The sequence below is a fragment of the Diabrotica undecimpunctata genome, chromosome 1, assembly GCF_040954645.1.
Source record: "Diabrotica undecimpunctata isolate CICGRU chromosome 1, icDiaUnde3, whole genome shotgun sequence".
Lineage (NCBI taxonomy): Eukaryota > Metazoa > Arthropoda > Insecta > Coleoptera > Chrysomelidae > Diabrotica > Diabrotica undecimpunctata.
The window spans coordinates 120,223,231-120,295,319 of NC_092803.1; the positions used below are offsets into that span (position 1 = coordinate 120,223,231).

Consider the following 72,089-nt stretch of genomic DNA (forward strand, 5'->3'; position numbering starts at 1 on the left):
TAATGTTGAATCCAAAAATAGAGGAACGTTCTTCGTGCGCTAAATTCGGCAGGAATCTCTTTTTTGTTAACCCTCGTAATTGTAAGTTGATGTCTGAGCAGTTCTTCGGCTAGGGGAATCAAGGTAAAAAAATTGTCTATGGTAACTCCAAGCCCCGATCCAAAATAGAGTTTAACCATATCTAAAACTACCCTAAAACCCTGTATCTATCACTCCAGTTCATGTCTCACTGTTCAAAATATAAGCAGTATCAAAAGAGTCCGAACAAACCCAAATTTTTATTCCATATCGACTAGGCTTACTTTTTATATAAACTCTAAATGGAAATTTTCCTCTGAATATAGCTAACCTCTCATCATGTGATATTTTCACCAGGTGTATAATTATCAACGCAATTTTTTACAAATTGATCATATGTATTGCTAATTTCTGTAGTTTATCTTTTGTTTCTAATATTCTATTTGATCTTGTGTAGGGGTCATCAAATCCTAAGTATCTATATTATCATCTTGAATTTATTTTGAGACATTACAGCAGTAAAAAAATGGTTGTTTGAATAGTTCATTTTCGGTCCACATTTCCGTCAAGTGAAGTTCCGTGTGAAGTCTTCCGTGATTCCTCCCACTTGGTATAAGCACTGCAATGAAAGCGTATAATTATGTAACTGAAACATTTTTCCAACCCATTTGATCAGCAGGATGATTTTTCATTAAATTTTTCAGTATATACGTTCTCCGTGTCGATTTGTGTGAGTACATATGTCAGCTAGCATATTCTCATTTTTATAGCAATGGAATTCTTCTTTTATTGAAGTAAGAGCCATGCTAAAACGATTTGTGAATTTATCAAAACGTTTGTTTATTTTCAAAATGTATTCTCACGTATTATTTTGAAACCTTCACGACAATTTACTATATTATGAGCCCTGCGCCTTGTACGTGCAGGTGGTTGCGTTTTGCATTCATATGCCGATTTCGATTTTAGTATTTCCGCAACTGGCTCAAAAGTACTGCTTTTCTGTTTTCGTTTGCAAGGATTATTATTTCATCTAGAACTGTTTGTTGTTCTTAGACATTGTCTGTATTTTCTGATTCGCTATCACTGAGCTTGCATTCATCATCACTATTGTCACTCTCTTCTCGGTAACATTGCCTCGTACGAGGTAATTGTAATTCCCGATCTCCTCCGACACCACGACAGAAAATTAAAATCATTTACTATAACAACGGATGGGATTTATATCTCCGTCATCCGAATTCGATGTTTTGTTTTCATTACGTATGCCCGGTTGTTTCTTAGAGTACACAAACTCGATAAAAATACACTGACCGTTATAAAGCGGTGCATTTGTATAGGTTTTTAATAATGTGAACAATTTTTTGTGGCTGAATTAAAAATAAAAGCGCATTTCTTTAAAAAGATAAAACAAAAAATGTACTCTTATTGAAAATAAAAAATAATTCCTAACAAAATAAGAAATAATTCTTTATGTACAGAAATGATTCAAATATTGACCTTCTACGGCTGAACAGTATCCCAATCTGTCATAAAAACTTCTGCGGACAGATGAAAGAGTTTCTGCTATAACAGAATTGGAGACTTCTTATTTGATTTTTTAATTCATACAAATTTTGGGCTCTAGCCTTAGGATGATGCTTTCCCAATGCTCCCAAAAAAAGAAGTCCATGAGTGTAAGATCTGGAGATCGCGCAGGCCACTTAATATCGCCTGTTCCTGATAACTCAATTCGGGAAAGTATTGTTTAAATACTCCCTAATAATTCGAGCGTTGTGAAATGAACAACAGTCTTGATGAAACCAAACATTCTCCAGATTTACATCAAGAAGATTAAAAATAGCATGAGTACTGTATATTCGTTGTACTGTATAGCAAGTACTGTATATCCGTTGGTCTAGGCTTTAGAACTTTAAGTCGGCGATACTATTTTTGATGCAACTACGCAAATTTATTGAAAAAATCATGGTTGGTTCGAAATACATACTGCGCACTACTTCCATTTTGTGGCCGACATAATCGTCCATAAGAGGAATTAATTCGATTAATGATGGAACATTTTGTGATAAGATCATGCTTTGCGTCCTAACAAAATCCAACTCGTGTAATAATTGTAGCTACAAGATCACCGGGAAGACATAGATTCGTTGAACAACCCTAAAACGAAATTGTTGATCCCGATTTTCATAAGCGAATCTTGTTTAGGCGAAGTGTGTTATAAGAAATACTGGGCTCTCGCAGAAGTCTAGCGTGTGTCCTATAGGAAACACTGGCGTCAACCTGTTAAGAGCATAGTTTGACTCGTTAGACTTAACATCTTAAATAGTACTCTATCAGAGGCATTACTTTGATTCTGAGATTCCCTCACCATTAACCCCTTAACGTACGTGCCCGTCTCAGACACTAAATTATTTTTCTATTATAAAATAGATGACTCAGTCAGTATTGAGTTACTTGTATATCAGTATAACTTGCGATTTGCAATCGTCACCATTGATAACCGATATTATTGTCGAACTTTTGTTTTTATACAAGCCTTCTGTCTTGCCGGTGTAAAGTCGTCTGAAGTCGATATATTATTATATTGTTTGGTAATTAAATTTTGCATATAATATTCGGTAGGTTAGAGTAATGTGTATATTTTTTGTTTTACTAAATTTCATTATAATTCATCTAAAATATCATATTGGGTGTGTGTGTGTCAATAAAATATTTTGAATTATTTGTATTTTTCATATAAATCATACTACTATTTACCTATTCACAGTGTTTTCTCTGCACAAAATTTTTAAATTTCGACGGATTTGCATACAAAAAGAGTGCGTCACTGTCAACTATAGTAATTTCTAAGACCATTGGCATTATTTATATATATATATATATATATATATATATATATATATATATATATATATATATATATATATTAATTATGCGTATATTATTAGTGTATGTATGAAAACAAAAATAAATATTTCGCCTAACCCCCCAGGAAAAGTAAAGGTTCTACGCCACTGAAAATATTTTTTTTTTCAATTATAACCAAAACAAAACATTGTCACTAAAAAAAATTTTATCATTTTTTCTCCTCTTAAGTTCAAAACTCCGAGATTAGCTGCCAACACGCTCAGCATTGAACTTCACTAACTCCACCTTTTGTGCTGAAGACTGACTTCACCGCATGTACCAGTAAGTTTTGTGAGACAAACCATAAACATCAGAACAGTAAGTTTTTAAGTTTTAAACTTTATTTTTTTATCAGTATTTATACAATTTTAGCTTGAATAGGGATTTCAGGATTTACGTTTAATTTCATATTTTATTTTATATTGTTAATAATTGCCATTTGTTTTCTCATTTACAATATACAATTTGTCCTGGCACTGAATTATTTTCTCATCTATCTAAATTTAGTGGAATTGTAGATCATTTTATTTTCTCTTTTTGGTACCTTTGCTTTCTACAGTTTTTCCTTTGAGGCACAACATTGATATTTCAATTTTACAGCAAGAGTTTTCTATTTACGATCCTGCACCTATGTTTTGTACTTCTCTAATCCAAAATCTTTTCAAGATCTTGGCCACTTCTGTAACTGATTTGTTAACAATTGGCACACATCTTCTGATCAGCTTATAGGCGTAACGGAAAGGATATTTTGATAAAATGTTGGTCAGTGATCATAAATAATAAAACTGGCTGCAAATATTTTCAAATGAATGTACTAAATATATTACCGACAGTCTAATATTATAAATAATAGAAACATCTTAATCTACTGGTAACAATAAATGCGCAAATAAAAACATTTTTCTCACAAAAATGGTTTTATCACAGTAATACAATTTTTAAAATAATACTTACTACCAATGGAAATGAATTAACTCTGTTTTGAAGCATCATTGATTTGTAAAAACTCTTGCTTGTAGAAATAATCGATAATACATATAATCAAACTACGAAATAGTTGTCAGTGACACCATTTGCAATTAAAAACCGATTTTTTCAGAGCAGTCTTAAATATTATTAATATGAAATAAATAGTAAATTATATTATAAATTATAGTTACATAAAAAATTGTCTGGCTAATTGTTCTTTACCAAAGCCATCTAATTAAAAGTAAAAAAAAATAAGGTAATATGTCGCCTATAGGAGATAACACAATAAACATAAACCGTTGGTTGTCAGGTTGTCCACAAAGATCTAAATATAACATCTGATATGCATATTTGGGGATTTACCACACACTTATCTGGGAATAGCGACTGAAAATTATTATGAATCAATGTTCATAGTCATATTTAAAAATATTTATGATTTAAAACACGAATATATCGCATGTGTTTGCGTGTTTCGCATAATTAAAGGAAACGAAAAAATTAAGAAACAAGAAAGTTCTGAAAAATTTGTAATGAATGAGGTGATAAAAACATATGACGGATAATTCATGATTTCAATATGCAACAACAATATGCAAAATAGATAATATTCTAGCAAAAATACCACATTTAGGAAAATGAATTTTCCACAAAAATAAATTTTAAAAATCTGCAGCATATACAGGTAGTAATACTGGTTTGTGGATGGCGACCTCGATGTGTTTGTATCGCGTAAAACTGGAAATGATCGCGGGAGCAGTAATTCAGACCTTTTTTAAAAAGTAGTTTTATTTTATGTTGTTACTCAGGGAACCAGCATTGGTGATCATTATGAATACTGCGATAGTGGCTAAACGGAAAAATGACCTACTTACGCGTGTCTAGAATATTTGAATGTAACAAGTTAAAGCTTAATGTACAACTACTGGCTATTGTAAGATTGTATAAATTTAGATATATTAAATATGTCACAGATAAAGCTATACATGCAAACGGTATAACTGTTTTGCTGGTGCACCCTTATCACTGTGAATTAAATACGGTCGAACTCACGAGCACAAATTTTAGTGACCCTTTTGTTTCTCCTGACAGAATTTATGCTACTTATAATATTGCTATGTCATTAGTTGACTATCTGCCAAAATATAACCACAACAGTAGTAATTGTTATATTTGTAAATGTTCTTTTATGTATATCGTCACTTGTTATAAAATAAAAAATTAACCAAAATTCTACTGTCAAATGGTTAAGGTTTAAATGGTTAAACATTGTTTTAAATGGATTAACGTAAATAAAAACTGTTCATATTATTGTCTTTCATAAACAGTTTATTTCCAAAAATTGATTAGACTGTGCCAAAAAAATATATTTTAGACTATTTTACATGGTACTGAAAACCCTCGTGTGTCATTTAAGAACCTGTACCCCCTATAAACTAGGGATGATGTTACTGACTATTTCGTACTTCCATTATAGTGTAAAACGTCAACGTAAACGTCAATTATTGAATATAACTTAACTCTTTTAAAATATTTTTTGTTGTAGACGTAGTATTAAAATGTTTTTCTTATTATCGTACGATATTAAGATCTAAAAGATTTTTCGAGTTAATAAATTTCTTTTTCTTGTATAATTTATAGATTTTTTATTTGCGCATTTCATTAATAATGATATAAAAATATATGAAACAAAATAATACAGATTTTAAAAGATACACTGCATACTATTCATTTCCAATTTTTTCTTTAAACCTCATCAATGTGGCACACTATCAATTATTGTAAAAAAACTTAGCCACTTGAAAAATATTGTGAAAAATATGTTAAAAAACTATTTGTTATAATTTCCCTAATAATTAAGCTAATAATACAAAATCAAATGACGACTATTCCGGGAAACGGAAAAAGAATTAAGAAATGTTAGGAATCTATATTTGCTAGTCCGTTATACACTTATATATTATTTTTTCTTTGGTACTTTTTTTTCAATGTTTTGTCGTCGTGTCGTTAGTTCTGCGGTGTTCTATCTTTTCTATAAGCGCTGCACAACTATGAATTAGTCTACTAGCGGCTTCACCGTCCATGATCAAAGAAAATACTTTTGTTAGCTCCTCTAGAATTCCTATATTTATTTGAGTTACTCATTTAGGGGGTGTTTATCATATGTCTGCACCTTTTTAACTTTGTCATATTTTGAGCACTCCTCCAGTAGATTTAACTCTAAAAGAACACTTTCGTCAACATTAACATGTTTTGCTCTTAAACCAACTTCTTTTATGGCGTCCAGTCAAATAGTTTTTCTGGCTGCTTATTTAATTTCAGTTTGTCCACTTTTTTTGGTTAATTTTTAGTTTTAGTGAAGAATCAAAGCCATTCTTTAATTTAAATTTTGCTCTTTCTGATTTAACTGTTTTACCTTTCTCAATATAATCATTTAATAAGTTTGAGTTTGAACTGCTGGTTTGATTTTTATGTATGCACAAAGACTATTATAACTTTTTAATAAATCTGTATTTGTAAATTACTTTTACATTTTCCTGAAAGTGAACTCATCATAATCTACATTTTCTCCTACGAACTCCTATTCGTCGATATATGTTGTTAAATTTGAAACTATACATTTTGTGATTCGATAATTTATAATCCCCTTCTTAATCCTTTTAGTTTTCTCTTCGATCTTTACTACTATCTGATATTTTGACATATAAGCTTCATCTACTTTTATAAACCAGTCAATTTTTCTTTATCCTTTTAACTTCTTGTGGTTGAAGAAGTTAATAAAGTAGTATCACTAAAGTTAAGAAGGTAAAAATAGTAATCAAAGATAGCAGGATCAACATTTTTAAGATAAAACAGAAATAGTGTATTCCAGACCACATAAATACAAGTAGAGAGGAAGAGTGTGGTCAATCATGAAGTCCGACACATTCTGAAAGGAGCAGGTTCCGAAGAAAAAATTGAAGGAAGAACTACATAATAAATGTTCCGAGGCATGTTAAGATTTTCTAACGTTTTTACGCCTTAGACAACCGAACAAGGAATGAGCTTCATCAAGTCGTAAGATCATATATATCACCGTACAACCAATCAATCGGCCGGCTAGATTCACTCATAAATTGTCAAATCAAAGCTTTTATATAACTAAGTTTTAAACATTTCTCTGACCATAAAGTCGACAGACTTTCAATTAATAACACAAAGATAGTCAATTAGTTAAAGCAGGAGAGGAAAAAAATCGAAATTAATCATTAATTGTAGTATTTTCCATACGCCATCTCCTTTTTTGAGGTTAGGTCTGTCAAGAGTCTGTAAACAAATTAAATTATCTATGGCATTTCTATAGTCACAATCATATCAGATTACTTATCACTTTATCTTCACTGTCTTTGTATAATAAAGCTGGTGATATTTCACAAGTATTACTTTTAACAACTCTTCCTCTAAAAGAAAAGTACTAGAATGATGACCAGAAAATATATAATGACCTATTGCAATTAAGTAGTTTATTTTGCAAATTATTATAAATCTAAAAAGAAAAATAACGTAACGTCATCGCTCAACATAAGTCATGTTGATTATATATATATATATATATATATATATATATATATATATATATATATATATATATATATATATATATATGTACTATTGCCATGACTTTTTAATATTATTTACTATCTTTAATGGAAACTAACCACCTTTCCTTTAGTGCAAACGCTTTGTGGAACTTTAATATCCATTAAGGTAAATAATGCCATTATTTAAGTAAACTAGTGTACTCTAACTGATATAGTTCTGCAGTGTAATCCTTTTCATTTCTGTTAACGATATTCTTGTTTTATCTCTACCTTCTACATTAAACATACGATTTACTCAAAAATGATTCAGCAATAAGAACTGACAGTTTCTAATAGAAGATCTAAGATATAGATAATACAAGAAATTTGTGCGATTACTAATGCTCTCAAAACATTAGCGTGAATAAATAAATAGACTAAATTTAAAGCAAATAAAATCAGTACATAGGAAATATAACTTTATTTTTAATAATGTTAACGTTTAATCTTTGAGTACTTTCTGAATCACAGACAGAATGAAGTTTAAAATACTGCTTATGTCAACAGAAGCTTTTCTCATTGTATTAAATACTAGATGGATTCAAAACAGCCACGAGATGGACAGATTTTAAAAAATATAGAATCTATATCATATATTTTTTAACAGTTTAAAATTATAAGCTGTACGGTTTGTTTATGTTTCAGTTTCAAATTAAAACAGATTTTCTTGTATTCAAATCGTTTGCTGACTGTCATATCGACTTGAGGATATATATTTCCAACTAATAATGAGGCGATAATAAATATGAAGTTTTACAAAAGTAAGGATCGAAATAAGTATGTCAATTTATACAAAAATGTTAAATATGTTGCATAACATGAGTCCATTTCAATTTAGGTAAAAAGAAATAAATAATACACTTACACACAATCAATTTATTCTACCTCGTACGACCGTTCGCATACTATAATTTACTATGCATCATCAGGTCTCCGGTACGGTAATTAAATGCTAAAAATTTTTAGCATTTTATTACCTGACAATGCACAGTAAATTGTAGTATGCGAAATCGGCCTTCCGAGGTAAAATAAATTAATTGTGAGTAACTCTATTATTTATTTCTTTTTACCTAAATTACAAAACAATTTTTACTAGCAAATCGAAAATTTTCATCACCAAAGTAAATTTTCATCAAGAGAGAAAGCAACTGAAAGGACAAGTTTTCTGCGTATCCCATAAGCAAGGAAGAATTTGATATTTAATATGAACTTAATTTTGGCCACAGATCTAGAGGGTTTGCGAGTGTCCAATGAACAAGTAAGAATTTAAAATTTAATGTAAACTTGGTTACATATCTATAGGTAATGCTAGCCACGCCAAATGCTAGTTTTTCGCGGGTTTTGATTAATTCGTACAATTATCCATGTTGTTTAATTAAATATTTCTACACATTTGGCGAATTTAGGATAGGTAAGTTGTCACTTACGAAGTTAGAAAGAAGATAGAAGAGTGTAATTACTAGTTAAGATTAGGTTCGTCCCTGGCCACCCATGCCACGAGTAGATTCATTTTAAGATTGAACTCCGAAGAGAGAATGCCTTGTTTTAGGTAGTGGTACACGATTTTGGTAATATTGGATTAGTACAATACTCATTTATTTCTTCCTTAATCTCTTTATTTAATTTATTCAAAGTAAAACTGAATTATGTAATTTGTATAGTTTCCGTTTCAATGATGTAATGTTCTAATTTGTCTTTGCTGTAATTTAATTGTTTAAAATTTACTTTATTCCAGTCCAAATGATCGTTTTTACCAAAATAAAGATAAAAACATAAAGAATGAGTTCAAAAAGGTGCTGAAACTGTTTTCTTGTGACCTTCCATAATAATTTCCGTACATTCTATATATATTCCTCCAATAAATTCGCGGTTCATCGATTCAATAATACTATTAAAATAAACACTAATTTTCCAATTTTAAATTTTAAGTATCGAACGTATGAAGAAGCTCTCATGTATATATAAGTGTAATGGGACTTTTTATTAGAAAAATAGTATTGATTAATTTTTTTTAAACCAAAATATCTGCATGATTTATAGAATAAATTTTTTGTTTCCAAATGTTACTTTCTTTAACTAAAAATTAACTGATATATTTGGCACCCTTAACAATAAACCTTTTAAAAGCATTCAAATCGTGGCTGCTTTTTTCTATTTCTATAGAAAAAAGTTTAATATAAAAAATTTCATACTTTAATATAAAAAAGTGAGCCCACAAAACCAATCCCATCTTATAAAACTAAAGAACATACATCTACATTCGAGGAATAAATTTATTGGAGTAACTACTGTAGAATATATTGTTAAGGTATTTTTTGTATACTCTGCTATTCGACCACCCAATTTGGTGAGATTTTAAGACGTGCTTCTCTAATGAGGACGAATGTAAGAAAATAAATCGTCAAAAGATATTTCCAAGAGTGCAGTTAATAAAAGCTGATAGGCTGAAATTGTTGTGGAAAATGGGAGGATTGACAAAAATGGATACAATCCAACCCATACAGAAGATTGCTGTACGGTCCATGAAGAGGATACGGACTCTGCCTGAGGATAAAGAGATAAGTGGCGGTTAACAGGAAAGTTTGGAAAGCGAGATGTGGAAAAGGCTGCACTGTATGGTCAGGATAAGTAGGTTAGCTGGAAAGAAGAGAATATAAAATAGCAAAAGAAATTATATAATACAGAAAAATTCAGAGATCGCATTGAAGGATTCAGAAAGTTATGAAACAAATCATCCCAAGTACCATTAGTGAATACTGGATTTAATATTGAAATGCTTCATTAAAGATTATGACAAACGTAAACTATCGCAACAATATATAACAAGCATAAAATATTGATTATGTTTTATGAACTCACTTAAAATGCACATAAATTGTATATACAACCATTTTCCTATTTTGTTAAATTACATTAAATTTCAAATTAATTAAAAGTTCTAATAAAGATTTAGTATGCCATGTTATATGATAATTAATATTAGAGCAAAAAACAAATCACATTAATGCAATATGATTTAAATTGGTGCAGCGGTATTGCAATGTTCCAACAATCGATTAAGTTTTTTTGATTATGTCAAATTCGACTCATAAAATATAAATATTGTTTCATAGTTAATTTGATGATATAAAATTTTGATTATGATTAAGGATATATCTTAAACGGACTAAATAGTGTCCATTTAAGGTTTCAAATCTTATATTAGTGATTCTATTATTAATTAATATATTATTATATACAAAACCCTTATACAACCAGTGTTGACATATGGGTCGGAGACATGGACCATTTCCAAGGCAGATGAAAATCTCTTGCTTATATTTGAACGAAGGATCCTGAGAAGAATATTTGGTGGCATCTGTGAAAACGGTGTTTGGAGAAGGAGGTACAACTACGAGATATATCACAGATATAAACATATATTTGGTGGTAAAGACGTAGTATCCTTTATAAAAATAGGAAGACTAAGATGGGCAGGACATCTGGCAAGATCACAGCAGAACAACCCTCCTAGAAGAATCCTTATGTCACAACCTGTGGGAAGTAGAAAAAGGGGTAGACCAAAACTCAGATGGAGGGATGGTGTAGATGAGGATGGTAGACAAATAGGCGCAGCAAACTGGCAACAGTTGGCAATGGATAGAACTGACTGGCGTAATAGACTTGGGAAGGTCGAGGCTCTTTTATAGGGCTGTAGCACCAATGATGATGATTATTAATATAATAACAGATTCGAATAAAGAGCAAACTATTTTGACTCACGAAAGAAATGTTAACGATTAAAGACTATTAGCAATTATAAATTAATTCAGAATTGGATAAATTAATTAGGGACAATAACAAAAGATAAAATAGAATTAGTTAATGAATGGAGTAGGTTGTACGATAGTAGCCTATGGACAAAACTGCATGATACTACAATCTATCAAATATTGTTGATTATAAACAGACTTGGATTTGTGAAATAACGCTGCAAGTAGAAAAAAGAAGCCGGAATTTTTAAATATAGAGGGTGTTTGAAACATTAAAAATTAGTGCGACTGACTTTAGCTACCAAATTTGGAAATCAGCAAAGAATAAAAGTACGTCCAGCAACTGTTCGCATGTTACCGAGAAGTCAAGGCTACATATCAGAGAAAAAAAAATCAATGGTATGAAACCTCACCAAAGATATTTTTCAGCGTTTTCGATCAAGTAACTTTAAAGATCTTCTTTGTATCTCAAAAAAGATTTTTCCCAATATCTCTTATGCTGTATATGTTAAAGCTGCTAGCACCTATAGTGCGACGTATTGTGACATTATAGGTTTTTCGTGAAACGGCTCATACTTAGTATCCAAAGAGGTGCCGTTCTATGTAACATAATACAAGATGCTGTACTTCTGTCGTAAAGGTTGGATGCAAGAATTCAATTTATCAACAATACCATAGCCAGCAATTTCACCAGATTTTAGTAGCATTGAAAACATATGGAGAAAAATGTTTTACAGGCCCGGACCTCCATTATCAACAATGGGGAGTGACCAATAATTAGATATAATTTAATGTATTCAAGTAATAAAAATGTATGCAGACAAATTATAATGTCATTTTTTGTCCAATTTCATATTTTATTAGAAATAGGGTTTCTGAACATCAAGGGATTGAAATATGTAAAAAGGGTACATGTCAGGCTTTGATTTATGCATAAAGCAGCACAATTTTTACACGACGTTTAGCATTAAGGGTACATGTTGGTGACATGCTTCCTTTGCGTATAAGATATAGCGATGGTGAGATATCGATGCAAGCGCCTCTAGTGTTACCACGTCGTCAGTTGTCTGTTTTAGTTTGTTGTTTGTTTTCTTACGCCACATAACGAGCTTATTAAAATAGGTGAAAATTAGGAAACAAGTGAAAGAAAACGTAAACGTGATCCTTGTAAATACGACCGTAATATTAGGAAGAAAGCAAGGGTAGAAGGGAAGTTTTATACATCTTCCAAAGATAATAACGTTCCAGCAAAGCAAATAAAAGACTCCCCTTGCAGGTACATTCTATAATATATTTTTACAATAAAAATCTAACTTAATATTACTTTAGTTGTACGCTACAATGCTATGGGAAGTTCAGTGATGATGATAAATTGCAAATTCACCAACGATTCTAGTCTTCTCAATTCAAAGACGAACAAGACATCTTTCTACAGGGCCTTATTGATGTATTAAGCATTAAGAATCGCCGTCCTCGACAAGGTAAGAGACACAACCGAAATCAAAGAGTTTCAACTTCTATGCATTTAAAGGATCTCATAAAATGAATGTTTGAAAGCTTTTATGTCTTTATATGCAATCACTTATAAGCGTATTAGAAAGAATCGAAAATTTTGGAGAACAGGGAAAATAACCTAGAGATTTACGCGGAAAACAACCAAGCGCTAATGCATTTTCTGAAGGGGTCACGCAATTAGTCCTGGAGCACATTGTCTTTTTTTTGTAAAAGTAAGCCACTACTCTGGACAAGAAAGGAAATATTTGGATAGGGAGTTAACTATATATATATATATATATATATATATATATATATATATATATATATATATATATATATATATATATATATACATTTATATATTTCCCAAAAAGGTGTTTTTGACAATATCATGTGCTCTTTTTACATATTCCGATGCAATTGTGCTTTCTCTTTTTCGGATAATTTTTCCTAATACTTCTTATAATTAACAACACAGCGTACTAAATTGATATGATTTCGAAAACTATAGAAAAATCATAATATCAAGAAAATGTAAAAAGAGAAAAAACGAGTTATAACGAAAAATATATAAGTTTGTTTTAAAGATTTTTTTAAAGTTTTAATAAACTATGGATCAAAAAACTTAATACGATGGAACATATATAAAAATATTTGGAAAGAAGCGAATATTGTGATGGAAACCCAAATTTAGTGAATTTTTAATTAAATATTTTGATTAAAATATTAAAACCATTGTATATACAAGCAATGTGTTTAGATTTGTTAGAAAACGCTAATTTTTTTCAACTTTTATAACCTTACTTTTATTAGGTTTCAACAATTCAAAACATACAAAACAATAAATATATTAAAATAGCTCCTGACTGTAAGACCAATGGGAACTTAGCTACCAATTTTTTACGTATATTTTTTTAATGACAAAATGTGCGATTAGGAACATTAGATTTTACTATACAAAATTTATTTGTCAAAATTAATCACATATTGTGCTGAGCAACAATCGAAATGAGCTAAGTGGGAAATGAATTTATTCATTAATGATAGCAGAAAATGTAACGAATAAAAATGACTATACACTAACGATGTCTTGTCTACAACTTTCTGTACTGTGTGAAATAACAAAAGAATGTGTACTGTAACGAGTGTTATCAAAGTAGTAGGGACAAAATTATCCAAGCTGCGACAAGCTGACATAAGACAATAAAACCAGGTGACTTAACAGAATTTTTTAGTAACATAGATGTTTTGATTGTAAAAAGTATATCATTTCCAAGATTTCAGTTATTTATAACAAATATATCCTGTACAATAATACCTTTCTACAATTTCTAGGCTTCCAGCTCATTTATCTTAAGTCTATTTTAAACATGAAATAAGAAAAATGGCTTTGTCATTTACTGTCAGATTATTTTCACAAAAAGCGCATTCACAGTACGTATAAAAACTATTAAAACACATATTATAAACTTCACAGACAAATAAACCTGATCTGGCAGTGTCGTAAGTTTTTTTATACATACTAAAATTGTTTCTTTATTTATTAAATCATTTAGTTTTTAGATATTTGTCTTCTAGAATAGAAGAAACTTTATTTGATTGGAATCATTAAATTTTGTTTTAAAACCTATCAACAATATCACTGTGAAGATATAACGAGTAATTGATTCTTTATCCCAACACCTCATGAGTCTTACAGCCAGGACCAAGATACAAGAATGAAATTACAAACAATGTTACTTGGTTTCGTTTGGAACTTCAGTCGTATTATCACCAATTTTATTCAGTACATCTTCAAACGTATCTAACGCAGATGCTAAAGATAGTTTTAGTCCTTTGCTAACAGGTAACAGGGGAAATTCTGGATTGAGAGGATTCTCGTTACGACAGTAACCGCGCAGGCGTTCGCATAGTTTGTGACCTCTTTCGGAAAAATGTGCAATGATTTCTCGCTTAAACATTTCGGGAGGTGATTGTAACATCTTTTTCATGGATTGGATCAGTTTTAAGATCACCAATTCGTTGTAGGTTCGGGAATTTTCGTATCCTAAAATTAAAACTTTATTAACAAAGATACGTCGACAGAAATACTTTAATATTGTTCCTAAACTTGCACAAAGAACTTAATGTAATAAAAGCTGTTTAAATATTCTAATCTAATAAAAGCCTAGGACGACACGTCACGCGCAAACGCAGTTTGTCCGATAACTCCTAGCGCCACCTAGAAAAAATCTGAGCTTTATTGCTAACGCATTCTACAAATTAATGATAAAATTTTCAAATATCCTTACTCAGAAATTTTTCAACTTCATCGGCAATAAATTTTTCGGCAAAATTGACAAAAATATTGGTTACTGTAATTGTAAGGTAAGATTTGTTAAGCAAAATAATTTAAAGCTTTATGTTACTTTATAATTACTTGGTTTATATGCAAGAAGTTTATTATTTTAAAAATTTAATGAGTGACTGTGACTATAGATGGCAATTGATTGGATCCTCGTCGCATGCGACGGGCAAAATTACTAGTAAATACCTAATAATAACACACTACCTTTCCTGGATGTTTTAATCTCTAAGAACGATACTGGATATGAGACTCAGATGTATATATTTGATAGAAAAAAAAAACAACACATATCAATAGATATCTAAATTACAAATCAAATCATATTAAAAACAGAATCATTAAATCATTATACGATAGAGCCAAAATTATTTGTTCTAACGAAAATTCGTTCTTAGAGGAGAAACATTTATTAACAACTGTTTTATTAAAAAATGATTATCCTTTACCATTTATAAATAAGGAATTTTCAACAATCGACCGAATGGAATAGAACAACTTAGAACGAGATCCTACAGCATACACAAGAAATGATACGACGAAAATAACAATACCATACATAAAAGGATTATCCGAAAAACTTAAAAGGATAGGAAATAAATTCAACATTCAAAACAACAAACACATTGAGATCTATTTAATCTAAAACTAAACCTAAAAATGAACAAGAAAGAACAAATAATTGTATTTATAAAATACCTTATGAATGCGATCATTTTTATTTAGATGAAACATCAAGACCATTAAACGTTAGAATAAGTTAACATCAACCTTAAGCCCGCCACTCACGTTCCAACGGCACAGTACGATATTGTCGAATGCCACTGCAGTACAATATTGAAAATCGGATGGTAACACCCACGTACCGATTTTGCAGTATGAGTTTTACTTTCAAATCAGAAACATGTCATATACTTTTTGCGGCTCTTGCTCTTTGTATTAACGAAAAAAATACAAGAAACTTAGGTGGTGGTGCAAAGATTGGTTGCTGAAAAGACATACATGCTGTCACGTACATTTATTAGAAGAATTGCGATTATATGTAGATAATTTTAATTCCCTTTTGTAACATGTTCGAAAATTATTAATTTTCTTTTTTACCAACTGTTCATTAGTATTTGCTTTCACTTCTCGAAATTTAGCATCCAAAATATTCACAGCTTTATTTTCTAGCGGTTTTATCATGATGTTATAATGTCGATCTTATTTTCCAAAGACACTCTTGTACTTTATAAATGTCAAAGAAATCTCTTAAAAACTTCTAGCTATAAGCCATTTTCGAAATTTACCAGCAAATGACTTTTTGCAGTCGTACGATTTTGTCAATGTCACAATATACACGATAAAATTTACGACCCAACCAACTTTGTCGTACTGCTGCAGACTGACTTGTTTGTCTGTCGTGGCGGGCTTTATATTAAAAATAGAGCATATAATAGATCTCAAATAAGTAAACACGTATGGGAAAATGAACATAGGGTTCGATGAAACGATTCAAGTATAGTCCTAAAAGAAACAGATGGTAAAAATAGAAAAATCAAAGAAACGGCTCTAATTTTGCTAAATGAGACCAATTGCGTCGTAAATTTCTCGGCAGTAGGATCTGGTTACCCATATAAAAAAAGGAAGTCAATAAAAGGAAAATATCACTATTAGTGCCAGTAACATATGGAGGATACATCGTTTGTTTTTAAATATATATATATATATATATATATATATATATATATATATATATATATATATATATATATATATATATATATATATATATAATCAGAATTTGGTATTTATTGAGAGTAAACTAAATGTAAGACCAAATACTTACCATGTCGGGATTCTATTATGAGGTTTCTTTCATGGTTTTTTCTCATGATTTACTATGGAGTAGCTAACAGGAGAATTTTACTGTCATCTTTGCGTGTGGTTCTCTTTTTAAAGATGAATCACATGCTATGATTTTGTCTGACGGATATTCTTAAGTCAAAATTGATTTCATGTAATCGAATGAACTATTTTACAATAAAGTCGTCCCAAGAACGCAACTCAGCAATATTGACAATATCATTTTAAAGTCGTCTACTTTAAAATGTATAATATATGTCTGAATTGTCAATATGAATGAGTCAGATAAAATTAAATTATTAGAAGAATTTTTCACCAAGTAACAAAAAACAAAATTTGTTTAATTTATTGTTTTGTATTTCGAAAACGATTCCCGAAGTGGAAAATGAAACGTCAATAAACTTTGAACGTTTGGTTTGAACTGTACATATAAATTGACTCACTATCTTAATGCTTTAATTTGACACATATCTTGGCGTTAAATGACGATTATTTGGCTATACGCATAGTATAACTACCAACGATAAGATTCCTGTTTGCCAGATTTAGCTCTGCTCTAACTTTTATATATTATGAAATCTTAAAAAGTGACTAAGATTTGGATTAAATGACGAGATGATAGCAAATTTCAATGAATATTTTAAACGTTGTGACACATCGAAAAAACTTTTTATACTATTTGAAAAGAAGATTACTGAACCACTTACCTTGTTGTGTATCTGTTTGCTTCTCATACCCTGCTTCATTATAGTACGGTTCTGACACCAATATCAAACCTTGAATAGACACTATTAACTGCAATAGCGTACTATTAGGTCCCCAAACTTCAGTACCTTTACCCATCCAAGTGCCTAATAGAGAAACGCATACTTTCCCTTCCACATATAAATTAGGATTCAGCCTCTCTGAGCTGTAGCTGATGTAGTGCACTAATGGGGGTGATCGTGGGTAGTCTGTGCTGAGCTGTATGTCAAAAAGAAAGAGACCATCTTCGTATGGGGTTTTATCGGGACCTCTAATCATGACAGAAAGGAGATCTATCCTGTTACCATACGAACGTACCCATACACCCGAAGGGAGAGAGTCCTTGAGAAGCTTATATTCTTTTTGAATGGATTTAAGAAACCTAAAATATATATAAGGCAGATACATTAACTTTAAGCAAAGAGTAACTGTTTGCAATAATGCAAATAAATGTTTTGGTCAAATTTTTTTCCATAAATCCACTCAACAAATAGAAGGCTTTAATAAAAGGACGTCTTTTAACATATCACTTCTTTTTTTTAAAAACAATAAATTATTGTTCTATATTTTGTAGAATAAAGTGAATTCATTAAATAATTATTAAATGTAAGATAAAAAGAACTAAAAATAAAAAGTTGTAAATAATTACAACCAGGAAGTACAATTTGTGGGGATTCAATACACTTCAGTTATATTTGGGAAACTTGTGTATAAACAAGTGAGTATTTTGTGAGTAGTTTTAAAAAAAATTACAATAAAGTAAAAACTTCTAATGTAATTGCTATATTTGTTTAATGTTGCAAATGTTTTGGGTTTTATCAGACCATCATTAGTTGTTGAACTTAAGTTGGCATGTCACAATGTTAAAATTTATATACTTTATAGGTACAGTTATCGTCTCTATTTGAAAACAAATCTTCAATTTATGATTATGTACGTGAATTGTAAACTTTCTATTTTAATGATATCTAGTTAAAGTTTCCAAAGAAAGCGGTAAATTTTTCATAACTGTACTTAAATGAATCAATGTCATAACTTACTTGGTAACCTGCCTAAAATTTGGTATTGTCTAATAATTTTTGAACTTAGGTATAAAATAATTACGTTAAATGATTAACTATCCAAAAAGCTTTATTTTAAGTAAACGTTCATTATCCATACTGCCGTATTTTTTAAATTAACTGTACCTAAAGATAAAATTACAATTAAATCTGCAAACTAGGAATTTTGTTGATATTACCGTAACAAGTTGTCATTTTGGTAGTGAGAAATTAGTTCGACTATCACTTAATAGATGGGAAAATTAGTTCACGTGTCATTTAGTAGAAGGCAGCAGTGATGTATTAAATGGCGACAGATGCGCGTTTGCCGAATTTAAGAAAAATCTGCAAAACATTGAAAATGAGTTTTGTGGTTATGCCAATTGTCTATGGGTTATGCCTTAGACAAGGAAAGAGAGTTCTATGAAAAAGACAGAAAAGATTCGATTTCACGTTCAAAGCGTCTATGTATCTGTTGCTACGTATTTCGACTTAATAAGTCTCATCAGAACAGTTATTCATAGCCGTTCTTAACGTGAAAAATAATCTTCTCTGTCTTATTAGGAAGCAACAATAAAATGGCTTCGTTATGGACGCAATAGCGACATCTGATAGAAAAATCGGTAAGATAGTTTCGAAACAAATTCAGATTTCTGCTTTAATCTGGAGCCTTCTAAAAATTGCAAGGCATAGCCAGACGTTGATAAAGATGTTAATAGAGACATGGGGAATCTAAAATTTGCATTCCACGACATGTCTCGTCAACTAAGCAGAAATCCTTAACGAATTTGTTTCTTGTACTCATACAGAGTAGATCCGAATAAAATGAAAAAGACAGAAAAGATTCGATTTCACGTTCAAAGCGTCTATGTATCTGTTGATACGTATTTCGACTTAATAAGTCTCATCAGAACAGTTATTCATAGCCGTTCTTAACGTGAAAAATAAGAGAGTTCTCTTTCCTTGTCTAAGAGTTATGCAGTAACCATGGAAATACGAATCACGTGGTTTTGTTTAGCAAAGCGGCCCCTACCAGTAAACATTTTGGCAACGTTTGACTTTTAATCATGATTGTATAACGTCAGTTTCTGAACAATTTTTATCCTTGGCAACGTGACGTTATATAATCGTAGTTGAAAGTTTTAAGGCCCAAAATGTCTCTAAATGTTTACTGGGGAATTATAATGGTTTTTACATAATACACAGATTACATAAGCTCTAACATGTCACGTGGGGCTTATCTAAAAATAATTCCAGTTTTATTCACTTTTTGGAAAATATAATTTTTATAGAAAAACAATATGTAACCAACGATTAATTTTTATCAGTACATTTAAATATTTCCTTAAGTGAAAAAATTATTGAAATTTACTTGTGTAATAATTACAAATGAGATGAAAATATTTTTTCCTCAGAAAAATTTTCTGAGGAAAAAACTTCCCCGGTTGACATTCGACATAAAAACAAAATTGTTATTGTAGTGACGCTGTTTTTCAACTGACTTACATATTTTTGATTTCTTAGAAATATTGTTTTTATAAATAAATAGTAATTCAATCTTCATACACTTGAGAATTAGCATAATCCCACAATCCCTTTTTTGATCATTATTTACTTGTATTTCAAACAATTGCAAATTTATTTATCAGTTTGAAATAAATATTTTTGAGCGGTAAAGAATTAAGAATTGTCGTGTGAATGCTGTCTACAATAAGTAATAAAATATTTCCAAATGAATGAACGTTTTGTATCTATTACTGAGAATTTACCCTTAAGTACATTATCAAAAAGCCTCTTTTGTTGAAGTACCATGGTTATCAAATTATTATAAAAAGGTATTTGTTATTATTATTATTAGAGAGATTAGTAAAATTTTGTTTATATTACATCAGCTTTTCCTATTCTCATAATTTTCTACACACAAAAGAATGAACAAAAATATGATTATATTTATTAAATTTTAATTAGAAACATCATTAAACGTTTGAATTTAATTAAAAATATGTATAGTGAGATAAATACACTTTTTAATTAGATAAATACTTAGAATTGATAAAAATATGCAGTCAACTAATATTAGAAAGCAAGATGTATATACTATTTAAAATGTTTATAAAACTAAAAAAAACAACACTCAAAATCAAAACAGTAACTTAACCTCAAAGGTAAATAAACAACAACAGGATACAACAATTATATCGAATGATCCAATCCGAAAATTAGAATTTGTGAAACTTTAACCAAAGCTTCACCTAATAACTAAATATCAACTTACATTACCGTCATACAGCAGAAGACTGCCGACTGAGAGCGAACTGTACCGATCGTTAGTTCCAGTACTTGGCATAGCTGGCAACAATGTAGCTGTTCAGAGAATCAAATGTCGGGAAAATTAAAATATTAAAATATGATATACGTGCTGCCATCTACTCAAAAAATTGTTAAACTTTAGTTTATTTGAATACCACTCATTTTAACTGCGGCGTGAACATACCCCCTTAAGAGTACTTGCTGAATAACCATCACAAAAAAATTTATTTGTTAAAATTAAATTTTAAAAGTTAAAAAGTGAAGCGACACTTTCGTTCCGAATAATGGCCCTTATTCGGAACAAAACCCGCTTCTGCGGCATGAAGACACCAGCCAACTAACTGGTGATACTGAATGAAATTTAATTCTTTGACATGTCAAACCATTAAAAAGAAAACCTTCGTTGAACATCATGTGAAAGTGGAAATTTTGTTAAATGTCGTAGATAATCCAATGTCAAGCTCAAGCCCAATTGCTCCTCAAAATAATGTGAGACAAATAATTGTCCTAAGGTCATAAAAACTTCATCCATACAAATTGACTTTTGTGAAGGAGCTAACAGAAGACGATATGGATCGTAGAATGGCTTTCTGTGAAAGAATGATGAAATAAACTGAATAAAAATGAAATAGCTGTTGGTAAAATTCTTTTTTCATCAACATTCATATTGAACAGAAAGGTAAGTAAACCGATAAAACTGTAGATATTGGTTCCTATATTTGTAGATGGAAATTTAACAGCCAAAATATATTTAAGCATGATTAGAGACGAAGTTGTTCCTGCTTTGGGTTGACCAACTGCCTCACTAATGCAGTAGATCAGAACCTACTGAATGAAAATGTCTAGTTCCAGCAGGACGAGGCGACATTCCCATTATGATTTTATGGTAAAAACTTATTTAAACGAAATATTATCTAATAAATGGTTTGGAGGAAGTGGTACTATTGAGTGGCCACCTAGACCGATAGACCTTACCCTCTTGGATTTTTTTATGTGGAGTTATCTCAAGGACAAAGCATATGCAACATAGCCAACTAGCATTACAGATCTCAAAGAAAAGATAATTACAAAATACTGAATATTTCACCTCGAACAAAGGTCGGAATGAGTTTTATTTTTATTGTCATAACAAGGTGGATACAATTTTGAGCATTTATTTTAATGCCTTTAAATAAAATAAATATCAAAAAAATGAAGCATTTTTCGGGGAAAACTCGCTGTCGGGGAAAGTGCTTGTTTTTTTTATTCTTTCACGTTGAAATATTCGATTTGGAATTTGACGAATAAGAAGCTACTTTTCATTAACTACAAATGTGCTTATGGCTTTATATGTACATCATTTTTGTTGCTATTTTATAAGCTATATTTTTGCTAAGAATATTTTTTCGATAAAATACTTACTTTTTGAGTTGTTGTTGAAAAATGAACATATTTACTCACAAAAAACTCAAAGTATTAACTCAGTGAAAAAACTCTATAGAACAAAGGTTGCTTAGAATTAGTCAGTTTATCAAATTCCTGACTTATTTTGAAAGTATGTTTTTTTAGTATGCTGGCTATCGTTAAAGAACATAAGGGACAATATAATAAATATATTATTGATGAGATTACAAAAAGCCAAAACAAAGTATTGTTAAGGCTGCCCCATACCATTTTGACCTCAATCTGGGCAGAAGTAAAAAATTATGTAGCAGCCAAAAACACTACTTTTAAATTTGCAGATATGAAAATATTTTTTATGATGCAATAAATAATATTAGTCCAACTACGTGGCAGAAATGTGTGCAACACGTTCAACATAAAGTTGGACAATATAATAGAGAACCATATCGAACCTATAATAATAAATCCAGACGAAGACAGTAGCACACGTAGCTCCTCAGACTCTGAGTAATTTAAACGGTATGTTTTTATGCTTTGATAAACTTATGACAATGCTACTTTATTCATTCAAAATGTTCACTATGTTATGTATCTCTCAGTTAATGAATATTTTATTTTAGCACATTTTTCATCAATGGAACATTAAATTTTGCTCACAATGATTAAATTTCAAGAAATTCTTACACTAATAGTTTCAAAAATAAAAATTTTTAAAAATCATATGATACACCTCAGTACGACCCTGTTTGGCTTTCACGTGCTTTTGTTTACAGTTGGGAATTTGTAAAATGAATGTAGCTTAGAGATGTACATTGGAACATACTACATGTGACCCTAAATGTTTGCTCTACTGCCTAATAACTTACCTCTGAAGATCTGTAGGTTCAAACTTGGTTCCATAATAGTGATGCGTAACCGGCGCATCATCAACAAGCGTATAAGGCTCATTATCTCCGGCTATTTTTGCCAAAAATTTCGACTTCAAGGGACTTAACGATGAAAACGAGTCGTCGGGAGTTGTGGGCACACTCGGCAAAGGTGTAGAGCTGGACGGCGTCGCCACATTTTCGGAAGCTTTGGTTAATACGGTGAATGCTTGACTGCCGCCGATACGACTAATTATTTCGGCATAAGCTAAATCCATTCGTACTTTGAGCATTGAAAGAAGTTCTACGCAAAGATTGTCTGGTGTTACTGATGAAGAAATTTCTGTGCTGTCTGGTGTTAGTGGAGTTGTAGGTGCTGAAACATTTTACAGCATCTGTTTTATTTGAACACATATACTATATAAACACAAAAATGTATTAATAGCTTGTATATATAGCTACAAATGTTTGTAGCAAATGCTCTTTCATGCTTTTCTTTAATGTTGACATTTTTAAATGTTATACTCTTGCCAAATGAGAGGAACTTGTACATATTGGTTCATTTTTTTTATTGTAACTTTTTGAATAACCATTAAATATAAAGATAACATATAATTCACTTTAAAACCCTTTTATAGAATACTTTGACTTTATACAATCCCGTTACACTTTGGATCTTGACGTATGACATGACAGTTAATAAATATGTGTCAAATCTCAAATGATGACATATACGGCGGTTGTCTATCTCAGTGTATTCTATAAAATATTTTCCCGCTCAGCCTCGACATACTTCTGATAAGACTTTGCCATTGGAACCAAATCACACCTGTAACTCAATTCAACTGTCTATTGAACCCCCCCCCCCCCCCCCGAGACATCAAATGGGTAGTAGTGTGGAAATTAATCAGTTATCTCAAGACTTTTCACCTTTACCATCCTGCAGTTCATCGACACCTACTTCAAATAGGGGACGTAAAATCGGTTCTGCGGCTTTAATTACAAGTACGCCCTACAAAAATGATTTAGAAGCTAGCAGTAAAGAAAAACAAAGAAAAGAATCACTTAAAAATAAAGAAAAGTTGCCAAAATTTAAGGTTTTAAAGAAAACTAAAAAGAAGACGATGGTCAAAAATAAAAAGATAAAGAAAGTAAAAGAAGAAAGTGAATCTTCAGATTCCTCAAACGTTCCTTATGATGATGATTCAGATATGGATACCGATCAAGAAAGTGACGCAGAGTGTATTTTCTGCACTGCACATTATTCAAAGGACCAATATGGAGAAAAGTGGGTACAGTGTTCAAGTTGCTTCAGATGGTCACATGAAGAGTGTGCTGGTGGTGACAAAAAGAACACTTACGTGTGTAATTTTTGTATTTAAAAATAGGATCCTAATTTTGGATATGGTATCCAATTTAAGGAACCTTTTTTTTATTTGGAAAAAGTGTCATTTTTTACTTTTGCCTAATACTTACATTGTTTAATGATGAAATAAATATTTTAGTATGCATAAGTTGTTTTTATTGATGTTATAGCGTATTTTATAGTCGGTTCACAATTTGTTGATAGCTCACTACAAGTTTAACCCTAATTAGAAAACTGAAATACAGAGAGGATAGGTAATACGATATAATAGTAAAAACCAACCTAAAACTGACGGTTTAAGATGTTTTCGACTAACCCACCTTATATCTGAAGGAATACAATACCTTATAATCCTATTACGGGGGTATTTTGAATGGTTAGAGATGACCGACCAGTGTCGTAGAGTATATGATTGAAACATTTATTTGAACTAAATAAATATATTTTTTCAATTGTACTTATGTAAATTGTATTTTTTAATAAAACTTATTTATTTTATTCAAAAATAAAAAGTTTCTTGCTATTTGTAAAAGATACATTAATTTAATTAAGGAAAAAGGCTCCAAATTTCGCCTGGCAAAATTTCCAATGTGTTTTAAATGTATCCATTATTTTCGAATCCGGAGAAAACTAATAAATATTTTTGAAAAATTTAAACGCAGAATGAAAGATTACATTATTACTCAGGGCAGAAAGTCCCTGAAAACTTCTACAATGTTTATTTTAATATGTTATGTAACAGGGGTGAAAATAAAAGAGAAAATATAGTATAATTTTTAATTGAAAATATTGCATGCAAAAGAAACTTTTTATTTATTCTAATAAATATTTCATTCTGCCTTTAAATTTTTCAAAAATGCTATTTAGTTTTCTCAGGATTTGAAAAAAAAAATGGATACATTTAAAACACATTGAACATTTTGACAGGCGACATTTTGCGCCTTTCCCCTTTAATACCTTACGATTACAACTACTATTACTTACCTTATATAATTACGATTAGAAAACTATTCAAATTCAAAATAAATAGGATCAACTTCGGAATCCGAGTCGTCTTGAGGGTTAATAATTAGCGGTTGTGTTTCTACGGTCGCATCAATTATGTTATCAAGATGCCACATTTTTTGTTCTTCTTCTATTACATGTCTTACTGCATATTTCCAGTTTTGTTTTGTAATATGTTGTAAAGACTCGTATAACAATTCACGTACAGCTTGTATTTTACATGACGTATTTTTTCTATCCACATAACTTTTCATTTGTGCCCAAATGAGTTCAATTGGATTTATCTGGCAGTGGTAGGGTGGAAGTCTAAAGACTGTGATGTTTAGCGTTTCCGCCATTTTGTCAACTACGTATTTCTTGAACTTAGATTTGTGTTGCCGGGCAATTTTTAAAAGTTCTGCTTTTACCATTCCATCTTCGTAAGGCAGATACTTATTCCGTAGCCGGTCAAGAATATCCTGTTTCTTCCACGCATTCGTTGAAAGTCTTTCTACTAGTCGTGAATGATAAGGTGCATTATCTAATACTATAATTGAATTTGGTGGTATGTGTTCAATCATCTGCTCAAAATACTCTTCGAAAACATCAGCTGTCATCTCCTCGTGATAGTCTTTTGTGCTTTTGGACTGAAATTCCAACAAACCGTGCTTAACAAATCCTTTTTCACTGCCAATGTGAGAAATTATTAATCTACTGCCTTTACCAGAAGGTGGGGAGATACCAGTAGACCAACCTTCCATAAAGGCTTGCCTGGAGCTTAATATATTTTTATCTGACCAAATTTTTTTTAGAGTATGACCTGAGTTTACCGACGTTTCATCCTGGTAGAAGATGGGCCTTCCTTCAGCCCGGAATTTTCGTATGGATCTTAGATAATGTTCGTAGGTATATGGAATAAAAAATCACTCACGCACTGCATATAATTCGCAAAAGAAATATTCGAGACGCTAATTACTGCCGTAGACGCGGAAACACCGACGAGCCGTAAATTGCATGCGCTCAAAAACGTACTAAACAAAAAAATTGTTTTCGTTCGTAATAACTTCACCCTTTCAAGTTAAGTTTCGAATATAATTATATTATTAAAAATCTGGGGAATTCCATCCTAATTTTCTTGCAACGAATAGTACCTTCGGATATGAATTCCAGGTTTTCTAGTAAAGTGATTAAACGCGAAGATTAGTATTGAAATATCCAAAGAGATAAGGTATTCTTATTTACAAAATTGTTAATGGTTAAATTCTTATTTTTATTAATATAATATAATAACCAACATTAGTCGTGAAAGTTTTAATTGTTTTTTTGCTAAATATATTAGTATTAAAATATTATCAATATTATATATAACAGTATTAAAACATTATATTATTATTTAATGAATAAACACCTTAGGAACGCCTATGATTTACGACCGTTTGATGAGTTTGAGGCACATTTCGTGCTCTCAACAATTTGTGAACGAAGAATAAGTACAAAAAATTATTCTAAAATGTTTTTTTGATCCAAAAAAATTCAATTAAAAAAAAGTATCCAATATTAGGCGCCTTTCCTCTACCGGTAAAGCATGACATATCGAATGTGCTAAAATTAATTTTGACCATTTTTTATTTACATTTAACTTTATAGGGTTACACTTGGTTTTAATTGTTCCCAAATTAACTCTATAGCATTGAAAACACAAAAATAAGGGGAAAGTCTCAATATAGCGTGTCCACGCTTTTCGGCAATACTCTGTAGGGCGTATAATTTGTTAAATTGCTTCGTGTACAGAATTTCAATAAGTTGTTTTTTTTTTGTATAAAAATTTTCGAAATACAAATTGTTTTCCGTTACAAAGCGTTGCAGTTTAGCTTTCTTTGAAGATGTATTTGGTATCTTAGTGAGCTGTCCGGAATGATAGAAAGCGTTGTCAAGCACTATTTCACTGTTTGGCTCCAAGTTTGCGATTAGTAAAAATTTTACAAATTTCAGCAAGTAAGAGAAGGTTTAGCATTAAAAGAATTATTAGAAACCTTAATGTTTCATTCAAATGTATAAACAAAAAAGCTTACCAGTTGAGTCTTTGCACTCTTTCTTCTCAATTTGTGCATTTATTTTATTTTCTAATTTGATCATTTTGTTAATATTTTCTTTTTCAGCAACTTTAATTTTCGCGATGGACGGACAGAAGTTGTCACAAGAAAATAGTCTCCCTCTCAATTCTACGCCGAGAGATTTCGCTTTTTCTTTGGCTTGTAGCAGTAGCACTTGAAAATGCTTACTTTTTAGACTAAAATATGAGGTACCCAAAAGCTTATCCAAGTAACTCGAGTTTTCGTATATCAACAGCAGATCTTTGACGAACTGAAAATAAAAAATATTGTTAGACGAAGTTAAAAGGAATATTCACATATAGTTATAGGAAAATAATGATCGGTGTAACCGTTGCAAATAATTAATACTGAATTTCATTGAATATTTTGATAACGATAGGCTTATTAAGTCACTTATCGAAACCTACGTTCAACTAAACCTGCCCTCTAACGGAGAGGAGTTCCACCAGGGGTACGCCATTTGTCACTGTCTTTGTTGAGGAAATGGAAGAGGAAGCTATTCAACAAAGCTAAAGTAACCGAAGAGTGGGGAGAAAAGAAGCCAAGAGATACACATGGAATAAGCACTGTGACCAAATTGAAAGCACTCATGCTTGTGCTAGACTTCAAAAGGTGCTCTTAAAGAAAAAAATACAACCAATTAACTCACTCCTAGATGATAAGACCGAGTATACCAATACAGGATCCTTGGATCACCAATTGACTGCGGATCAGCAGGTAACGAGGCTTTGCAGAGGTCTTCAAGAACTAACTGACAGACAGTCAAAAAGAATGTAAACTATGAAAAAGTAGCATGAGAAATAAACTCATGTGAGCCGTATAAATCACCAGGAATTGAAGATATATATCCAGTGTTATTATAAAATGGACCGGAACTTTTGTACTGCAGAATATACAATGTACTCAGAAATAGTGTGGCCTTCGGGTACATACCTAAAGCATGGTGAGAAATTAGAGTAACTTTCATTCCTAAACCGCGGACAAGAGGACGGGAAAAGGCAAAGTCTCTAAGACCAATAGGTATAATGTCATTCGTACAGAAGACATTAGAAAAACTGCTCGATAGGTATATCAGGGATGAAATATTGGTACATCAAGAACATCATGCCTATAGAGCAGGGAATTCAACCTAGACAGCACTCTATAGATCCGTAGAAAAGGTGGAGAACACCATTGAAAATAAAGAGGTGACGCTGGGAACCTTTTTAGATATATAGGGGGATTTCGACAATACTTCGATAATGTCTATAACAGTTATACTAGACTCGGAACTTACCTGGAACCGGTAATTAGAAAAAAATAACAAGCAGTGTAGTGACAACTCTTATGAGGGCCAGACGCATGTATGGAAAGAGATGGGGATTAAAACCGGACATAATGCACTGGGTGTATATAAAGGTGATTAAACCCTCAATTATCTAGGCAACGGCGATGTGGTGGACTAAGACATTTCAAACAGTTGCAAAGAATTGTGTATATGGGGATAACTGGTGCCATGTATACTACTCCAACAGCAGCTATGAAGACTCTATTAGGCATGCCTCCCATGCATTTGATAATACAAGGAGAGGCAAGATTGGGAGCCTACAGAATAAAACAATCACTGAAACATTGCAATAAAGGAATAGGGCATACGAGTATCATAAGAACTGTAACGAAGGGCATTTAAAATGAAAAACCAAATCACATGACAAAAAAATATAATTTTAAGAGTTAATATAGGGTGTCTATTCCAGACAGAAATGTATGGAGAAACAAGGAGTATCACAACCATCAGAGTAAGATGTGGTATACAGATTCAACACTAGAGGGGGTGTGGGGACACGAATATACTTCAAAAATCCAAGAATTAGCGAAAGCTGTGCCTTGGGGAGGAACTGCACCGTTTTTCAAGCGGATATTTATGCGAAACCTCAATATTCAAAGTCTGACAGTAAAGTGGTACTGAAGGCACTGGCGTGTCAGGATGTGACGTCCAGGCTGGTGTGGGACTGCATCAGAGAACTGAATGAACTGGAACAAGGTTGATCTTGTCTGTATACCAGGGCATCAAAGGCAATGAAAAAGCAGATCAACTTGGTAAAGGAGGATCGAATGAATCAAACGGACCGGCTGTGACTCTGGGAGTGCCAAAGGTACGTAGGACTGTAGAGGAGTGGATCCGAGAAAGTCATGAGCTATATTGGGAGATAATCACAAAACGAACACATGGGAAAATCTTCGTTAGTCTAAAATGTACAAAAATAACAGAGGAACTGCTCCATATGGACAGGAACAAACTGAGAACAGTAACAGGAATGCACCAGTAAGAGAATTCTTGATAAAATATTCATTTACAATGGATACCTTAACTGCAGACTCTGCAATAAGGAATCAGAAACTTTAAAACATGTGTTATACGATTGCGAGGCGCTGAACGGCAAAAGACAAAAACTATGAGGGCAACCAAGAGAAAACCATGGTATATTTAGGACACACCAAGCAAAAGACCTGTACAAACTTCTACAGGGTACAAAAATTCTAGACTGGGTGTAGAAAACAAAAATGGACAGCAAACACAATAAGTTTCAGCTTCAGTGACAACGGAGATCTTTTTTGATCATTTGACCAAGGAAGAAAGAATCGAATATGTGTTAAACATGCAGTAACAGACTACTGACTAACACATTACAAAATAAAAATTATAGATAATCCATACTGCAGTTGTGGCAAAATAGGAACATTGGTACGTATTCTACTTGAGTTTCCAATAAACAATAAAACAATTAATGAACTATATAATGATTTAGTCAGTTGTCAAGTAGGTCTTCCAATAGACCTAAACTGTATCAATTTTTCAGAAAATATTAACATTTTTTATGTACTTTATCAACAAATTATAAACTGTAAACTTAAATTGTAAAATTACTAAAAAGAAACAAAAAAGTGTTTTTGTAGAGAATTAAGTAGAGAGCTGGACAAGAGTTTGCTATGGAACTCCGAGGATACCATCGTCTTGTTTATACAGAAATATTCTTTGACTAACTGAGACTGGTTCAATAACAAAGTGCAAGTAAACTAACATAGTGATGATACTGACTTCACAAATACAACAAAGTCTGGCTAATTGGTCGTAACCAAAGTCATTCATTCCAGGAAAAAAACCTTCCATAAAAGCATAAATCAGTCAAAGAAGCATTAAGCAAATTATTTTGTTTGTTTTTTTGAAAAACTTACGGCGAAGTATAAACTTCGCTAGTGTAATTAATTAATTAAAAACAATGCAACTTAGGTATACTTTAAACACTACTTACTACAAAAGTTTCCAATATAGTATGTTGTTTGAAGGCATCTTTTAAATAAATTATCCTATTTCTAACAAAATCTAACCGAGCTGCCAAGTTTTGCAAGACTGTTTCGTCTGTCAAATCACCAGCATACGATTCTATACTTTCAGTCTCCCAAGAAACACAAGCTGCATCTTCTTCAGAAGATTCTTCATCCGAAAAGTCATAGTCCGTTGTTTCTGGAATCAGTTCTATATCTTGCGGCCAACAATTCTCCTCTTTACCATCTAACCATTGCACTTTTACATACCCCTAGAAAGTCAACGATTAATTTAAAACAGAAGTAAGATCATATTTGTAATAAGTTTTTATACAAATATATATAAACTTTATCACATTAAAGAATTTACATCAACAAATTTCAGTTAAGAATGATCTGGTGATATCTAATGTATCATCTTACTAATGAAAGATATTAAATTGCAGCCAATATTTAAAACAGCTTCTAATGTCTAATATTATAGCGACATTTTTGGTTTCACGTTGATTTCAAGATTTGTAACCATCATCATCAGTGGTGCCATTGCCCTAGTTGAGCCTCGACCTTTCCTAGTTTATTTCGCCAGTCGTTTCTGTTCATTGCCAATCATTGCCAGTTTGCTGAGCCAATCTTCCTCGCGTCCTCGTCCACACCATCCCTCCATCTCAGTCTTGGTCTACCTCTACTCCTATTTCCTACTGCGGCCGTTAATAGGGTTCGTCTGGGTGGGTAATAATTTTCGTTTGATCTTGACACATGTCCAGCCCATCTAAGCCTACCTATTTTTATGAAAGATATTACATCTCTACCATTAACTATTTCTTTATACTTCTCGTACAATTCGAAATTATATCGCCTTCTCCAAATACCATTCTCACAGATTGCGCATATTATTCTGCGTAGTATCTTCCTTTCGAAGACCAGCAGACAATTTGCGTCTATTTTGGAGATGGTCCATATTTCTGACCCATATGCCAGCACTGCTAGGAAGGGTGTTCTATATACTGTTTGGTTTTTTGGATTAAATTTTTGTTTTTTAGCTGATTATTTAGTCCAACATTTTTTCGCTATCAGTACCCTTCGTTTTACTTCTTCAGATATGTCATTATCGCTTGTTATAAGAGAACCTTCTTCTTCTTCGTCTTTTGTAAGTTGTCGTTCCATCGTTTTCGCGGTCTTCCCACTGATCGTCTTCCTATTGGGAACCGTCTCTTGCCGTCTCTACTACTATATTTGTTGTCGTTCGGCTTATATGATCTTTTCGTTCTATTCTTCTATTTCTTACCTGGTTCTTGATGTTCTCCACCTTGCATATACGTCGTATATCTGTACTTCTAGGCTCTGTCCCATAGTGTCTTACTATCAATTTTTTTAAGTGGTTTCATCTCTGCTGTTTCTAACATCATTTTTGTCCTCTCTGTGTCATGTCTTGTTTCTGTCGCGTATGTCATTATTGATCCGATGACTGTTTTGTAAATCCCGCCTTTCGTTTCTTTCCCGATATTTTTATTTCCCTATATTGTTTCAGTAGTAAAAGTATAAAAGTACGCAAGACTGCATACCTTGGACACATACTAAGAAATAATAAATATAGTCTTCTGCAGGTCATCATGCAGGGTAGAGTCGATGGCAAAAAGGGAATAGGTAGAAAGAGGAAGTCATGGCTGCGAAATATTCGAGAGTGGACAAACATGACTGTAGACGAATTATTCCACGTTGCAAAAGATAGAGAAGCCTTTAAAAATGTGGTCGCCAACCTCCGTTAATGGGGACGGCATAGGAAGAAGAAGAAGATATTGTTTCATTTAGGCAGCCTACGGCTCTGTTTGCTCTATTCACTTGATCTTCCACTTCAGTTTCGAGCTTTCCGTAACTAGATAATGTGATGCCTAGATATTTAAACTCCATCACTTGTTCTATTGTCTGACCTTCCAGCTCCAATTAACATCTTGGTAAAGTTGATGTTGTAACCATGCCTTTTTTTTTGGGGAAATTAACATGTTAAATTTTCTGGCGGTTTTATTAAATTGGTGCAGCATACGTTGTAAATCATCTTCACTTTTAGAGAGTAGTATTGCGTCGTTGTTGTTTTTCTCCCATTTGGTATCCTTTTTTAGTTCTTACTTTTTTATTATTTCATCCATAATCAGGTTGAACAATAGAGGACTCAGGAAATCTCCCTGTCTTATCCCATTGCCAGCTTCAATAGGGTCGGTTAGTTCTTCTTCTACTTTTATTGTGTTGTTTTGGTAGATATTTTCGATCGTTTTGATTATTCCTAGAGGTATCTCTCTTGCGTACAGTAAGTGGATAACGTCGTTTAATTTGACCCGGTCAAATGCCTTTGTAAGGTCCATGAAACATAGATATGCCGATTTGTTGCATATCTATGTTTATTTAAGTATCTATATTGAGAGAACCCAGATAAACTTATTTACTACCTCATTTTAAGATTCGTACACTTCTTTAGTAATCCGAAAACCATGTAACACTGTGAGCTTTTGACCTCATGTGTATGTATATAGATCAACTTACTTGAAAGGCCCATAATCTAAAAATTTTTTAACTCTATTCCATTGCCGCCGCTCTCTAGTTTCTCATTCCCATTTTGTCTATATCTTCCTTATCTTTAAGTCATTTTTTCGTAGTCAACCCTTCTCTTCTCCCATTTATCTCTTCAATTTCACCATTTGTTCGTCTCCTTCATCCTTGTCTTCTACTCTAAGTATCCTGAAGATTTTCCTGAACACACTCCACTCATAGATATTCAAAATATTTGTAACATTATGTATAGAATGTGACCAATTTTGTTTGCTTGAAGTTTGAAGTTATACATATACAATGCTTTTTACCTCTATACAACTGTCTAAAACTTTTCCCATTTTTTCATCTTGAGCAGGTTTGGACTTAACTATACTACGTGGACGGAACACAAATTTTGAATGTTTGACCAAATCGTAAACACTCATTTCAGTTATTGCTAATTCAGTGGGTTTCTTTTCGTTTTCCGAGTAAGTAAACCATTTAATCTACAAAAATAAAAAAAATCATCAATTCTAATAATACATTATTATGATAAATTCGTAGTACGACTCAGAATTTACTCTAAACACAATAGGACTTGAAAGATTTTTTTAGAAAGCGCAGTTAGCAAAAAAAATCGATTCTTAGTATAGTAGATTAAGATATGCGAGGTCTGTACCAAAGTCAAAAAGTTTTCAGTGCCCTCTGTGGGTATGAGTGTAATCATAACCCTTGCCAATCATAAATTGCCGTACATCGCAGGTATCAACCAATGACGTATAATATATAGACCCAGCCAATGGTGAATATAGTGACACAAACATGATTCTCTTTTGTATTGTTTACTCTGTTTAATGTTGGTAATGCCACAGAATAATAAACAATCAGAATGCCAACTCTGCTTGTCAAGATAAGTACGCGCATCTCGTTCGCGCAGACGGAATCAGCCATGTTTTAAACGGAACCAGGGCTGTTCGGTGAAATTTTATCTGATGTGCATAGAAAAGTTAACCCGGTTTAATTTATTTGCGGCAACCATAGACATAACATGCACTATTTTATTTGTACTTTTAGTTGAAGAATAAATTAAATTATTTCAAATTTACTAAATTATCAATCTCTAAAAATTTAAATTACAGCTCTGTCGTAGCTAGTCACAAATTTCTCAATCAGACTCTATGTTTCCGTAAGGGTAAAAGAGGTCGGTAAATATAAGCTGAAATTTGAAATATTTGTTATGTATGGATTCCTACTCACTTTATAATGCTCTAAAAATAACGGATTCTGTATTCTAATAAATATTTTTTCTATAATTCTCATATAAAAATTTCCTGTTTTGATATCATTTTTCAAATATTTCGTCCATTTTTATTGTGTCATGTCACTTTTCCACCAATGTTGTCATATTTTCAAAAATATTATTTCTTGGAAAATTTTGTAAAAATATAAATTTAAAAAATTTTATTTTGTAAAAAAAATTTTGTTATTCATCAGTTATTAACTTGTTTATATCGCAGTTTAGATTACGTTGAGTTAGGTTTGATCAGGTTATGTTTTGTCACTAAGATATGTTAAGAAGGTCGAATGTCGGCCTTATCGTTTATATATACGTCATTGGTATGTTTGTTATCATTTTTGTGTTAGCATAATTTATATAAAATTTTTGACGATTATTTACTTAATATTTTAGTAAAATGCCATTTAGTTGTCTTGTTTGTGGCCGCAGAAGTTCGAATACCGAAACATCACTTTTCAGGTAAGTCATTTTTAAAATGTATATTGTTTTATAAAAATATTAAGTTATGTATTGATAGCAGTAAAGGTGTTTGGTATATTTACTAAATAAATTATTATACATTACACTGTATACTTAAGAATTTCAACTGAATTTTTTTATTAAAATCATTTAAATATAATTTTTCTAATTAGTCTTTTTTTTCATCGATTTCCTTATGACGAAAAAAAAAAAACTCATAAAATAAACGAGCACCACGTTGTTGTAGTAAACATACCTTCATTCGACAAACGATAGGTCTTTATGATACTCGATTATATAGCAAGCATAGCCGACTGCTTGGTCTATATTATATTATACGTATGGGTCTATATTATATTATACCTTGGTATCAACGGTAAGTGTCTAGTTCACAATAGGAAGTTTTTGTAACTACCTAACGTAACGTATCTCCCTATACGTAAAGAACTAACGTATCGAAGAAGATGAACGTTAAATTGAGAGTTAAAGTTCTGCACGTAACGTAACGATGGTGTTGCCCTCATCGAATTAGTGATAAACTAATAAGTTGTCAGTGCAGAAAATGCGCTTCTCCTCCACATCTTGCACGACTATACGGCCGCTTTAATTAAGATACTATGTCTGATATACAATGTAAAAATCTTTTTCGCTTTTGGATTAAATTCCACCTTTCTGGATGATCTTATGGGTTCTGGCCTACGACTTCCTTCAACAAAAACAAATCATTGCTGAAATGTGTCGTTTTCTACTGCTTTCCATTGTTTATAAAAACCAAAACCAATATATTTTACCACAAATGTGAAAAGACACGTGCCACATGTGCTGATCAAATGTGGATATTGAATGTTGATATTTTGGTAATCGGGTAAGATCCAGTAACGTACCAGCCCGTTACGTTAGGTAATACGTATCTAGATACGTTTGTTCAACCATTAATGCGCATACTTATATGTTAAAAAGATACGTTACGTATACGTATTTGTTTGCACACAAACTCTCTAATAGCATACTTTTACTAGGGTTGTCGTTTGTCATTTTTGTTAAGGTTGTTTTCTGCGTTAATCGCATTTTATTATCGCTGAAAATGACGGAGAGATGCAAAAATCGAATTTATATTAAAATTCGAAAAAAAAAAAAAATGTGTAGACTATTTATATGATAGAAAAGTCGTTTGCGGTTGAATGTGTCAACAAAACACCTTTAAGCCAAGTCGGCCTTCCAGCACAACAGCAGAAAAATATGGAACGTGCGAGATTTGCGATTGAAGACGATCGTGGTTTGACTGTGTGCGTAAAAGAAAGGGATATTGAAATTCCGAAAGCTTGTGTGTAAAGAATTCTAACCGAAAATTTGGACATTACTCGCCTGTGTGCGAAATTAATTATAAAATTGGTCACAGCAGAGAAGAAAAACATTCGATTCTAAATCGCTCTGGACAACTCGGAAATTTTTACTACTGATGGATATATGCGTAAAATAGTAATTTTGATTGGCACATAAATTTGAAGCCGTTATTAGTATCAACTTTTTCGTATCTGCTGTATTTTTGTATCCATTAATCCCCGGATAAACGACCTACGCAAGATACTATAATATCGATTTTTTTACCTTTATTTCGATTGAATAGATGCCGTAAACGTAAATTATCCTAGTTACAATTTTAGTTCCGTCAAAGATTTTAGAGCTGACTATAAATTTAAGTAGTATACTTTAGGGTTTACTGTATTAAAAGAATATTGATAAAATAACAATAAATATCTAACAAATTTTATAACAATATATACAGAGGTACTTACACTGGCAGTTCTTTCCAAATAATTGACGCTTTGTACAACACCGTACTTATTACTTTCTATCTTACTATCATTTATGACCCATTCCCCTGGGAAAAATTCATGATCGTCCAAAGAAATAGAGTAATAAAGATGAGTAGAAGGTATATCCTTTTCTTCGGTACCGTCTTGCCACACTACATTTACTTTTGATTCTACACATATCACCTAAAATAATCAAATTGTAATAATTATGTAAAAATATTAAAAAAAAAATTATTTTATTTTTTACTAATATTAATTGTATTTTATATACAATTTTTTATTTATTTTTATTTTAATTGTAAATACAAAAAAATTCCCATAATAAAAGTGGATTACAAAGTAACATTCTCTTGTGACTCCTATTATGTATACACAAGAATACTAACCAACATGATGAAAACACTTGCTGTAGATATGGTGATCTATTGCATTATAATGCCTTAAGGGTAGGTAGCAGGTAACACGACCTAACGAGATCTTTTATATTCATACATCCGTCGACATGTAGCAAATGTCGTAAATATTATTTGAATGTGGTTGATATTAAAACAATCAATTCGCAGACTCGTAACCCATATACCATGCGCTGGCATAAGTGTTACCCCCTCTACCCCCCATTTAACTTATTTCTTTTTAGCACGTAAGCAAAATGCTCGGACAGATCGATTTTTAAAATAATCGAAGTATATCATTATAGCATCAATGTTTCGAACTTTACGCGATCCCTCTTCAGGTAACAGTAATAACTTTAACTTTTTTTTAAATTGGAAAGTACATTTTGTGACGCCTCATTTAGAAGCTTTTGAAATACTGATTTCAAAAATGTATATACTTTGCTTTGAAAATTTATAGAATTTAAAGTATGCAAGAAAGAATTTTAATACGTACCTTGCAACAATTTAATGAATTTTTGTTCGTTTGAGTTATTCTTTTTTAGATGTAGAAGAGATTTTGTTATAAATAGAGGTAAAAATATTTATTACAGTCCAAATTATAACTAAATTAATGATTTAAGATACGTACCGAAGTGCAAGTGACAACTAATACTGAATAAACAAATTGCAGAGTAATTAGAAGATAAAACTTATTTACTTCTTGGCAGTAATACAATCTATTTCTTGTTTCTTCTCTATCTTTTTGCAACATCCTTTGATCAATAGTACGGCATTCTGAGATAATTCTTTGGCGTAGTTGACAGTAATTGTACCTGGTTGTGTCTGATACACTTCGGATTTTAAGTAACCCCATAGAAAAAAATCTAATTGAGTTAAGTTGAAGCATGTTTATAATTTCTTTAAAATATTCCCCTTAGAAAATTACTTTCACGCCACCTATGTGTATATATTTTGTTGGAAGCCTTAAAAATAACCCTAAAGCAACGAGCGATTAGTCACGCTTTTTTTTAACAATGAAATAATTCGCCAAATGTTCTCTGGTCTTTTTATCTATCATTTGTTAAATAGAAACCCTTCCTAGTAACAAAGAAATCAGCTTCTATTGTCAAATACCCTGCCTACCTTCTAAGAAAAACGAAGATGTTGGTTTTCGATGAAATTATAATTCCTGTCGGGAGAGAGTGGTTAGGTTACAAAAACGACCACACTAGCCTTGCCATTTAAGTATCATTTTCGCGTGGCACTCTTCGGCCAATACTCCCACTCTTTTTTATCCTTAGCTTGCCTAAGATCAGCAGAATTCGAATTCATTTTCGAGTTGGTTCCTGTGGCAAGCGGTTTGTCTCCATCAAACGGCGGTAAGTGTATTTTCTTCTTCTTCTTCACGTGCCATCTCCGCGACGGAGGTTGGCAATCATCATGGCTATTCTGATCTTAGATGCTGCTGCTCTGAATAGTTCAATTGATGTGCATCCGTACCATTCCCTCAAGTTACGCAACCATGAGATTCTTCTTCTTCCTACACTTCTCTTGCCCTGAATTTTCCCTTGTATAATCAATTGAAGTAGGTTGTATCTCTCATTACGCATAACATGCCCCAGGCATTGCAGCTTTCTTGTCTTGATGGTTTCCAATACTTCCATTCTTTTGTTGATTCTTCTCATGACTTCGTTGTTTGTTACATGCTCGGTCCATGATATCTTCAGGATTCTTCTATACGATGTATTTTCAATTCACCCTTATCTCTATATCTTCACACAGTGCTTTCTATATTAACTATCTTCTCTTTTGTCAAACAGACGTCTTCCAATTCGAAGAAACGAAGTCACTTCTGTTTGGCGTTCATTCGTCTATACGTTCCGTCTCTACTGTTTGTCTCTATCGTTCGTCTCTACTATTTACTACTACCTGTACCGCTATCTGTATTATCGGCTGTTTCTCTTTCTTCCTTTTCGTCTGCCTAAATCAAATTTGAGAGATTGGGGATTGAAGATCATAATTCGTTATTGTACCTGACTCAGCCAAGTCAAGTGCCTTTATTATTGAGACCGTTTTATGAAAGACGTCATTACCTCTGCCTACTGACTGCCGGCTAAGTACAATGCCGATTATCCAATTGTGAGTACCGACATTTTTACCTAAATCGTATAGAAGTTGATTTACGACTTCTTCAGTTCAGTGTACCTTACTTATTTATGGAAGTTTACTTTAACTCCAACCGAACGAATTATCAGTACAAAACTACAGTATAATATATACGTATAAATTACGAACCATTTGTTTTATGTGTAGGTTATATTCATGATAAATTTTATGCATAGATTTGAGGTGATCACGATCAAAAATTTAGTAAATGTTTACGTATTCTCAAGGCATAAAAATCACGTATTTGACGAATATTGACGTAGATACAATTATAATATTCCTTGTTTTTTTGCTATTCTTGAGAATACTAAATTATTCGTAATTATTTTTCAAGAAAGATATTTTTTGTTGTATTCAATAATACATTGTGCAATAACTTATCTCGTGCTAACTGTTCAGTAAAAATTGTTATAGTGCGTTTACTTTAACTGCTATACCTCAATATAACTTTTTTGACGAACTATTTGCCTTTTATTTTTTTGTTATGATATAAATTTATATTTTTGTGCATGGTGTATCTCTTTCAGGCATTGTTATTGATTTATATTACTATTTGATTTATCATATAAACAGTGTATATGTGTCGAAATATTAAGTGTGTACCGCACAATCATAATACCTTTTCTCTCACGGTTTACTTTATTCTCGCGTGATTATCTTAACTGTACCTTACCTTTCTTGTTATCTTATTTTATATGTCTTAAGGTTTCCCTGTTCCTCTAAAAATAGGGTGGTGCCCAAATATTTCCCTTATATAAATCCATCTTGCTGGAAAAATATTATCTAGATAATTTCGCTAACCTAGCGGCATAATGGGACGAAGCCCCGTCTTGCTGAAATATGAAGTTTTGAGGGAACTATTGCGAATTGATTGTAATTATATCATTGATTGCCAGTGTTATCTGGTATCCAACATATTTATCCAAGTTTCACCATTTAAATTACCGTCAATAAATATTGGGCCTACAATATAGTTACTTAATATGCCTGAGCAAACATTTAGTTTTTGTGGAAATTGCATGTGACTTTCTCGAAATAATCTGGGATTTTCATCAGACCAGTAACATTTTAACGATGAACGTGACCATTCAAAAAAAATGTCGCTTCGCCCCTAAAACAAATGTGTTGAATATAATTAGGATTCTGTGTAATATTATTTGTCATAGTGTCGCAATAGTCCACCCGTTTATCTGGGTCATCTTCTGTTAATTCTTGAACCATTTTTATTTTGTAAGGATGAAATTTATTTCTCTTTAGAATCTTTAAAATTGTTTTCTGATCTACTTCACAAACGTGAGCAACAGTTTTAGTAGAAGTAGACGGATTAACGGCAAACTCATTTAACACAGAAATCTGTTTATCTTCGAATAGACGCAGACGTTTGCTTCCTGTCCGTTTCTTATTTTGAACACTATCAGTCTCAAAAAATTTGCCCACAACTGACTTAAAAGAGTGCCTATCTATTGGACTGTCAGGATAGCGTCCATTAAAAATTCTTACCGACTCACGGTAATTCCGGCGAGCTTCATCATAAATTGTGATCATTTCGCATTTTTTTTTGTAAATTACGAGGTTTTGCCATTTTGAAAATTCACAATAAATAAATGTCTTTTAAAATAGCAATTGAAACTATTTCTCGCATAATTTAGATTCTGCAAATTTCCCAATCAAAGTATTATACATTTTTGAAATCAGTATTTCAAAAGCTTTTAAATGAGGTGTCACATTATGTACTTTCCCATTTAAAAAAATCGAAGTTATGGCTGTCACCTGAAGAAGAACTGCGCCATTCGAAACATTGATGTTATAATATACTATGATTATTTTAAAAATCGACCTGTCCAAGCGTTTTGCTTATGTATTAAAAAAATATAGGGGGGAGGGGTAACACTTATTCCAGCGCATGGTGTAAAATTTCTATCAAGTAAAAGTCGAATCAATCACGTAAACAAATTATCAATTATTTGTTTATCGTTTCAATTAAACCAGAAAAATAAATAAATTACATTCTATTGTGACCTAGATCATATTAAACTGATACCATGGACACTTTATTACATATTCATAATACTAATTTCTTTAAAATTCTGTCAGTATTGTTGCGATTCTTTCCGAAAACCGAGAACGATTTTATTTAACAATAGTTCATTGATATATTTTGTTTGTAAGTACATTTCCAACGCAATACAATAGGATCATTTGTTTATTTTAATGTTAATAGGAAAAATATTTTTCAATGTATATGTTTTTCCGAGAAGAAATTAAAAAATGTTTGTAGGGACGAATTCTTTCGGACAAAATCATCATAAAATCCTTACTTTAATAAACTATGTTCTTGAACGACATCAAACGCTTACCTCAACAGCTAAACTATTTCCAGGTACTAAATCTCTTGGTTTTGGGGGATAATGTTTTTTCTTAGGTTTGGAATTATGACTAATCTGAGACACGTCGGCATCCTCGGATTCTTCGGACTCTTCGGTCCACCATTCTTCTTCATCATTGTTAGTAATCACGTCTTCGTTTTGAGAATACACTAACGCAGAGCGGCTAAGTTTTGATAATCTAGAGCTGGAAGAATAATAAATACCAATTAAAAATGATTGTTTGGGACTCATATGAATATGAGGGACTTACATTTTTGAATTACAGCTAACGATGTGTCTCACTTTGGGTAGTTCAGGTCTATAAACTAATGACAACTTTTTTGTCCAGTCTTTTTTCTTTAGAAGAATATCACTACTGGAAAGTTTTAATAATCTACGGTCTGTTAATTCCAGAAATGTATCACTGGCACGCTCCAGAACCTTTAAGCTGCAAAAATATTTATCTTTGAATATAAAAAAAATTGTTTATGTTGTATGTTTACTGAATCGATTTATAAGTCAAATAATACGAACAGGAACAAAAAAAAAAGAAAGTGTAAGACTAATTCGAATATATGTAGATTATCAAGTAAAGCATATACAGCTCGTGTGGTTTTTAGACCCTGCTTTCAGTACTCAATTTCTTTATAGTGTACTAGATAGCGACAAAAAATTGTATATCCGTGGCTATTTCTCATATTTAGTAGAAATTTAATTGGTGAGCATATAACTTGTTAATGCTGTCCACGTTTAAGAACGAAGCAGAAAATATTTAAACGTCATGTGACGTACTCACCTTACCACTTTAAGTGGTTCTGCCAAACTTCTGCTCACTTCAAAGATTTTTAAAATGTTTAGGGAATTTAGGGAATATTGTACTCCAAACTAGTAGATGCATTTCGAGAGTACTGACGCCATCTATCAAACGGGTCGTCAAAGTGTCTTGTAAGTTACTTTTGACAAACTTGTAAAATTTTTATTTGAAATTTGTTTTATTACTCAAAGTGTTTCAAATTGAGCAGTTAAATTTATTTAAGAGCGTAGGAGCCTAAATTTCGGGCCAATGCTTTTTAAATGCATTCATTTTTTCGAATCCTGAGAAAACTAATAAATATTTTTGAAATATTTAAACGTATAATGAAAGATTACATTTTTATTTGGGGCCGAAAGTCCCTTAGAATAAACAAAAAGTTTCTTTTGAATGAGAATTTTGAAATTAAAAATCCCACTTAATTTTCCTTTCTTTTTCACCCCTGTAACTTACTAAAATAAACATTATAGAAGTTTTCAGGGACTTTCGGCCCTCGGTAATAATGTAATCTTTCATTTTGCGTTTAAATGTTTCAAAAATACTTATTAGTTTTCTCAGGATTCGAAAAAAATGAATGCATTTAAAAAGCATTGGCCCGAAATTTTGCGCATACGCTCTTAAGGATAAGTATATAATGTTGGCTACACATCGAAGTAATTTTATTGTTAAAAAAATTGTTGACTAAGATTACTTGTAAAATGTGTATAAAATTGTTTGAGATTATGTACTACTACTTAGGTATTTTTTTTAATGTTCTTCACTGAAATGCTTATGCAGTGTACATAAAAGGTATGAATCTGCAATTCACTTTGAAAAAAGTATTTGCAGATACTTATTTGGATAATATTTCATAGTAATTTCCCCCTCGTATTCCGAATTGTGAGTAATTCATAATATTGTTCTGAGTTATTTTCTTGTGATGTTAATATAATTTACTATTTTTACTGGGAATAAGCCACAATTTTACTTCAAAATAAGTTTATTTTGACATACGTTGGTTTCTGAAATATATATGGACAGTATCTGTCACCATTCAGTACAGAGCAGTAAAGTACTACTTCTTTCATTTTAGAGATTATGCCGTGGACAAGACAATTTAAAAAAATTTCTCACAAAAAAAAAAGAACTGAGGGACGTAGTGACAACAATTTGAACGTAGTGAAGATAATTTCGAGATACCTGACGCCATGATCGTCAATTCAGTATTTCATGGGGAGAATTAGGGAGATTTGACACGGAAGAAATTGTACCGATTGCGGTGTAATGAATTTACATGCGGTGTATTGTAGTTATGTAAAGCCTATAACGAAGGTATGTCAAAATCTTTGTGAAGCTTCCATGATAGCTTCAACTGAACAGGCAGTGCATACAAATGAAAATCCCCAAAAAAAGAGACCTTTGTGTAGCATTAGAGGGTTCGTGGCAGAAGCGAGGCTACATACCGCTCAATGGGATAGTCTCTCTGACTTCGGTCAACACTGGGAAAGTTCTCGAAGTTCCTTCCATGAGTAAATACTACTTGTCCATGTCTAGGGATAAAAACATTCACAGTGAAGACTGCACAGTAAATTATATTGGCACAAGTGGGGCTATGGACGTGGAGTGCGCTTAGAAAATGTTTAAGTGTTCAGTTGCTCGGTGCAATATTCGCTATACTCAGTACTTGGGAGATGGTGACTCCAATGCTTATGGGACTGTTGTTCAAGCTAAACCATATGGGGATGATGTACAAATTGAAAAGTTAGAATGTATTGGGCATGTGCAAAAGCGTATGGGCACAAGGTTGCGTAAGCTCAAAGAAATCAAAACAGGAAAAGTTAGTTGATGGAAAGTTGCTAAACGGTAAAAACAGATTAACTAATGCTTGTGTACAAAAGCTTCAGACATTCTACGGATTAGCAATCAGATGGAATTTTCATAGTATAACTGAAATGAAGAAAGCTGTGTGGGCCACTTATTTTCATGTTTGGTCTGACAATTCAGATCATGCACCAGTTGTGTCCCAACGATGAAGCGACATGGTGCAAATTCAACAAGACCATATTAGAAAATGATCACACAAAACACTTCCACTTGCCTTTAGAAGTTATGTTAACAATAAAACCAATTTTTAAAAGCCTTGCTGATCCTGCACTGTAGGTAAATGCCTGAAAGGCAAATCACAGAACCCTGATGAGAGCCTCAATAATCTTATTTGGTCTCGCATCCCGAAAAGATCTTTTGTCACTTTACCTACACTACACAATTTGTTTTATTATTTAACGAAGGCTACTCCAGTAAATACAAGGTTTTATAACATTTAGGTTTAAAAGGTGGTTCCAACAGGTTAGAAGCTTTGTTTCAAAGATGAAACGTTTGAACTGCAAGCGCATTCGAAAGGTTGAAATGTTCAACTGGACTGGAAAAAAATAAGACAGAAGAGAAACCTAAGCAAGAGGAAGTTGGAAGATATCTACGAGGAAATGGAAGATCCAGACAAGCCGTCATATGTTGCTGGAGAACACTAAGAGCAAGTGTATCGGTAGCTTTCTTTTAGCCTATTGGAGTGTTTTATGTTTTTGCGATTTCCCGAATACTAGGTTTTTTAACTTTTGATGTCAAATATCTGTGGATCCTTAGATGATAGAACGTCCAAATTTTTACAGTAGTTGTAGATAGATAATATCAAGTTCCTGGTAAAGTTTTATTGAAAAATGTACAAAATCAAGTAAAATAAAAAATAAAATCTGAACTTTTTTGGGTCTTTTGTAAAAGTATTTTAAAAATTTTTAAAATGTTTTTTTCACTTTAATTACAAAAATCTACCTGGAACTAAACAATACATCTAGTTTCAAAATAAAAGAAAAATTAGGTTTTTAAGGTGCTTTGGTTACGGAGATATGTGATATAATGTTTTGTTGTTAAATGGAACTTGGGGTACCCTTAAATATAATTTTTCTAACTAGTTTTTTTTGTAGATTTCCTTTTAACGGAGAAAAATAAACTGATTATAAAATAAACGAGCACGCCATTGTTGTAGTAAACATATCTTCAACCTCCAAGCGATAGGTCTATGATACCCGATTATATAGCAAGCATAGTCGACTGCTGGACATCATTGGCTAATACAATCCTGACAGCCGTCAAATTTGTGTCAATTTACACAGAAAGAAGGATTTGAGAAGGAACTATATTACAATATATACTTAAAAGTGTAAAACATTTTAATACGATAAATAAATATTATTTATTCTCGCCTATTTTTTTATATACTCACTTTTTGATATCAGCCAGACCTATTTCTGACAGATGCGAATATCCATGCGTATTGTTATACCAAGCAATCTCAATTAAGACATCTTCAACACTTTGTACTGTAAATCTTTGTCGGCTTTGAATATTCCTTTTCATCGTTTTCGATTTCTTTATCCAATGTGCTTGTTCAAAATTATTTGGTACACATATCTACAAAAAAAAATCACATCAGTAACTCACTTTACATAAATCATGTTAATATCTACAATTTAATCTTAAAATTTACCATGAACATACAATCAAACTGATTCAACATTCTCTGTTTTGTTGATTTGTTTTTCTATGCAGTACGAACGCCTAGTCTCAAGTTAGACCTGTCGTTCTTGGGATATAAATGGTATAGAAGTAGACTCCTCACCAGTTATTGGGGGCTATGATGTATCATTTACGTAAATAATTACATACTAGTGTAAAATTCAGAAAACGTACATCAGATTACAGTTCTCAAAACATAATGTGTAAAAACGGTATGATGTATCATGCCCTGCGTTGCTATGCGTAAAATGGCCAAGCCACAGCAGAAAATTACATAAAACGTTATTTTCGGTTCTGTCATATCCTGAAGATCTGTCAGATAATTCAAATTAACCTAACTTTTGGCTTCTTGTTTGTTTTTGAAAAAAATGGATTTTGTAAATTTGTTATTACTCAATGAATTGAATGATGTGGTAGAAAGAAATTATGTAAATGTAGAGCAACGTCAGTTACGGGACACCAGTAACCCATTTGAAATAGATTACCAGCTCTGCTCTAACTAAATTGCAATAGAATTAAAGGTTCTCTCCCTACTTAATTTTGTAGGAAATGGAAGTTACCAAAAATGTTCTGGTAACAACCTGTTATTTTCAATGGAACAAAGTACATTTAGTGAAGTATTAACAGAAATAACTGCAGGGATAGTGGAACACTTGGTGCCAAAATGGTGAAAAAGATGAAGTACAGCCTGTAGTTCTCATAGAAATTATTCCAAAGGAGGCAAATCAAAACCAATGGTTGGGTGTTGGAAGCACAGAGAATAAGAAGTGTTATTGCTGCAAACTTTGTGTAGTGAAACAAAAACTTAGTAATATTTTCATAATTTATTTATTTCACAATGATAAATAGTGATATAGTTTTATAATCAAATATAGTAATATAATTTTACAATTTAGTGATATTTCATCATTTTATAATATATATGATAGAGTTTTATAATCTAGTATAGTTTAGTGATATAAATATTAATATTTCAATGAACTACTAAAAGCTCAAAGCAAACAATCTAAAACATATTACTAAGTGGCTCAAAATGTTCTAAAATGTTTAGATAATACGGAGATATTATATTGCTGCAAACTGTATTATAATATATTAAATTAAAAATGTTTATATATTGTTAAAAACAAAAATCATGTATGTTACAATTAATTACAAAAATGACACAACACTAACAAAATAAAAAATATATTACAACCTGGCTCAAATGTTTTGAAATCCCTTTTAGAGAATATAAAGAAGTGTTATCGCTGCAAATGTTATGTTATAAAATATTAAATAAAAATGTTTATCCTCAGTTTATTTTATAATTATATGAGATATAATCAATATATATATATATATATATATATATATATATATATATATATATATATATATATATATATATATATATATATATAAACTTTGTGTTATAAAATTGTTAAATAAAAATGTTTAAAAACATAAAACCTGTATGTTACGATTAATTGCAAAAAGTTAAAAACAAACAAATTTAAAATATATTACAAATTAGTTGAAAATTTGTTAAAACCCTTGGAAAATTAAAACATACAAGTAAAGAATACAATTTCAAAAACTAAAACAAACCTAAAATATACTACAAAGTAAACCTACAAATACACCTAAAATATACTACTACAAAGAACAAGGTTTGTGGCACAGGCATTACAACTTTGGGTTGTATAGAACCTTTGTGGAACCTGACATAAAATTAATTAAGGTAGCATACCTTACATGGATAGAGCATTTCATCAGGCAAGAGGTAGGTGCAACAGTCGGAAAGGTTTTTAACAGAAGAGGGCTGATGGGACAATAAACCAGAAGAAGACCCAAGACTTAGGTATCAAGACAATTTAGAGGATGATTTAAAATCTAGAGAAGAGTTGGTAGACACAGGGGTGAATGGAGGATTGTCCCAAAGAATTATTTGCACATGCACAGGGTTTTACATTACAGCCCTGTTAAAGCTGGAAACATATATTCTTGTGATGCATTGATGTTGACTAATGATAATGGTAAAACAAACTAAAATATATTACAAAATGGTTCAAATGTGCTCATAACCGTTAGAGAATATGAAGAAGTATTATTGCTGCAAACTTCGTGTTGTAAAATAAAAACAAATTGTTAAATAAAAGTGTTTATAATTAGTATATTTCTTAATGATATGTAGGTATTTATGTTACAATTAGTTACAAAATCAAAAAGAATAACACAAAGATCAAGACAAAACAAAAAATCTGAAACATATTACAAAGCGGCTAAAACATTGTTATAAAAGTTATAAAATTGTTAAATAAAAATGTTTATATTCAGTTTATTCCATAATTGAGATATAATTTTATAAAGGATATGTTTATAGAATATTAAATAAAACTATTGCCTTTTTAATTTTCACAGGTTGATTTCCTTTTCCTTCTGAAAAATATACACCATAATAAACATAATACATCAATCATTAATCTTTACCTTTAAAATTAAATGTATTTATAATCTGGGGCTCCCCAAGATGAATCTTTGAAATGAGTTGCAAAATCTTCCACTCATTGAACACCTAAAAATTTAGCATTTATTATTAAATTTGATAGTAACAGAAATTAATTTTCTTACCTACATGTCTTCATTGTTCTGCTGTTTTTTTAGGGCCACCATCTACTGTATTTACCATGATAGCAAATTCCTCTCACAATTGGGCTACTTTCTTAGCCTTCCTTGACTATTTTGCCAGTAAGCACTATTTATTTTTATAAAGTCTAACATCACTTCCAATTGTTTCCTGGTTGTCTTCTTTTTAATTGAAGCCATTAGTTTATTTTATTATAATTATAAACAAATAGTAAATTGTTTCCACAAATTACATACAATAACATAACCTAACTAAGAGCAAAAACGGACGTAATTTTAGGCAGCTTAAAAATTACATTTACATATAGATAAATTACATATCAAGATAGGCAACCCGTTATACGTAGTTCTTATATCATACCGATTTGGAAATTTTTACATAAATGTGTTAAAATCGGAGTTTACACCATGTAATTATTTCACATAAATGATACATCATAGCCCTCATTATCCAACGTGTGAGGTTCGGACCTTACTCCTACCTGCGTTCACTGGTCCATCCGGCGGGATAATGGACAAGTGTTCGAGAAACAACATAGGTACAGTGAAGATGGTGGAGCCTTACGTTAGCGGCTAACGTGCCACTCTCATCTTCGAGACGCAATCGTTGGAGCATTGGTTCTGGCAGAACAAGATAGAAAAGTACTCTGAAGTCTAAGCAAAACCTTCATCTGCCCTGTTTTATCCCAAAAGAGGTTTGTGGGTTGCTTGGCATCACGGTTCCTAGGACTTTACCACCTGGGAAGGTCAATCTTTGTTAACAATCAATTTATATTGACACAGTCCCTTAAGTGGGTGTGGAGTCTGGTGATTTCTTGTGTTTCACTTCGAACGGGGGACTTCGAATCCCGCCTTCTGCGCAAGAGTTTTGTGAGTAATCTGCAGAGGAGCGGAATGGCGGGTTCACTAGAAAGCTGAAAGTACCCGAGTTGATTGCCACTGTCACCTAAAAAAAGACTTCAAACTTTGGAATCTCCACCAGACCCACTGGTGCGACCATAATTATGACTCTTGGTTTTATTTTTAACTAGTAATTTTAACACTACAGTCCGTAATAAAACATTAGTGAAGGTAGAACAATCTGGCCCGCCGGATGGATAATTGATTGGAAGATATGAATAAGGGGAAGATATGTAGTAAGGTAGTTAACCATTACTTATTTAACACAAAAAAGTTTTATAATATAACAAAGAATTTGTATCTAATATAAATATAAATGTTTAATACTTAAGGATGGGGGATAAAGGGGTAGAATGCGAATACATGGAGTTGATTCCAGTTTACTCCAACTAGCCTCTTCTACTCAAATCCGACTCTCACCTTCACGCTGGTGTCCCCTGTTAACCAAGCAACCCAGCTGGAGATCTGGTATCCAACCCGGGTGGAAAGTTGGGTCGGGAACTGACGAGAGTGGGTTAAATGGCCCTCCGAAAAGGGGGTTTGGCGTTGGGTTAACTACCCAACCCGGTAAAACCCTATAGTTACGAAATCGAAAGTCAAAAATGCCGGACGGAAATCTCGACGACGACCTATGCAACGAAATAAGGACCTGAATAATGGAAATAATGATCTTAATGTATTTACCTGGAACGTTCGCACACTTAACGAACCTGGAAACATCCGCAAACTGTGTGACATATTAGCACAATATAATACTGATATTACTGCAATACAAGAAGTACGATGGACAGGTCATGGCATAATCCAAAAAGCAAACTACAATATATACTATAGTTGCCATACAACCAGACATGAATTTGGGACAGCCTTTATAGTCAATAATAAAGTCAAGCACTTGGTTATAGATATTAAGCCGATAAATCCGCGAATGAGCTGCTTAAGGATCAGGGGCAAGTTTTTTAATATTAGCCTTATTAATGTACATGCCCCAACAGAGGACAAGCAAGACGAAGAAAAAGACAATTTCTATGATGAATTAGAAAGAACATATGACAATTGTCCCAGAAATGACATTAAAATAGTAATCGGTGATCTGAACGCAAAAATCGGAAGGGAAGAAATATATCTACCGCACATTGGTAAATATAGTCTCCATAATAATACTAATTCGAATGGACACCGAGCAGTCACCTTCGCAGCCTCAAAGAACATGATCGTAGGAAGCACATGTTTTCTACACAAAAAAATACATATGGGGACTTGGACCTCGCCTGATGGATTAACGAACAACCAAATTGATCATGTGATCATAGATGCTAGACACTTCTCCAACTTTATGGATGTCCGCACCTATCGAGGCGCCAATATTGATTCAGATCATTTTCTAGTTGGCACAAGAATTCGGGCTAGAATCTCAAATGCGAAGAAGGAGAGAAGTACCAAAACAAGGCGCCTTAATATTGAACTCCACAAAAACCCGCAAACGGTAGAAAGGTTTCAAAACTATATCGAAACTAAATACATAACTAAAGAGAATCTAACAATTAGTGAACAATGGGAAACGTGTAAAAATTACATTAAAGACGCAGCAAATAACATTCTAGGGCCGCAAAGACCACCACCACGCAATGAGTGGTTCGATGCTGAGTGCGAGGACATTACAAGAAGAAAGAACAATGCATATAAACTGATGCAGCAAAGAAGAACCCGAGAAAAAGAACAAAAATATAAAGATCTCAGAAGAGAAGAGAAGTACATCCATCAGAGAAAAAAGCGAACTTATGAAAATAGAATATTGGAAGAACTTGAGGCATTAAAAAAGGGAAATCAAACAAGAAAATTCTATAAAAATCTAAATAAAGCAAGAAAAGAATTTAAACCAAGGATCGGACTATGTAAGGATAAGGAGGGGCATATACTCAATACAAAAGAAGAAGTATTGAAAAGGTGGGTGGAACACTATAAAGAACTGCTTACTGTCGAAGTAGAAGATCCAAATCAACCACCCCCAGGAGCAAACAACAATACACCATTGGAGCCTCCATCAATTCAGGAAGTACGGGATGCAATAAAACACCTAAAAAATAATAAATCTCCAGGAAGTGATGGTATACCCGCGGAACTTATTAAATGTGGAGGTGCTACTCTGACTAATCATATATATAAAATCATACTGAGAGCCTGGAATGAGGAACAAATCCCAGAAGAGTGGTGTATTGGGATCGTTTGCCCGCTACACAAAAAGGGCGATGAATTAGAATGTAGAAACTATAGGGGAATAACCCTCCTTAATACAGCATACAAAATATTTTCGAGTATTTTATATGGTCGCCTGAGTGAATATTCAGAGGAGCTTCTTGGCGAATATCAAAGTGGTTTTAGGCCTGGTCGATCAACAACAGACCAGATCTTTGTGATAAGGCAAATACTGGAAAAAACCAATGAATTCAATATCGACACATACCATCTTTTCGTAGATTTTAAATCAGCCTATGATAGTGTCCTAAGAAATAAATTGTATGAAGCCATGGATAAATTCCACATCCCCGATAAACTGATAAGATTGGTTAAGGCTATAATGCGTAAAGTTGTTTGCAAAGTCGAAATACAGGGCGAACAATCACAGTCATTTGAAACGCATGTTGGGCTGCGACAGGGAGATGCGCTGGCGTGTCTCCTTTTCAACATAGCTTTGGCAGTCAGGGATGCCCAAATAGACAGCAGAGGAAACATTTTTAATAAATCATCCCAAATTTTGGCATATGCAGATGATGTTGATCTAGTAGCCCGCACAACACGCAAGCTAGAAGAAATGTATACCACCTTGTCAAACGCCTCAAAAAATATGGGCCTGCAAGTAAATGAAAATAAAACTAAGATAATGGCATCAACACCCAACAATAGAGCCAGAAACATCGGCCACCAATTCACGGTTGATAATTCTACCTTTGAAGTGGTGGACAAATTCACATACTTAGGCTCCTTGATCACCAAGGAAAACATCATGACGGAAGAAATCAAGCGAAGAATAATCCTAGCAAACAAATGGTATTTTGGACTGAGTAGACATATGAGAAGCAGAAACTTAAGCCAAAAAACAAAAATAACCATATACAAAACCCTTATACAACCAGTGTTGACATATGGGTAGGAGACATGGACCATTTCCAAGGCAGATGAAAATCTCCTGCTTATATTTGAACGAAGGATCCTGAGAAGAATATTTGGTGGCATCTGTGAAAATGGTGTTTGGAGAAGGAGGTACAACTACGAGATATATATCACAGAAATAAACATATATTTGGTGGTAAAGATGTAGTATCCTTTATAAAAATAGGAAGACTAAGATGGGCAGGACATCTGGCAAGATCACAGCAGAACAACCCTCCTAGAAGAATCCTTATGTCACAACCTGTGGGAAGTAGAAATAGGGGTAGACCAAAAAAACTCAGATAGAGGGATGGTGTAGATGAGGATGGTAGACAAATAGGCGCAGCAAACTGGCAACAGTTGGCAATGGATAGAACTGACTGGCGTAATAGACTTGGGAAGGTCGAGGCTCTCTTATAGGGCTGCAGCACCAATGATGATGATGAATACTTAAGGATATAATGAACTGAGTAGAACCTACTGATATTGGAAAATGCATGAATTGGTTTGTATATCTAGCTATAAAATAACAATGTACCTAGATATGATTGTCATTGTAGATTTGATTAAGTTATGATTCATGCTAGTCAATAACTTTGTTATTGTTTATACTTGTGTTCATTTGCTATCCAATACTGTAAACAATCAACATAATCATGTAGTGATACTTGAATACTTGGGCTTGCATCTGGATGAAAAATGCACATTAAAACTAAATGGAAACAACTAGACCTTAAACTAAAAAATATGAACTGGTTATTTAGCAAAAGGTCTCAGTTATCTCTTGAAAATAAACTGCTTCTGTACAAAGCTATACTCATACCAGTTTGGGCATATGGAATAGAACTATGGGGCTGTAGTAAACTTTCAAATACGAAGATACTTAGAACATTAAAATCCAAAATACTCTGTATGATAAGTAAAGCTCCATTTTATCTAACCAAACACTTCACAAGGATCTGGACATCCCACTACTTAAGGACATACTGAAATAGTTTAAAATTCCAAAAACGGTGATGTTACAGCGAAACAATTTAAGTTGACCATATGTATGTGGAAATTAAATAACAGTGTTGCATTTTTTATGTTATATAACTTTTTCATGATTAGACATGCTCTTGCATTTTCACTAAACTTCCATTAAATTCACTTGATTCAATATTTTATTCTAGCTGTCATTATGAACAACTATTGAACTAGAGAATGAGGAACGTTGGTCTTGACTTATTTAATACACTTTAAGTGCTGATGATCAGGTAAAGTAATACTGTCCTGAATGTACTTAGATAGTTTGAGGCTTGAACTCAAACACTCAGACTATATTTATATTTATTAATATTGATACTATATCATATTTCTCTTTGTTAAATATACTTACCAGTTCTTGCCCAGGATAATATGCATCAAAAGATATCCTGTTTCTTTTTGACAGCCAATAATCATCCATGTCATGATTAATACTAGTTAAAACTTCTACTACAGATCCACATTTCGATTGCATAGCTACCATTTGTTCCACAGTCTAAAAGAAATATCTGATATACTACAAACTCTTAAACCCCACTAACAAAGCAATCTAGACATATTTATAAGTATTTAGACATTTATAATTAAAAACTTACTTCAATTCTGCCAAATTTACTGCCCAAACAAACAGCATCATCTACATCAAAAGGTCTCACACCATGCAATCTATCACTAGATACATGTTCAATAACTTTATCTGTACCAACAATCTGTACAGTAGCTACTTGTTTGGTTTCTTTGCAATATCCTCTTTGTGTTTCTTTTCCCTTTTCTAACCTTCGGACAATATCTCCAGGTATGATACTCCTGTTTACCAAGCGAACTTTACTCTGCCTCCAGACCTAAGAATCATTTGAATGTTTTAATTACAATCACAATGAAGTTGAATAGAGTAATTATACTAAATTACCTAGTACCTAGTACTAAATAGTAGTACCTAAATTAAGTATTAGAATAGGAATATTATCATGATTAGTGATTAGGCTATTGCAGGAAGAAATATGAATATGAATGTATTAGCATAAGTCTTTCCTTGCATACTTTGGAAGCAAAATGAATATAAATTGATATGTGTTTTTTCTACAGTGTTATTAACACAGCTATTGATTGCCCACAATTATTGGCACTGCTTATGTTAAATCTTTTATCCAGAAATAGGAAATCTGTCACCTCTGTCATTGTACTCATTATTCTACAAATGAGCCTCTTTCCCACTTAATATGTAAATGTAATTATCTAGGAAACCAAATTAACATTTTCGATTCTAAAATTGATAAATTTAAAAAGACCTAAAGAACCTGTTATGATAGAGGATTCACTAAGCTTGGTAATATTTTCAAAAAGTCATTGTAAGAAAAACACAATAAAATGTACTAAGCAGTTTAATAAAACAGAAATATAAAATGAAGGAACTCCATTTGGGAGTATATCCCTCTTCAAATTCATAATTATGTATAGTTCTGATTGTTAATATAAAAAATAGCAAATGAAATTGTTATCGCAGACTGACTCAATATCTTAAGACTAGGAAAGTTCAAGAATCAATAGAGGAATTTAAATAAATAAAATTGCCTGTAGGTTTCACAGAAAAACTGTTTATTGTTTTTAACTTTTTTTTTTGTGCCAACACATCAGAAACTGGTGTATCTGGCTGTGTCAAGTATTTAATATTTAAAAGTTTTGTATTCTTTCAACTAGAAAAGTCCTATAAACAAGGAACAGTTCTAAATCTACTTTTTACATCAGATTCAATCATAGTTAGCTAGTTTCAATTACCTTTTTAGAATGGCATCAATTAAAATGATGTCATAAATTAAAGTAATCTTTGTACAAACCTGTTCTCTAGAGTTATTATTCCATAATACTCTAATTTGTCCCTTTTGTAGGGCATGGTATTCATCTACATCAGAACAGGCTTCATAACTATCAACAACAACTCCAAAAATTATTCTTTTATGCTTATCAAATCTATAAACAACATCATTTGTATAGAATTCTTTAACTTTTTCAATATTTGAATTGGACATTGTTTCATACAATACTGTTCTTTTTCTTGAGCAGAATAAAACTTTAATGTATTTCTAATTGCTTTTATATATATTTTTTTATTACATTTCTTCAATAGCGCATGACAGGCTGCTGACATTTAGTATAAACGATAGAAAACTAATAAACAAAAAATGAAAAAAAAATCAGGAATGTTTTGATTCTACTTAGCATGCCGGCAACCGCAGGATATTGGTGTTAAAAGGATTTAACGATCTGATTTCTAGTTTAGGATACAAAGCGTATTAAAAGTTAAATTATTATTAGAAATGCTAGAAATTTATAAAACACAATTACTTTAAATGATAATATATTAATTAGAAATGTTGATGCAATCGTAATTCTAGACATAACAAAATTTAGCGCTTAGTATTTTAGACCTCTCGTATTAGAGGAACAACATAACAGATATGTGTAATATTGGTTTCCTAATTAAAATTTAGTAATTTTAATTTAGGATTTTCCTATGAAAGATTTTCCTATAATATTATCATAAAAAAATAATAAAATGTAAGTACTATGGTACTATTTTGAAGTTTATATAGAGATTATAAATATATTCGTAGGGTTATAATATTATATGGTATTTATTAGCTTGGTGTGTTTAATTTTTATTATTATGAACAATTTTTTGTTTTCTTTTTTTGTATTGTCGTAATGTAATGTATTGTCGAATTTCAACTTTAATATTTTTTGAATGAATAATTTTAACTAATATGTAATAGATATAAACTTTTCCAGGAATAATGCCTGATAATATTGCAATGTTAATGATATAATCTGATGTTTAATTTTGGTAGATATCAGTGTCATCGATAACCCAGAAAATTTGAATGTGTCTTCTTCTTCTTAGTCGTTAACCTGATGCAGGTATCCTGATATCATGAAGATATTAGCTAAATTTCCCAATGTTCCTCCACGTTTTTCTATCTTCTGTCATTCTAGCACATTCTGACAATGGAGCGCCAATGGTAGCAACAATATGGTCCGTGTATCGTGTGGGAGATCTACCTCTATTTCTTTTGCCTTCTACTTTTCCCTGGATGGTAAGTTTTTCAAGACCATTTCTTCGAAGCACATGTCCAAAATAGCTTATTATTTGTTCTGATATTTGTGTTCTTAGTCTTTTCTTTATGTTTAGCTGGTCCAGTATGGATTCACTTGTTCTTCGGGCCACCCATGGTATTCTCAGCATTCGTCTCCAGCAGTACATCTCAAATACATCTATGTTCTTTTTGTCTTTCTCAGTAAGGGTCCAGCATTCCGATGCATAAGTAAAAACTGGAAAAACTAGACTTCTTACTAGTCTCATTTTTGTATCGGTAGTTATTTCATGGCTTTTCCAAATTTTTGTTAATTTTGCCATAGCGCTTTTTGCGATTGCTGACCGCCGCTTTATTTCTTCAGTACAGCCTCCTTTGTTGGTTATTAATGAGCCCAGATACACAAATTTATCTACAACAGCGATATTGTTTATCATGACCAGATGATTTTGATTGTTGTTAGCTCTGTCAATTATCATAATTCTCGTTTTATCTCTGTTTATTTTAAGGCCCATCGTTAAGCTTACGTCTTCTATCCGTTGTAGCAGGTGAATCAATTCAGCTTCAGAACTAGCGAGGATAGTAGTATCATCTGCATATCTCAAGTTGCAAATCTTCTTCCCGCCAATGGTGATGCCACCGTTCCAGTCCTCAGTAGCTTTCCGCATTATCCATTCACCATAGATGTTAAATAGAATTGGGCTTAGTATGCAGCCTTGTCTCACGCCCTTTGTGACCCTGAAACTATCGGTTAGTTCCCCATTTATTCTAACTCTGGCATAATTGTTATTGTACAGGCTTTTAATTAACAGTATCAGATGATTGGGGACTCTCATTTCAGACAAAACCTGCCACATTTTACTCCAGTTGACCAAATCGGAAGCTTTACTATAATCTATGAAGCACAAATATGTTGTGATGTTGAATTCTCTGGATTTTCCTACAATCTGCCGTACGTTTAAAATTTGTTCTCTAGTACCACGTCCGGGGACGAAACCTGCTTGTTCCTCCGCAATGTTAGGTAGTAAAAAGGGCTTTATCCTCTCGAGAATTATGTGTAAGAGTATCTTACTGCAATGCGCAATTAGAGCAATTGTGCGATAGTTGCTACATAAATCTTTCGCTCCCTTTTTATGTATGGGAATATATAGTGATTGTGTCCAGTTCTCAGGCCATTTACCTGTCTCCCACACTCTTTGACAAATTTGATGTGTATAAAGCTGCTAAAAATTTTGGATCGAAAAATTTGATTAGAACAATTGTTCTTTTTTTATATAAGCAATTCTACTTGTTTAATGGCGGGCTAACACCTCTAGAGAAGATTTTCACTTCATCGTTTGCGCGGTCGGCCGATACTTCTACCATTTGGAGATTTACATCTTGCTGTTTTGACAATGCACTCTACTTTTGTGATTATATCATTCCTTTTTGAAGTTATACTTCTATACGCGCGTTCGAAGTTGGAAATTTGTACGGGAGTGAATCGGCAAAATCATTACATATGTAAGATATAGGTAAGAGAGAGACAGAAGATATATTTTCTCTCTCTTTCTCTCTCGAGAATGTATCACCGAGAACTGTCAATTATTTTGAAATACATTACTATTAAGCCCCATGTTAATTTTATTAAATATATGTAATATACGCAAAAATGCGAAATTTTAAAATAAAATGAAAATTTACAACATAATCCAAGTTGTTGGTTTTTTATTTTTATTTTCCACAAACATTTTTTGAAGTTATACTTCCATACGCGCGTTCGACATTAGAAATTTGTACAGGAGTGAATTGGCAAAATCATTACATATGTAAGATATAGGTAAGAGAGAGACACAAGATATATTTTCTCTCTCGAGAATAAAAATGTTCCTTTTGTAAATATATTTAATATTTATTAATATTATTATTATTTTTTTATTAATATTATTATCATGGTAAATTAAACATTTGCGTAAGTAAGTTATGTATATTGTCATTTTTAAATACTTATGAATATTGTATTTTAATTTGTATTGTAATATTATATTGAATTATGTTGCTGTGTATTGTATTGTATTTTTATATTAATAACAAAATAAATAATGAATTTTACTGCAGAGTATGTGTAAAAATTTTTTTTTGCTTTCAAATGCTTTCATACATATATGAAAATAAAAATATACATTTTCATCAAAATATTGATTCAATCCTTCATTTATAGGTCAAATATACCTATATACCTAATTCTGTTTCTGCTCTCTTTTACCTATAGCATTACATATGTAATGATTGTGCAGATTGACTCCCACATATAAATTTGTAACGGCGAACGCGTGTATAGAAGTATAACTTCTACCGGCAGTCCCACTGGACTGCCACACCCGTTTTTTTTTATATTTGGTGTCCACTCGTATGTTACATTGTCTTCTGATGGCATTACCCCTATTTCGGTCTCTCAAAGTATTTCCTGTAGTTCTTCTCAGTATCCTAATTTACGCCTTTACTGTTAGCGTTTGTCCTGTGTTTGGTCTTGTTTTTGATGTATACGTTATTATTGGTCTTATGCTAAGTTAAATATTATGTTTATATGGGGTTAAGCCACAATTGATTGTACTGAAAATTAAAATTATATTTTTAAGTAACGTTTGACGTTTCGTTTTCCACTCCGGAATTAGTTTAAAAAAAAAAACGATTATTTTAAAAATTACGGGAAAATGTATATCCAACAAGTTTTTTTTATAACCAACACCACCCTCAGATTTTTGTCAATGAAAAGAATTGCTTACAAAATAGAAGTCAAGTAAGTCAACCTACTAAAAACTTAATACATTTTCCCATAATTTTTTAAAATAACCTTTTTTTGAAAATGATTTCGGGGGTGTAAATCGAAACGTCAAACGTTATTTAAAAACGTAATTTTAATTATAATTATTTGTGGCTTAACCCCTATTAACATAATACCTATTTAACTTAGACATTCCACTAGAAAACAGTTTCGGAATATTTTTAAACAAATGGTCTTATACTAGTTTTGCCGCATATTTATAGCGCATACGACCGTGTATGCCGAATTCGCCATAATATACCTAATGTTGTTAAGGCATCGCATCAGTCCATTTGCTTTTTGTACTTTATCTCTCACCTATTTCCCCAGGTATTCATAACTGAACAGTGCAATCCTAACTATTTTACTTTCTTTACCTGTTTAATGCTGACGCCATAGATTTCTAATTTACATTTGGTTGGTTCTTTACTGATTAGTATTGTTTTGGTTTTCTGAGATGACATGACGATATTAAATTCTTTTGCCCTTGTGTTGAATCTGTGCACTAGTCTTTGCATATTATCTTCATCTTGCGCTAGCAATATTGCTACGTCTGCATAACAGAGTATCTTATCTTCTTTGTTAACCTTTCTGTATCTTTGACATTTGTTGTCGATTTTGATGACTTCGTGCATGATTAAATTAAAGGGTAAATGGCTTTAGTCCCTCTGTCGTGTTTTGTTGCTGATGACCATAAGTTCCTTAAGTTATCCATCTATTTTGACTTCCATCTTGTTGTTTTGGTAGATGTTTTCAATAGGTTTTATGATACATAAGAGAAGTTCTATCTTACATAAAAGATAAATTAGATCTTTAAGTCATACTATGTTGAATGCTTTCGTTAAGTCGATCAGACATATTATATCATTGGTCCGTTAATATTTCTACCGTCCAAAACTAAAGAGTAATTTTAATAATATTTGGTTATTATTAGGACATTTCTCATATTATAAGAAGTCATTATTACTTTTCTGGATACAACTCTTCGTCAGTGGATAGTTGTGGCGGTCGTAACTCAGTGGCTATGTTACTAGCTTAACAAGTTCGAGGGACCGGATTCTATACCCAGCACTTACACCAGACATTTTTTAATTTCTAATTTAACTGAGTCGCCACCGTGATTCGAAGAGCACGTAAAGTCGTCGGTTTCGGCAAAGTAAGTGGTCGTTAAGTCACGTTGGAGGCGCTTGCGGAACCTGAAAACTCTAACACTAGACCTTAGCCAGAAGGTTACATGAAATATACTTTTACTTAGTGGTTATTAATGAACAAAACGACACAGTGACCACCTCTTTTGGCTTAATCCCAAATGATCCCAATCTGTAGCAAAATTTATGATCACCTTCAAGAATACCTCAAAATTTAAAAGAAGCCTGACTGAAGATTACGCAAATTTTGAGATCGATAACTAGTCATCATAGATAACATGAGTCATTTTATGACTGTTTATGTTTTTGTGTGGTAGCATTTTAAATCATTATTAATTGAAGGAAGAAGGAACCACATAATGAAATATTTTGATAAGTGAATAAATAGTAGATGTTGTTTTAAAATAGATATTATCTTTATTTCTTTTTAGAAATATCTTTGTTTTATTAATATTCTAGCAGACGATGGTTTCTAAATGAATATGCTACTAGAATCCGCTGGTGTATCGAATTAACCTATGGGTAAGCAGTACGGCAAGAGCGCAGTACCTCCTAAAAGGAACTAATTAGACTTCGCTTGCAGTGCTTCAGTATATTCATTTCTGTATATGAAGTATACAATGGCAGGTACCACAAATCTGCTTCACTCCAAATCTGATAGCTCTACAGCTAAATTAAAATAAAAAATCACAAAAAAATAATAAAAAAATCCCCAAAATTTTTGGAGCTATTTGCGAGAATTGAAAAGAGTAAACCATATATAATTTTCAATTATCTACCTTAACCAAACGATTGCATTAGGTACCTAAGCTATATAGTCTGCTTAGGTGGAAATGCAGCATTATAAATATACAGGGATATTCTGGGGATATTCTCTTCTTTTCGTTGTTGGGGGTATGCTAAGTATTTTTATTATATTATGCAATTCTCTATTCTAAGCTTCTGATATGATCGTTTTATTTTTTAATGTATTTGCCTGATCTATATAAGGCAATCTGTGATGGTCTGATTGATGGTGCCCCAGAAACTTTTAATAGAGAATTTTCCTGCACTATAAAATAAAATTTGAACTGTTATGAGAAAATATTTTATCAGTATTATCCTTATCTGGAATAGGTTCCTCTTAATAAAAAAACCATGGGAAAGTAGCCTATTTTAGCCGAAATAATGACTTATCAACAATACTTTCAACATTATCGCCAACAACATATTGTTGGACGTAATATATTGACATAATCAATCAGAAACGAAATTTAACCAAAAACTATACATACCTACGCATTTTAGTTATTAAATTATCCAGATCCGCATTTAAGTTTTTTAATAGACAACTCTCTTATGTCTTTCCTATCACTAAACTGCATGCAAGGCTTTAACTGCTATTAACATAGCAAGTTAACATAGCAAAACTGCATAAAATATAGGGCACTGTATTTACTAGTATCTGTTAGTATATCAGACAACAATCGACCGCAAGAGTGTATCAAGGAGTAACACAATAGCAGATAATATTGTCTCGACCCACTAATAATATGAACTAAATTATAATGAGACGGAACAAATATCAAGGAAAATAATTGGAAATATTTTCTTAAAAAGCACATAATATAAAAAATAATGCACCTAAGAGAAAATAATTGCGGACAAGAGAGGCCCTAGCCGCAGACATATATCCTGGCTGGCCAATCTTAGGTTGGATTATCTTAGGAAATAGTCCGATCTAACGTCAACTGATATATTTTGAGCTGCAGTAAATATAATAAGATGGGTCAATGTGGTTAACAACATCATAACAAAATAGGCAACTCTAGAAAAAGAAGAGAAAATGGTATAAGAAAAAATGTGAGAAAATTGAACTACAAAACAAATGTGATAGCTTTAATTCAGGCATGAAAACTAAACAATTAACGAAAAGACAAAGTAATAGACATAGCACATTGGTGAATGAAAGGAAAAACATCATATTGTACACTTCATAGTTCATAGTTAATTACTAGAAATATTATATATAACAACTTTCAACGTTATGGTACAGATGATGGCTACTGAGGTAAGATTAGAAATAAAAAGAGAAGAAGTGGAACACGGGCACAGTAGAAACTTCTTGGGGACTTTTTAAGAGGTTAAGGGGCCAGGTCGTTTCATGACACAAAAAAATAACACCAAAAAGCCTAACCAATGCCACAGATTACATGGTAAACGACATAGGCTACTATGAAAATTGGCAAATGTAACCTGTATACGATGAGTAAAAACAAAAATAGAAGAAATAGCTTACGAATCATAAATATTAAATATAGATTTGATGGTGTTCACCAAGACAAAGAAAAAACTGGTACTTGATAACTTACTATGTACATATATGCAGTGAAGTCCCAAAACATCAAAGAGCAACAAAGAGAACGGCTCACCTCCGCATTATAGCATAAACGTAAGACGATACCTTAATTAACGGTTTTCTATGCAAAGGATTGGATGAAGTGGTTTTACTTAATGGCCTTTTTTACTCCGATTTAATTCCACTGGAATTCTTCCGATGGGGGTATTAAAAAAGCAAGATATATAATACCATTCCTACTTCATTGTGGAGAGTGTATTTAAACCTTTTCACTTTATGATTTAATTCACAATCCTATCGAAGATGTTTATCTAGTAATTTGCCTAGATATTTAAATCTAATTAAGGACTAGAATGAATTTACGAAATGCTTCTTTTTAATATTTTTTTTCATTTTTTTATAAAAAGTACATATTTATGGCACGAAAAATATATTTATTATTTATTAATGTGTAGCGTATTTTAGTCTTTCTTAGTTTATAAAGGTTTGCTTTCTTACTGCTACGCACAGAAAATGTTTCATATGTGAATATTAAGTTAAATAACTGTTGAAATACAAAAAAAAATGGCAAAACTAAATGGCATATTTCTTAGCTTAAGGGGGTCACAGGGCCAAATCCAGGGTTCAACAAGGTCTTCATTTTAGTTTTTGAAAAAAGTTGGTTGAATAATAATTTAACCAGAAATATTACACAAACCGGCGAAAAAATGGCGAAATATCCGAAACAGCGAAGGTTCTAACCAGATTTTCGTCTTTTAAAGCATCATAACTCCTGTTCTAAGAGTCCAAAATGGTTCATTCGGGGCTCCAAATTAAAGGTATTGATATAAGCTAATGGCTCAAATTATTTTCAAAAGAGTAGCGTCTCTCTAACTAAAGGTATAACTCAAAAATGTCCAAAAAAACAGACGGTAAAAACACCGGAGTTCTAATCAGATTTTCGTATTTTCAATTAACATAAGATCTGGTTCTTCATAAGAGACCAAAATGGTTCATCTGCGGTCCAAATTAAAGATATTGTTGTCAGCTATAGCATATCTCTAACTGAAAATGTAACTTAATAAACGGCTAAAAAACGGCAAAAAACCGTTTTTTTTTAAATTTTTATCTGCCTTATACCGTTATACCACCTTAAAAATTTCTGGAACATAGTTTTGGTGATTATACGTCATATATATTTTTTTCGAGCTATCCATATTTTTGTTATTTTTTTATAGGCGTTTAAAATTTTCAAACGCTCAAATCAATTTGAATTTCTCGCCAACTCTCATTTTTGTTCAAATATTTTTGTAGAGCAAAAAAAACCTAATTTAGAAAAAAAAAAGAAATCTAATTTGGTAAAAAATTAAGCGGGTTATTCTCAAAAAAACGCTTTTTGTCGTTTTATAGAATTTTGAAGAAGAATTTTGAGGTTATGTGTCAATATTTCGTGCTAAAATTTGGAGGATCTTCATTTTTTGTAATATCAAACAATACCCCAAAATTTGGGATCAAATTTTTCTGGGGCAATTTTTAAATTCTTATCCGGCTATGCCCTTATGTAATAATTTAGATTTGAACTGTAATAATTTAGGGGTGGCTACTGTAATAATTTAGGATTGATGCTGTAAATATAAATCTAATAAACCCCTCTAATAAATTGTCACCACTCTAATAAAGACTGTCACCATTGTAGAAGACGTCTGTCTCAATATCCACTTCTGTTTGTTTTTTTCTATTGCCAACTCGTACCTTAGATTCTTTTGTCACGTCCGAAGTGGAGATTTGTTTCTACGTTTTCGCTGATTATGCCATTTATTCCATGTGTTAAACTGGATCACGCTATGTAAAACTTCTTAGTCAGCTCAATTCTTATCACTTGTTTAACAATTCGTACCTTGTATTAATTTCCAACAAGGTCTAAGTGTCGTAATTTTTTAAACATTCAGGCTTGTGTTAAACTGAGTCAATTGTTTTGTTTTTAATTTGAAATGTATACGTTAAACTGTGTCGAATTTATTCTTTATTAATTTGGAATATATAATAATTACTTAAATAATTATTACTCTTTACTAGGCTAATTATCCCTTAATTTTTCCTTCTTTATTTCCTTGCTATGTTTACATTACACTTACTAAGATGTAAATGGGAGCTGGAAGGTCAGATAATAGAACAAGTGATGGAGTTTAAATATCTAGACATCACATTCCCTAGCTAAGGAAAGCTCAAGACAAGTGGAAGATCAAGTGAATAGAGCAAACAGAACCGCCGGCTGCCTGAATGAAACAATATGGAGAAATAAAAATATCGGGAAAGAAACGAAAGGCAGAATTACCAAAACAGTCATCAGATTAATAATTACATAGGCGGCGGTAACACTGATGAAAACATACACGATTATATAAGCCGAATGACAACAAATAGAATAGTAAAGACGGCAAGAGACGGTTCCCCTCAATAGGAAGACGATTAGTAGGAAACAATGGAACGACAACTTATTGGAGACACGTTGAAAAACAGACAGAGAAGAATACACTATATAAAAAGAAGAAGAATAAGAAGAAGAAGAGAAAGAAGAAGAAAAAAAGAAGAAGAAGAAGAAGAAGCAGAAGAAGAAATAAATATACTTTATTTGTCAATATTCCCGTAACTTTTATGCCAACTTCTAAGCCTTCGGATGCGTTTTGGAGTACATGTTAAAAATCGTGGATCTCAGAGCAAAATCTTATCTCCACACAAAAAGAAACGCCACGTTTAATTTTGTTTGACAGATTTTGTTTGGCTATTCTCGAGATATACTGTGCTGTACTATTCGATCTTCGTAGAGGTACTGAATAATTTTTAGATTTTTTTGAGTCCAAACCTTTCTAGAATCTAGAATATTCAACATGGTACTATTTTTTATACAGTCAAATGCATTAGTATAATCTATAGAACCTAGATAAACTTTGTTTTGTCGGTCTCTGCACTTCTGTAATAAAACTATTAACCCGAAAACAAAGTCTCACTGTTATTAATCCTTTTCGAAAACCCATCTGTAGTTCACTCAGATCTTGCTCGCATGTTTTAAGGATTTGATTATAAATATAGAATCTTTAGGAACAATTTTATTACCTGACTCATCATACTGATTAATCTAAATTCATCACATCTTTTGGAGCTTGGTTTTTTAGGAATAGGTATAAATGTAGATTTTAACCAATCTTGAGGATTATATCCACTATTATAGATAATTTTAAATAGTTTGGCTAGGATTTTTAAGTTTTCTTTGAGTATAAGTTTTAAAAAATCTGGACAAATATCTATTATCTGGTCCAGCTGCTTTGCCTTCACAGCCTTTTCTTTTTCTGAAATCAGCAAACTTGGCTCCGTATCTCTCTGTTTTGGTAACGAAACGGGTATCGTTGTCATCAAAAAGATCTGAAATATAATTTGCCCATACTTCTTGTAGCTTTTGTGTATCATGGAGTGTCTTATCCTCTTTATCTACTATTTTTTGAATTTGTTGATAATGTATGGATTTCTGTGATTTCCAAGCTTTTTTGTGGCTATTAAATAAATAATGTTTTCTGTTCATTTTCTTAACTTCCTTGTTTCTCTCCATCATCCATAATTCTCTTGCAATTCGAACTGTTGCTCTAAAAATGCCTGACTTTCTTCTGCCTATACTTCATCCATGTCATCCATGATTTTTGCTATATGTAGTAATATCTTCACGCACGAAAATAAGCACGCAACCGCAAATACTACGAACACTTGTTATAGAAAATGACGTTATCGAAGCAGTGAACGAATTTGTATACCTGTGAGTGCTTCTTAGCACTGAAAGTAATTCACAGACGCTATTTTGGGCTCAATCTCCTCCTTAAATCCTCCTAAATTTAAGAGACCTGGACTCTAACAAAAAATAATGAAAACATGTTAGGATGTTCCGAAAGAAAAGTATTAAGGCGAATTTATGGAGCAGTGAATGATAATGGAGTGTGGAGAATACGACACAACTTCGAACTTTATAGAATATACCAGGAACCTGATATCGTAAAACATATTAAGATAGGACGTCTGAGATGGATAAGGCATGTAATGCTGATGGAACAAAATGACCCAGCTAGAAAAACGCTGCTTGATAGACCCATTGGTCAGAGAAGAAAAGGAAAACCTAGAACAAGGTTCCTTGATAACATCGATGAAGACATGAGAAATATGGGAATACGTGCTTGGGGGGAATACGTGCAATGGATAGGGATGACTGGTGAGAAATTCCTGAGGAGGCTAGGACTCGCGTAGGGTTGTAAAGCCAGAATAATAATGATGAGTAAGATCTTCTTGTGTAGCGAAATTGCACTTTCGCGAAGTATTGTAGGTTTGGTATTGTAGGTAGTTTGTTGAGCTAGATTAAGTTGTTTATTGAGTATATAAGAAATGTTTTCTTTGTCGCATCGTTTTGCATTTACTTGTTAGGTTTTCTTATAACTTTCTTTTTAAGCTTTTTAGCCGAACTTGTATTTATGCTACTACCCAATTTTAATCTGACTGCACGTCTGTACCAGAGTTTTTATACTGCGAATGCTGCGATGCTAAGATGTAGCCAACTTGATTTCTAATTTGGCGATCTTGTATAATTTGGAGAGATCTCCATGTATCGAGGCGCCTTAAGGGTAGTTTGAATCATGTGTTAGTTATTAACATGTTCTCCTCTTGGAAGAATTGAATTAGGGTATCGCCTCGTTCGTTTCTTACTCCCAGCTCATGTTTTAGAATAGTGACATCGCATCTTCCCTTGTCTACTTTTTTGTTGAAGTCTTTAGGATAAAAGTGGTTTCATCCATCTTGGTTTGAGATTGAGCAATTATTTTAATTCTGTAATCTGCAATCTATACAGCCCTTGCTGTCCAATTTTGGACATAGACCTCCTCTTCCTTCTTCCACGTCTCTCTATTGTAGGCAGTTTGTATCCACTTCGGGCCTGCGTGTTTCTTCAAGTTATCTGATCATTTGTGGCATCTTTATACACAATTCTGTGTATAAAGATTTAAAATCTAATTCCGATTTATCAACTGTTGGGGCATAGACTTAAATTATATTTAGAATCTTCGGTGCTTCTTGATTTGTATATGTTCTCGCAGATGATAGTTTTGTTTTATAGGCTATAACTTCGTTTTTCAATACCATTTATACCAGCGGACACCTAGGTAATGGTTGGTCCAATATATTGTTCATAGCTCTACCTAAGAAGACACCAGCAAAAACCTGTGTCAATGATAGAACCATCAGTTTGTTAAACATTTATTGAAAATTTTTCTAAAGGTAATAGATGACCCATAATAAATGGGAGGAATATCTAAGTGACAGACAGTTTGATTTCCGTAACGGATTTGAAACGAGGGAGGCATTAGGGATGCCTCTTGTCGCCTCTGCTTTTCAAAGTTTACTCCGAAAGAATTTTTAGAAACAACGTAACGAAACTCTTTCTGAAAAACAAGAACAAATAATTGTGAACGGTAAAGTCATCAATAATTTGCGATATGCGGACGACAAGTTTTCCTAGCTTCTGAAGATTTGCAAATATTACTTGACAGTGTCGTTGAGAGCTGTAAGGAAGCAGGTCGGAAACTCGACATACGGAAAACCAATATACTCGTAATAAGTAAACAACAGAATATAAAACTGTCTATACATGTAAATATGTACTACCAAACTTCAGCAATTTGATCAATTTTTTTAACTTGGGTATCAGATTTGAACAGGCTAGAGCCGCTTTTAGAAGGAGGTCCAAGGTATTATATAACAGAGATCTAAAATTAGCATTGCGGATATGCCTACTCCACTGCTACGTGTTTTCGGTCTTACTTTATGGTGTTGAGTTTTGGACTGTGCATAAAAGTGATCTAAATAGACTTGAGGCTTTCGAAATATGGTGCTATAGAAGAATATTAAAAATTTCTCGGGTGGAGAATATTTGAAACTCTACAATACTACAAAGCTGAAGTATTTCGAACATGTAATAAGAGGTCTTAAATATAGGTTGCTACAAAATATTATACAAGGGAAAATAGCACGCAAACGAAGTCCAGGACGGAGAAATATTTCATGGTTGAAGAACTTGTGAGATTGGTATGGTATTAACACAAGCATACTATTTAGGATGGCAGTGAATAAAATAGAATAGCTATAATGGTAACCCACTTTCTGAAAGGACATGGTACATGAAGAAGAAGAGCTGTTCTAGGATCTAACATAATACCAACACCATTATAATGGTAGGGATCGTCGTTTCCAGAATGGTAAAAAGTATAATGGTTTACTAGGAGTTTTCCGCTGTTTAGCTATCTAGTTTAAGTTAAACCCAAGATAATTATTTTTAGTCTCCACATTTCTTGGTTTATATTGTGTGTCAGAGTTGGTTTTAATTATTTTTGTTTTTGTCAACGTGGGTATTCCTAGCGCCCCCTATCTATTTATGGTCTGCCACGAACTAGGAGCCTTTTCTTTTATTACTTCTGCCATGATTGTTTTTCTTGAAAAATATAGTACAATATCGCTGTACAAACGCCTTTCTATAGATTCCACTCTGCCATTGGCTGCCCAATTTTCTCACTATATTCTGGATACCCTCACTAAGATTAGCCTGCAGGGCGATGCAGTTACCAGAGTGTGGAACGTGGAGCCATAAGTGAGAGTTGACTACCTTGTGAGGATCAGTTGCTTGAAACAACCTTCAGTCTATGACTTTTGATCGAACAGTCTCTCCATAGATTAGCAGAAAATAACAGTGACACACTGTTATGGGTTCCAAGTCACAGGGGAATACATGGCAAAAATGAGTTAATGAACTTGTAAGAAGAGCATCAGCTACAAAATACTTCAGTCCAGAGCCGGTCGTCGGAGTGCTAAAAAGCGTTGTCCGCCAGAAAAAAAGCATAGATTCGAAAAGAACTTAACTCTGATTGCAAAAGTATACCCGGTTAAGCAAATAACAACGGATAAGGGCTGAACTAATGCAGAAAATGAGCAGGTATCAGCTCAGAATCATAACAGCCTTCCCTACTAGATACGCGCCAGTCAAGGGATACCTGCATCTTCTTCCTGTACCATACTCGATTATCGTGCGTTGGCTATCAAATTGGTTATACTAATTTTGTTGATACCAGCTCGAAAAAGGGATACAAATGGGAACAAAAAATATTACACCATTCCCTTGAGTTTCTAAGCCATGACGTTCTTCTTCGACCTGGCCGTCTTCTTCCATCTATCTTGTCTTATATTATTAAATGAAGTATATTATATCTCTCTGAGTGACAAATAACATGGCCAAAATATTCTAGTTTGCGATTTTTAACTGTTCTGATCACTTCAGTAACTTTTCCAAAAAAATACCTCTACAAAACAACCTTATTTAGAACTCTATATATCCAACTTATTCGCAGATTTCTCCGATACACCCAGATTTCAAAGGCTTCAAGTTTTCTTAGAAGTGTATTCGTCAACGTCAAGCCTTCAAAACTATATAAAAGAATAAAGAACAAATAACATCTTACTAATAAAATTTTTAGTTTTAAGGTAATATTGTTTCCACATAAGATTTTCTTCATCTTGAAATATGCAGCTCTGGCTTTCTCTATACGTATTCTAATTTCTTTGCTCACGTCCCAGTTCTCATTTAGATTACAACGAAGATACTGTTGGTTCTTTCCAGTTATTCTCCATTAGCTATTACCACTTCTTGTTGTATTGGCGTTTAACTGACAACCATCACCTTTGTCTTTTTGGTGTTTAGTTTCAGTCTATATTCATCATACGTTGTGGTAATCGTATTGATCAGATGCTGAAGTTCTTCTTAATTATATACAACTAAAGCCATACCATCCCCGTTCCTCAAATTATCAGTATTGATGCCATTAATTTTGATACCACATTGAACACTATCCAATTCTTTATTGTAAACGAACTCCGAATAAATGTTAAATATTAGTGGGGACAAAATGCAGCTCTGTCTTACTCCTCTTCTCATTTGAACCTCTTCAGAATTATCCTGACCAATCCTTATGTTTGCACGTTGATGCCAGTTAAGATTTTCTGAAGATACTGATACCTGCCGAAGAATGGCTATCATTTCAGACAACTGCATACTTTTTCATGGAGACTTAAGTTGCAGCCTATGTAGCAGAGTCAACTAAAACAGTCAACTATAGCATGCACGAATGAGAGGCAATGGATCATAGAGGGCAAATATTTTTGGAGACTATTGAGCGACTCCAAAAACACATGATACACTTAAGGGTTCCAGAATTCTGGAATTGGTATCATAGATGTACAATAAACCAAGAGGCAGTAGTACGACCTAATATTTTTAACTATGGCCCAATATGACCCAAAAATTGGCCAATATTTTTAACGATAGGGAAATCTTTTTTTAACCAACATTTCTTGGAAGATTGGGCCCATTATACTCGAAATTGGTAATTATAGATTACTGCTGAAGATACATAAAGTGAATGGAGAGATTATTAAAAGTTATGGCCTTAAATAAAAGAATAAAGAAGGCTACTTCTTCAATTCTTTTGTGCAGATAAAATAAATACGTTGGAGAGGATCAAAATAAAG

General features: G+C 32.4%; 1 protein-coding gene and 1 long non-coding RNA gene across 2 annotated transcripts; both read right to left on the minus strand.

Annotated features, from left to right (window-relative positions):
- Positions 1–3,786: 3,786 nt before the first annotated feature.
- LOC140452938 ((E3-independent) E2 ubiquitin-conjugating enzyme UBE2O) lies at positions 3,787–56,279 on the minus strand. The gene is made up of 13 exons (XM_072547259.1): positions 55,964–56,279; positions 54,725–54,970; positions 54,481–54,624; positions 46,132–46,319; positions 42,336–42,512; positions 42,056–42,269; positions 37,138–37,341; positions 33,915–34,091; positions 31,050–31,334; positions 27,715–28,006; positions 23,293–23,668; positions 17,657–18,075; positions 3,787–14,807 (listed from the first exon to the last, which is right to left on the minus strand). The coding sequence occupies exons 1-13, from the start codon at positions 56,153–56,155 to the stop codon at positions 14,497–14,499; spliced, it is 3,225 nt and encodes a 1,074-aa protein (XP_072403360.1). The 5' UTR covers positions 56,156–56,279; the 3' UTR covers positions 3,787–14,496.
- LOC140452946 (uncharacterized) lies at positions 47,882–49,487 on the minus strand. Its single transcript, XR_011952259.1, has 3 exons — positions 49,038–49,487; positions 48,897–48,981; positions 47,882–48,845 (listed from the first exon to the last, which is right to left on the minus strand). It is a non-coding gene; the product is annotated as an uncharacterized lncRNA (long non-coding RNA).
- Positions 56,280–72,089: the final 15,810 nt, after the last annotated feature.

Coding starts and splice junctions, on each gene's coding strand:
- LOC140452938 (XM_072547259.1), bottom strand. CDS start 56,155: ATGTCCAATTCAAATATTGAAAAAGTTAAAGAATTCTATACAAATGAT. Junction 34,092..37,137: donor ATTTGGAAAGAACTGCCAGT/GTAAGTACCTCT, acceptor TTATTTTTGTAG/ATTAAATGGTTTACTTACTC. Junction 18,076..23,292: donor GAACCTACAGATCTTCAGAG/GTAAGTTATTAG, acceptor TATATATTTTAG/GTTTCTTAAATCCATTCAAA.